Here is a 64,859-nt window from a genome sequence, read left to right on the forward strand (position 1 = left end):
CCAACTGTTTGAATAGACACTGTACCACACGCAGCAAGAAGAATATTGGCTATTTCTCGTATATAAGACGGTCGGGGAGGTGCTCCACGTCGATCTAGTGATAGAACCCATTGTACAAGCGATTCCTCTTCATTTTGAGTTAATATATGATTATTGGCGCGTGTTTCTAAGCGCGAAGTAATTCCATTTAATCGTCGTTGAAGAGTTGTGCGAGGAACATTATAGACACACGCCGCTTCACGAATATTGCAGATTTCTTCTCTGTTTAAAGCGGATATAGCAAGTAGTATTCTGTCCTCCTGCTCAGCCAAACTTCTTGAATTTTGAGGCGCTTTTAGAGGCATGGTTGGTAGTTGAATTGAGTGAGACAATAAAACGCGTAATTTTTTGATGAGATGGCCCGCTCGTTGGTGTGGCCCGCTCACCGGTGAAATACGTTAATTAGTTACTTATATGCATTATATTATTTTACTAACAGTAGAATATCTTGGCTACTGTTAAAGAAAGAATAAAGTTGGAAATTGTTCATACTTTTCAAACTAAGAATACTATTCAATGAGGAAATTATACTATTATAGTCGTTTTTAATCAATAATATAAGATCTAGAGATATATATTAACCCTAGGTTCCTAAAGAGGCCGAGCACCTATATGCTTCTTAGTTAGTGGCTGAGAAAAATTCCTATAGATAGAATTGATCAAAGTATTATTCTTCGACAACCTTTTGTAAGGAAATAACTACTATCTTCTGGGGAAATAGTATTTGGAAAGAGAGAAACAAGAAACATTCGTATATGTGAAAATCGATATAAGGAGAGAAATAAAGAGAGAGAGAGAGGGCGCCTCATCTTCTTGAGGCTTCACTACACTGTCAACGCTAGCCCCCATAATCGATTCAGCCGTCTCAGATCAAACCTCACGACTTGATAGCAAAAGTATTGTGGGCAAGGGAGATCAACACTGGGGTTGAGGAGAGATTCAACCTTCTTCTCCTAGGATTTATATCCTCCCCCCTCAATGGCGGTCTGGGATTTGCTCGAATAGTCCTTGATTTCTTCTACTATCCTCGGTTCTGGGAGCTTTTGATTTAGCTTCCACTACGGTGTCGGCCGTCTGCGGGGGAGACTAAAAATCATTCATGCTGATCTTTGTCTCCATATAATGCGGGGTAGAAATTGATCAACATGTTGGCACGTATTTCCTAACGCCCTTATATATTGTGCCACCGGCTCTCAGTATACACTTCTGTTTCGCCCTCATCACGGCTTCAAGACGCTCTATAACATACAACAATGTCACTGATAAAGAAATCCATCAAGATACTACAGGTGCCGACAGAGCCCGGTCTCACGACGGCGGAGTTGATGTTAACAAATGATGATCTAAGGCCAGGTTAGCATAATCCATGAGCTCTAATATATGCTCCCATGAAGAGCGCGTACATCTTGTTAATTGGACACTGATACATCAAGATGATTGCTTCCAGTCGAACCCGAGCGTCGCCAATGGAGATGGCTGAACTTCGTGGCGTTCTGGATTGCAGATTCGTTGAATGTTGTATGTTATTATCCCATAGCCAACCCAATCAGGGTGATCCACGCATTATTTCTAAGCGTCGTCCTTCAATGTACTAGAACACGTGGATGATCACCTCGTCCATGATTGTGGATGGACTCTCCTGGTGGCAGGCCTGGCTCTGCGTCTGGATCGGTTATACAATATCGGGTATCTTTGTGATTGCCATGGGCCGCATTGCAACCATCTACCACATTCCATTCGCAGTAGCCAACCGAGCATCCTTTGGCATATGGGGTTCCTTTTGGCCGATTCTAAATCGCGCGGCAATGGCTGTCATTTGGTATGGCGTGCAGGTATGTGCTTGGTTGCAGGTCGCCAAAGTTCTTCTCTAACCACTTCTGCAAAACAGACATATCTCGGAGGTATGTTATGTGATTCTTTTGCTTTGCTAGATAATGACTAATTTTGGGCTAGGGCAATGTGTGACTTTGATGATCCAGGCCATTTGGCCCAGCTACGTTAATATCCCAAATCACATTCCGACCAGTGCAGGCGTCACCACCATGGAGTTCACCAGCTTCTTTCTGTTCTGGCTTGGGTCACTGCCCGCACTTTGGTTTCCAATCTATAAGATCCGACACCTCTTTACGGTGAAAGCTTACTTTTCACCCGCCTGCGCGATTGCTTTCTTCGTGTGGGCGATTGTTCGTGCTCATGGAATGGGTCCTATCATCCATCAGCCCAATACTGCGCAAGGGAGCGTATTGGCATGGGCTTTTGTGAAGAGCATTATGAACTGCATTGCCAATTTCGCCGCTTTGATTATCAATAACCCTGACTTTAGCCGATATGCACGCCAGCCGAAGGATGCGGTATGGCCACAATTGATCACGATCCCAGTCGGCTTTGCCGTGACGTCGTTTATCGGGATCGTGGTCACTTCATCCTCATCAGTGATCTTTGGCCAAGCAGTCTGGAATCCTCTCACTCTGCTCGGGATGTTCTTGGAGAATGCCAGTTCGGCAGAACGGTTCGGAGTGTTTGTCATCGCTGCGGGCTTCGCGTTGGCTCAGCTAGGAACGAACATTGCAGCCAACTCTGTATCTGCTGGAACAAACCTCTCGGCCTTACTCCCTAGGTTTTGCACCATTCGCCGAGGAGCCTACGTGTGCGCAGCTATTGGTCTCGCTATGTGCCCGGTAATTATTCTTCCTCCCGCCTCTCTTGATCCATGTATGCTGGCTATTACACTTGCATCACTAACAAACCATCGTAGTGGAACCTGGTAGCTTCCTCCAACAAATTCACAGTCTACTTGTCGTCGTATTCGGTATTTCTATCGTCGATCGCCGGGGTCATGATCAGCGACTACTACCTGGTCCGGCGAGGCTACCTTGAACTCCAAGCGCTATATAGCGCCGAAAAGCACGGTCCGTACTATGGTACTTGGGGCATCTCCTGGAGGGGCTATACGGCTTACATATGCGGCATCCTGATCAATATCGTTGGGTTTGCTGGCGCCGTTGGTGCAAAGGTACCGGTGGCGGCGGAATATATCTACAACATCAATTATCTGTCAGGGTTCTTGGTGGCTGGTGCGATATACTGGGCCTTGGCGAAGGCTTTCCCTATTCCATGCACTAGTGACACATGGAACGAGGTACCTTATTGTGGAGAGGCTATGTCTTCTGAAGACAAAGTTATCACGGAGGCGGAAGAGGTGGAGGATGTTAAAGGAAAAGTGTAAGGAGCCTCGCGACATGATGCCGGTGGATTGTTATCTGTACCGTCGTATTTTTTGATCTTTGGATATATGATGTAGCACAAGGCTCAGTCATTCGTTGAGAATAAATCGTTCTCGGCCTCGGGTGGATCCCGTGAATATGCTTTTGTAATATATCAGCTTTGTATCATGCTATGTAGTCACAGGAAGAAAGAATGATTCGCCATACGTTATTCCTTTGTATCCAAGCTCCCAGTCTCTGTCGGCATTATGTCGTACTGCTTGGCTGACTGGCACCCTGCAAAGTAGCTTGGACGTCGCTTTACGAAAACTTCCAGCCCGGGTTTATAGATTTCGAGTCTTTGCGAAGGTCACTACTATATTGAACCCAATAAAGTCACCATTTCTTACCCGTTTTCGATGAGCACCGGTCTTATAACGATGTACTGGCGTCCAGGGCTGAAAGGAATCGTGAATACTGTGCATCCACACCGCTTGCAGAAATGCTTTTCCTTCGCATGGCCACTTATAGTACCGTTTGTGATAGTGTAGCAGGTAAGGAGAGCGTCCGGATCGTGAATGGTAACGTTGGACGAAGCATAGCTTGCGGTCTAGAGCCGTAAGTTTAGGAAACGCAATATCAGGTAGGGATATCGTTGACTCACAATCTGACAGGGCCCCCCGGCTCCAATCGCACAATCACTGCAATAGCAGCAGAACACATCCTCTGGGGGACCTTTAACGGTGTACCGTACACCTTTGCAAATACACTCTCCGGTATGAATCATAGTGTCTTGGTCTTCGTATGTAGACATAGTACCGGCGCGGATAGATAATGGGGTTCCTAACTCATGGAAAGGCACATCGTGGAAAAGATGTCGACAATGCCAGAGAGCATTTCCCCCAAATTATCGCGGTTCGTCATTCCACTGGAGCTGTTGAGAACTTTAATAGGCTCAACGTATGAATCATGACCGGATTGTTGGTCTTTCTCGTTCCATTCTCTTCCATGTACAACACTATGAGAGATAAACTGGGGCCGTGTGTGGGTGCTCTCATTTTGATTTCCGCTTTTGGACGAATTAATTTGAACCGGTATCGGGCCAGAAGCCAGTCTAAATAGCTAGTAGTTTGGAAGAGCTACGGTAGTATTCGTGGCAGATAAAGAAGGGTCTGCATTAGGGTTATGTGGCGCAGTGCCCCAGACGCGGGGTAAAATGCCGCGGTCTCCACCCTGTATGCCCTAACCGATATTCCCTCTGGCGACTCGGCGAGCCAGATGTTACAAACATAACTCCTGCTCAACGTCTAAAGCGGGGAAAGTGAGTGGGTTCTGAGATTAAAGTTGCGGGGAAGAGTTGCCAAGGGATTCAGATCATGCGCAATCTGGGGGTGAGGCAAAGGATTGAAAGCTCTCTGTTCGTATCGGAAGCCGGAGAGGATAGAGATAGATCAGCGGTCATGACGTCTCGCGGGAGGGAACCCGAGATTGAGAACCATGGAGAGCGATAAGGTCCAGAGAGAGAGAGCAGACTATATAATCTACAGGGTTGTATCTGCATTCCTCCTCGAAAACCAGATCCATCGTTGATATGCAACCTATCGCTAGGCTGCTCACTTGTATTCTTTCCGATTTGCCCCTTGCCCAGTGCGACAACAACCATTGTACAACATGGAACCCGATCTTGACTTGAAAATGAAGGAAGATCCTCAGCTGGTCGATGCAAATGTCCAAGATGGCCAGATCGACAGCACAGAGGGTCTGCAACGGCGACTTGAGAACCGACATATTCAACTGATCGCCATTGGAGGCTCCATCGGGACAGCCTTGTTCGTCACCATCGGTAATGGCCTGGCAGCAGGTGGCCCAGCCAGTCTGCTCATTGCCTACGTTCTGTACTGTGGTGTCCTCGCATGTATCAACAACTGTCTCTCTGAAATGATTGTCCTCCACCCGGTGTCCGGTGGCTTCATCCGGATCGCAGGCAAATGGGTCGATGACGCTCTCGGTTTTATGGTGGGCTGGAATTTCTTCCTCTACGAAGCTCTCATGATCCCCTTCGAGATAACCGCCATCAACCTGATCCTAAGCTATTGGCGAGACGATATTCCGGTCGCCGCAGTCTGCGCGGCGTGTATAGTTCTTTTTGCGTATGACCCCAGAGCAACTATTTCTTATCTTACCCGGCCTTTCCACATTTCCCAAAAGCGACTTTTCGTAACGTACTCTGCCGCATATTCTCCCATTTGTGATGTTTATAGGTTTATTAGTCTCTCTGAGAGTCCAAGCTGAACATTCCATAGTGCTATCAATGCTCTCGCCGTCGCCGCGTACGGGGAGGCGGAGTTCTGGCTCTCCTCCGGAAAGGTCCTCCTGATCTTCCTGCTCTTTTTCTTTACCTTCGTGACTATGGTTGGTGGGAACCCAGCTCACGATGCGTATGGATTTCGCTATTGGAACGATCCAGGCCCCTTCGCCGAGCACCGAACGGCCGGTAGCCTCGGTCGTTTTGAGGGCTTCCTGGCGGCTATCTGGTCTGCTGCTTTCTGCATTGTTGGTCCCGAGTATATCGCGATGGCCGCTGCCGAGTCCAAGCGCCCTCGGATCTTTGTCAAGGCCGCCTTTAAGACCATCTATTGGCGGTTTATCTTATTCTTTGCCCTAGGTGCCCTGTGTGTCGGGATCGTCATCCCGTGGAACGACCCGACTCTGCAAGCCATTCTTGCCGGGGAGAGCAGTGAGAAAGGAGGTGGTGCTTCTCCCTATGTCATCGCCATGTCGAACTTGAAGATCACCATTTTGCCCGACATCGTCAATGCCCTGCTCATCACTTCCGTATTCTCTGCCGGCAACACTCTCACCTACTGCGCCACTCGTTCCCTCTACGGCTTGTCCCTCGACGGTCGGGCCCCAAAAATCTTGAGTAAGACGAAGAATGGTGTCCCGATCTACGCTTTCCTCATCGTCATCTGTTTTCCTTTCCTGTCCTTCCTGCAACTATCTGACAACTCGGCACAAGTCTTGACATGGTTAGTCAACTTGGTTACGGCCGGTGCCCTCATTGACTATCTGGTCGTATGTATCACGTACATCCAGTTCTACCGGGCATGCAAAGCGCAAGGCATTGACCGAAAGAGCTTTCCATACTACGGCTATTTCCAGCCTTACTGCTCCTACATCGGTGCGGTGTGTATGGTTCTGGTTTTGCTCTTCTATGGATATACCGCGTTCGCGCCGTGGAGTGTGGAGGTTTTCTTCCAGAATTACACCATGCAGATCCTCGCGCCGATTTTGTATTTCGGATGGAAGTTCGCTCACCGGACAAAGATCCTCAAGCCGAAGGATGTCGACTTGGTCTGGGACCGACCGATTGTGGACTCCTACGAAGCCACGTTCACCAGTCCCGCCCCCGGATTCTGGGCCGAAATGATTCAAATGTTTAGGTTCAAACGAAAGCAGGTAGAACAGGTTGATGCTTGAGAAGGGAGTCTACTGAGCTGAGATGTATACTGTGGCTATGGAAATGGGTCTTGTTTTTATCTCATGTATGAAATTGGCCCTCTTATTTTATCTTGAATAGAATCCTATACCTCTTCGAACTACAAAAGGTACACCATCCAAGACTTAGACTGGCAGTTCCTTGACATGAACTTAGTTTCTAAATTGTTGCTAGCCAGTGACCATCTAATCACATGGAATGATCATCATACATGAGAATATCTTCGGCCTCAAAAGCATAACCCTAAGGAGTATTTCTCCGGTTCTAGGTTAGACGGCGTTCTTGTGAAAAATGAATAAATAATCACTATTGTCAGGCAGTAAATACTGACTATAAGGATATTACGACGTGGAAACACATATAAATGACCGAAGTATGTAGAGATATGGGATGGATGATGTATGTATGTATAGACTTGGCTGTGATGTTCTTCATGTCTCCCATCCGGGTGGTTCCGAGGGCTCCCCGGTTTTCCCCGAGCCCGCAGGTCAAGCTATTGAGACGAGAAAACGCGACCGTCAATCAACCTTCCAGACAAGAAAGTGCGACCACCACCATCACCACCAGCACAATTCCTCCGCCATGGGGCTGGCACGCCATAAGACGGCGGTCTCCCGGATCGCCAACAGCATTCGGGGTTTCTACGAACGCAAGGAACCCTTCCGAATCAACCACGGCTCGACCAACAGTACGCGACCGATCCGCCGAGACCGCGAAGTCGATATTGGTGACCTCCGCAATGTGTTACACGTCGATCCCACCACGCGAAGGGCCCTCGTCGAGCCCAATGTGCCCATGGACCGACTGGTGGAGGCCACTATGAAATACGGACTGGTGCCGCCGGTCGTGATGGAGTTCCCAGGGATCACCGCCGGCGGCGGCTTTGCGGGCACGGCTGGGGAAAGTTCCAGCTTCAAATATGGGTTTTTTGACAAGACGATCCATTCCGTGGAGATGGTCCTGGCCGATGGTAGTGTGGTGAAGGCGTCGGAGAGTGAGAATGCGGATCTCTTCCACGGCGCCGCCGGTGCGGTGGGCAGTTTAGGCGTCACCACCCTGATTGAGCTGCAATTGATCGAGGCGAAGAAGTTCGTCAAGGCCACATATCATCCACAACGGAGTGTGAAGGATTCCGTCCACTCGGTGCACGAACATACGCTGAACGACCGGAATCACTATGTCGATGGGATCGTATACGGGCCGGAACACGGGGTGGTGGTCGCGGGCGAGATGACGGACGAGATGCCCTCCGCGGCGCAGGTGCAGACGTTCAGCCATGCCTGGGACCCGTGGTACTATCTCCATGTGCAGGAGAAGACGCGAGCGGCTCAGGGCCCTGTCTCGGATTATATCCCGCTGGCCGAGTATCTCTTCCGCTATGATCGCGCCGGCTTCTGGGTGGGACGGTCGGCATTCCAATACTTCCATTTCCCCTTCAACCGACTCACGCGCTGGTGGCTGGACGACTTCTTACACACCCGGATGCTGTACAAGGCGCTGCATGCCAGTGGGGAGTCGAGTCGGTACATGATTCAGGATCTGGCGCTGCCGTACTCCACAGCCGAGTCCTTCATCAATTATACAAGTGAGAAGTTGGGCATTTGGCCGTTGTGGCTGTGTCCGCTGAAGCAAAGCCCAGCACCGACGTTCCATCCGCATGAGACCACGGTCAAGGGTGAGAGTGAGGGCTTCACTCCTGGCCAGATGTTGAACATTGGCGTGTGGGGTTTCGGACCCAAGGATCCGGACACGTTTGTCGCCGCGAATCGAGACCTGGAACGGCGCTTACAGGAGTTGGGCGGCATGAAGTGGTTCTATGCCCACACCTACTATAGCCAGGAGGAGTTTTGGAAGATGTACGATCGCGATTGGTATGATGGCTTGCGACGGAAGTATAGGGCGGAGACCCTGCCCAGTGTGTATGATAAAGTGCGCATCGATGTCGAGGCAGATCGGAGGGAGCGCAGCGAGTCGTGGAGTCGCAAACTACGCGATATCTGGCCCCTGGGTGGGCTCTGGGGCATTCGCAAAGCGATTCAGAGCAAGGACTATTTCATCCATCGCAACTCGGAGTGGAAATGGAAATGAATCATGTATCATATGTAATATAGAACGGCGATCCGCCTTGTCACTAGTAGTTCGATAGACCCCGTTTTGGTATACGGAGACAAAAACTGCCTGTCAAATACCCATATCGCATTTACCTGAAGTCCTGAACCTTCTCCCCCTTTGCAAGGCCGTGTGGGTATATCTGTCGGAGGGTTTCTTGGACTTTGGAGTATGCTATGGAGCCCATCCTCGCGCCTACTGGATTGTAAGTGGTATCGGTGCAAGCCGCATCCCTGTTTTTCTCAATCTTAAGCTGACCACCATGCCTAGGAAAGTGATATCTAAGGAGATCTTACGTGGGTCAGTGGGTCTACCGTCCTCTTCTATACCAATAACATCCCCTGCTTTGCAGCCAATGTTATGTTATATATAGCAGCATAGCACTTTTGGACCCCACGTGTTCTCAAGGCATATAAAGTACACGTGGAAAGGTAGGCGGCGCTCAGTGCCGTGTCTCAAGCGTTTGACTGCCATCATTCGACATATTCGCTACCTCCTGCGTTCTACACCTTGCTTTCACCCCAAATGGCCCCTGAGAAGGACGTGGTGATCGTGACCGGCTGTGGAGGCATGGGCATTGCCATTGCGCGCCGCCTGGGCAGCGGCTGCCACATCGTCCTGGCCGACTATTCACAAAACGCGCTCGCGAGGGCTGTCCAAGCACTTCGCGACGAAGGCCACCGCGTGGAAGGCGTTCAGACAGACGTGGCTGATATCAGTGCGGTCAAGAGGCTCGCGTTACATGCCGCTGGGCTTGGCGCGATAAGAGTGGTCGCTCACACAGCTGGCGTGGCCATGAATCAAGCTCCTCCCAGTCGAATCTACCACGTTAACCTATGTGGCACAGCGAATGTGATCGAGGCGTTCTACCACTTGGCGACAGTCGGGACTTCTCTAGTCGCAATCGCCAGCGCAGCCGGACACCGCATTCAGGGTTCACTCTCCCCGGATTTCGAACGACACCTGGCGACGGCCCCATTGCAAACCTTGCTGCAGCATCCCGACTTCCCTCCAGGCGTTTTTGACTCGGAGACCCAGAGGACAGACCAGCGTTCCCGCACGAGCGCATACGCGATCTCCAAGCGAGGGAATATCCTACGCGTTCAGGCATCTGCACCCTTGTGGGCGAGAAAAGGTGCCAGGATTAATTCAGTCAGTCCTGGGGTGGTGCAGTCCTTTATGATGAAGGAGGAGCTGGAGGGGCCTGCGGCGCCTATGCTTCGGGACTCCATTGATCGCACTCCTGCTGGGAGGATGGGGACGACGGCTGACATTGCAAATGCGGTTGCCTTCTTATGTTCAAAGGATGCAGTGTTTGCAACAGGCGGTGATTTATTAGTTGATGGAGGATTGACGGCCTTGAATGTTTGGGGCAATGGGGGGTTGGAATCGTCTTATAGATCTAACATATAAGTGGTACATCAACGCTCACCCGTGGTGGCCATTGATGTTCTATTCTACCGGCCTACAAAGCCTATGTCCATAGAAATAAAAATTATTTTTTCTTCTCCTCTCTACTCACAAAGGTGTTCAGTGGTCAGGTCTCATATGAAGGAAAATTGCAGGATATACTTTGAGTCAACGCAGAACAGGCTAAATTGTGTTCACGTCCACATAGTGAATCGGAAAGCCAACCACTCTGTTCCTAACTCTTCCTCAAGAAAGCCTCGAGCTGTTGCCGACTATCTTTGAGCACATCATAACGGAAGTTATGCTCCATGAATTCTGATGGCGTGGTGGGCACATCGACCCCTTCTGGCATGTATTGCTGTGCGCGTTCCCGGATTTTCCACGCTTGGTCCTGTCCAACATTGGAGGTGACCTGGATCGCCGACGCGCGCTTGATCCGAACCCTTTCAAATAATGCTAGACGATCGCGGATCTCATCGGCCGTAGGGTTGGCGGGCAACTGAGTAAAGACCTCACTCAACGCACCGGCATCCTCAATAGCCTGAGCCCCGCCTTGGCCTTGGTCTAAGATACAGGTGTTAGAGATGATCTTTCATTCCAAGGCTGCCTCAAGGAAACGTACGAGGTAGCATAGGATGCGCTGCGTCCCCGATAAGAACTAGACGGCCACAACTCCAAGTTGGCACGGGTTCTCGGTACAGGAGTGGCCACCGCTTGATATTTGTGGCTTTTCTTGAGGCAAGTTAGCATATGAAAAGGAGGAGTGACCACCTAACATTACTTAATAATGTTCAAAATGCTGGGATGGAAGTCATGGTATTGCGCCAGAACATCATTGACGTGCGCAGACCTATCCCAGGCTATGACTTGGTCGTCAGCCACAACGGGTACAAAATGCAAACATAAAAAAAAAAAAGGACTGACATTCTTGTTCGTCGCCGTTTGGATATTGATCTGGATGTATTCCCACGAAGTTTTGCACGGTGTTACTGCGCAATGCCATCAGTCGATGCATGAAATGATGCCCAACGGCAAGCAAAAGGCAGTCTTACTTAGCACATGGATACCAAACCAACCGTCTCACACCCTCCGCAGCCATAATCCGCATAAAACCATCACCGAAGTGTGGCTCTATATTAGGATCGTCTGGCAAATCCTCGGTCGAGAGTAGGAAACGAAACACTGCTGAGCCGGTAGAAACTGGTCGTGTTGCACGGCCATGGACATGTTGGATGGCGGACGTATGTACTCCGTCCGCTGCGACGATGAGATCCGCCCCATACACAGACCCGTCAGCCAGCGTTACATATCCCTCCGAAGCGTCATATCCAACGACCTTTGAGTTCAAGACGATGTCTGCTGGTAATCCGGGTCCCTCCGGAGTTGTAGCCAGACGGCGTAACTCCGAATGCAGGTCGACTCGATGGGCCAGAAGCCACGGTGCACCATAAACTTCATCACACTTTGAGCAATCCACTTCCGCCACTGGTTTGAGTGAGCTTCCGAGTGCTACAACAGACTGCCGTGCGATCACCATGCGGGCTAGTTCAACATTGAATCCCCAGTGTGAGAGAACCCGAGCGGCATTTGGGCAGATGTTGATAGCTGCACCAATTTCGTGGAGGAACGAAGATCGTTCAAAGATCTGCCAGACCCGTGACCGGTTGTTAGCCTGTCTTTTAAATGATCGACAGGAACCGCTTTCCTCTTACCTTGACATGATGACCAGCACGACGCAAACCAATCGCAGTCGCGAGGCCACCAATACCACCACCAACAATAATGACTTTCATTGCTATCAATCGAGTATGGCCGATACGGAGTTTTAGTCCAGACGTGAAGATCAATCGATGGGCATGGCACTGTCCGCAAGAGATATTCCTTTTCCCGCATCCGGTCCCCACATTCCAGCGAGACGTTGGCACTCGAGCCCCGTGCGTCCGTATTCCGCATCGAGTAAGGATTATCCACCTTTCCTCCAGTGCGGGCTGTCAGATTGTTTCGTCACCCTTCGCTTGGACGGAGAGTCGCTTTTGGCTCTCCCGGAAGGCCCATGGCCTCAAAATATCTCTAGATCATCCGCCTCTACGACGATATCTCCCATCGCTGTTCCTGCATGTGATATGACTTTGACGCGCGGCATCGCCCACTCTGGGGTAGTCCTGACACCCTCAACGAAGGCAGCCTTCAGCATCCAAACAATATCATCGTCTGCCACGGGCAAATAGTCATATACTCGATATGGAGAAGAGGCGCCTGGCAACACCACCAACACAATTTCCTTCAGCCTTTCCATACTACACAAGCTGTCCATCCAATACGAACCAAAGGAACCGTAATCCTGAACGTCAATCATCAGCCGTTGGAGGGCCGCTCTCTCTGCCGTGCTGAGGTATGCCAACACCGCCTCATGCAGATGCACGACATCCTGGTCTGGGGCTAGATAAATGCAGCAATGAGGCATATGTTTAGTCCGAAAGTAAGGTGCATAAAACCGCAGGGCCACATAACGGGCCTCCGTATTTACTTGTAGCTGAGGTGGATTGGCGCAGTCGGCGCGAAAGCAGCGAGCATAACGCCGCGAGTTGGGAAGGATACCCCGGTCGCACGAGATATGAATCACTCGAGCATGGGTGAGAGACAAGTGCCAGATGTAGTGTCGAATTTCAGGCGGCAATAACGGGAACAGGTGAAATGTAGGGGACATAAGGTCGTGATGTCGGGGGATCTGCTAATATATCTGATGGATTTAGAGAACTGTGAGAGAAGCATGAGTTGATCTCGACACCTATGTTGACAGCCTGTCCTGTCAGGCCGTGTGTCATGTGACACCGATGCCTATATTCTCTCAACTTATTGCCTCCTCTGGAACTTGAGCCCTAACAGTCTCCTTATTCTCCTGAGTGCCCAACATTCGCCCAGGTACGGCGATAACAAACCCCTTCATTCATTTCTTTCCTTTGTCCTCTTTGACTTCCTTATCCTTCATCACATGCGAATCATGTCTATCCGGTTAATCAACTACTAATGCTCGACTATGAATAAGAATAGCGTGAGGTAATGATGTCCTGCCTCAACCATGGAATGTGAAATCAAACTGGACTATTGCAGGCTGCGACACCGAGAGCTAATACCACTGTGGAGTATGCTCCGTCCTCGTATTTCATAAATAAAATGTTAGTCGCGGCTGTCGCGACCATGCTAACGAAGTCCCGGCCGAGAGATCGCTCGTGATATGTCAACGAGTATTCAATCTCGACTCTGCTGAGCCGGGCCTGGAAAAATGAAAATCGGCGTCGTGCGTGATCCGTTATGCTTTCTACCGTCTATGGCTCTCTACAGAAATTGTTCATGTAGGCAATTTCAGTATTCCTCTCCATGGCTGTACGTTGTGAATGGCGAGCCTTGGTTAAGGCTCTACTTGAAATCTTCAACGACACTGCCACACTCTTATTTCCTTGACTTGGCCTTTTTGCTTGTTTCCTGCCCAGAGTTGCTTGGTACAAAGCAAAGACAAAGAGCCAGCGAATCGAGAACCAACTTAGAAAGGTGGGTGGAGAAGCTGAAACAACTTTGGGGACCCTGGGGAAATGTTCATATCGCCTGGACTTCGATTCGAACAGACAGTCCGGACACTACCCGAAAGATCCACATTTGCTCCCAGGGTGGACCAGGGCATGGACATGCACCATCAGACAAATCCAGCCAGATGCCATGTAATTTCGGGTCGAGTATGCTATCGATTCGTTAGGAACGTAGTAGCATGAACTTTAGCTGCCTCTAGTTCCCTGTCCAATACGGTCCATCATCAAATAATCCTGACGGTTGCACACACCGGCTCAGACGCTTATGAATCGCTTGCCACCATATGGTGACTAAACAGTGGTAATTTCGGCTTCCATGGTCCCTTTCAGTGGTTCAGATGCCTCGCCATGGGAGTCATGGCTCGCAAGGTATCCCACAAAGATGTCCTAATTTGCCCTATAAAGCCCGCGTCCCGGCGCGAGTCGAACCAGTAGAAGCACGTTGGAATTCTCCTCACAGGCTCAATCTCTTTCACCATGTCGTTCAATCCCAACAACGTCGATCTCGATACCGCGGACCCGGCAGAAATCATCTGCTACCTCAATGCCTCAGAAAACGACTATGATGGGCGCTTAGGCGCTCGTGTATCCGCGATCTTTGTGATTCTGATTATCTCAAGCGCTGTTACATTTTTCCCCGTACTGGCAAAACGAGTTCCCCGCCTTCACATCCCACTATACGTCTACCTCTTCGCACGGTACTTCGGTGCAGGTGTCATTGTGGCGACGGCCTTTATCCATCTCTTGGATCCCGCGTATGATGAAATAGGACCGGCATCTTGCGTCGGCATGACCGGCCACTGGGGGGACTATTCTTGGTGCCCAGCCATCGTCCTTACCTCTCTCATCGCCATCTTCCTCCTCGACTTTGGCGCGGAGCGATATGTGGAGGTCAAGTACGGAATCTGTCGAGAGGACCCGGAGCCTATCATGACCAGCATAACGGATAACAACTCGCGTACTGCCGCCGTGGCTAACCAAGCCCCTATTGAGAAGGAAGCAAAGCTTGAATCGCAATCTGTCAATGACTCGCTGACGGAGAGATCATTCAAGCAGCAGATTGCTGCCTTCCTGATCCTAGAGTTCGGTGTCATCTTCCACTCGGTCATTATCGGCTTGAATCTCGGTGTTACCGGTGAAGAATTTTCCACTCTATACCCAGTCCTGGTCTTCCACCAGTCTTTTGAGGGATTAGGTATTGGCGCCCGCATGTCGGCGATTCCCTTCCGCAAAGGCAGCTGGTTACCCTGGATTCTGTGCACGCTGTATGGTTTGACTACACCAATTTCCATCGCAATCGGACTCGGAGTCAGAACCACCTACAACTCAGGCTCCTTTACCGCCAATGTGGTCTCGGGGGTTCTGGACGCCATCTCCGCTGGTATCCTTATCTACACTGGATTGGTCGAATTGCTGGCTCGCGATTTTCTCTTCGATCCCCATCGTACTCAGGACAACAAGCGACTGGCATTCATGGTGATTTCAATGCTTTGGGGAGTGGGTTTGATGGCACTTCTTGGCAAGTGGGCCTAGAAAATGTATCGCATCGTGGCGCAGGAAATCGGTTCTGCGTTATCCAGATGCCCAGTCTCGATGTCTTCATTCTGTGGCTGTGCAGTTTCTCTGCATTTTCCACCAGGTTATCGTGTTTTAGAAACTTAAGTGTCTGATTTAATACTCTTGTTTTGCCTGTCCTTGCCTTGGCGTGGTGGACAACGCTGCGCCTAATCCATGGGAAGGAATTCTATGTACAGCTACATGAACACAATCATTATGTATCATCTGTCAAACTACATTATGTGTAAAATTCTGTAGCATACGTAGTAGAATTAGGAGCCGGCTTCATTCAACATTTACATCTTAATTCCTGGAATCGTTGACGGAAGAAACTATGAGTTGTGAAGGAAGAAAACGAAGCGGATGAAGCAAGGGGCCATTTCACACTACTCAGTGTAGAGAAAACCTTAGAGTAGCCAACCTCTATTCAAAAGGAGTTCCTGTAGGCAATGATCAGCCCTGAACGCTGGAAACTGAAAAGGAAATCGAATGCTAAGGGTTTACTAAAGCTCCATAAAGGAATGTATAGACAAGCTAATCCGTGCAGGTATCCAAAGGTATGAGCCTAGTATCGTCACACTCGACGGAGTACGTGAGGCTCGCGACCCGACAGTGTTACAAAGGCACGAGGGAAGGCTTCACTGTGGAGGTCCCCTTTTACCTGGTCATATGCATGGGCTACCACGAGGCAGATATGCGCCAAATGCCATGCTCATTGTTACAGCTGACCAAAATCGCCTTCTCTACGTTGGAGATATGTAATAGCCTTGCATATCCTAAATTCTAGGAGCGTGGGGGCTACGTAGAACACTACCAATCCACTGTTTGCTTGTTCGGAGATGCCGTAGCTTCACATAGTTGGCGCAGAGGCTTGTGCATACGCATACGCCGGGTCTCCTTAGATACCACTGCGCGTGAAAATTCGGCACTTCACCCGAGCTACAGGCAGCCATACTCAATGTCCTGTCTAGGCTTTCGTTTTGAAGTGGGACCCAGCTGGAATTAGTCGCAAACCTGGTTTCGCAGGTGACGGGAAGTCTTTGTCCGTAGGAAACCTAGGAACAGACTGTGTATAATAACACTGACTAGACCATTTTTTACGCTTGGCTACATGAAATTAATCGGCTCGTAGCGAACCGGATGCCTTCTTAGGGAAGATTACCGACACTGCCGCAGTAAGTCGTGCCTGGCTTGAGCCAATACCAACCTTCTGGTGGATCAAAGAATGATCAGAGGTCTCACCACAGGGGCATCACACCAGTTATACATTTGTCATTTCTATCAACAATATCGGTACTGGTCAGGCAAGCGCGTAAGCAGCTCCGACTCTTTCCCTGCTGAGTGGAGGAGTTTTGAGGTCCTGTTGCTTTGACCTGCTGGTGGGGGCAGATAGAGGACGACGATGACCTATCTCATTGGGCCTTATTCATATTACTAGCTGAATCGTGAGATGCGCGATTTTAGCAGCTCCCTGCGTGGGTGATTAGTATTCTGCTGTGGGTGCTGCTAATCTCTCCGAATCTGGGCAATGCGTATAATCCGACAGGAACAGAAATTTTTTCATTTTGTCCCCCTTTAGTGCGTTTCTCTGTAAGTGCTAGGCTAGCTGGCAGGAAAGTAAAAGATTGCATTAGAGGACATACTCAGGGTAGTGAAAAATAGGAAATAGGGGTTCTTACGACCCACGCGAGTGCTCCCAAGGTGCTCAAATTCCCAAGGTCCTCATCTGTATTTGCGTATAAGACTGCCATCTCAAGGAGTTGATCAACTCAGTTGGATCCTTTCTTTTGGTTTTGGCTTCTGTGTCTGCTTTGAGCAGTCTAGGATGCACGGTGGAATCACAGTATAAGCGATGTCGGTCTACACTCCTCGTCGACACTGGAAAGCGCACTACTCACGTATACTACCTACATGGAGTGGGGCAACCATGGTGCCTTGAAACTTATTTACGTCGGCTGGAAATGTCAGGCTATACCATCCCTGTCACAGTCTACCTGATCCAACTCCACAACATACCATTGTATGATGAAAACACTGACCATGAGGCTTGGAGCGTTGCCTCTTCCCCCCACGCCGCCATGAAAACCTAGTGCTTCCGTCGGCTGATGCGCTATCCCGATGCCCCAATGCCTTTTCTGCGGTTCTGGCGGGTAAAGCTCATTTATCTCTGCACAGGCCTCTGAAGCAAGACCATCAAAGGTATAAATAGGACGTTTCTGCCGTCAAGAGTCCAGTTTCTTCCATCATCGCATTCAATCATCGCACACAAACATCAAAGCCTTCAATTCAACTTATAAAACCACTTCGAGAAACCTCTCAAAACTTTCCAATTCCATCAAAATGTCTCCCTGCTCTTGCAACTGCTGCAGCGGTAACTGCTCTAGCTGCTCCTGCTCTTCCTGCAGCGTAAGTAACCATGTCCTGTGAATCATATATTCATTACAGTCGGACTCATGCATTTCTACAGCACTAAGGAACGACTCTCAATGTGCTACCGCGCACCTGTTTTATGACCGGCTCGCCTTCTTCCCTGCCTCTGATTCCCGGTTCGATCTCGCGCTTGCCAAGAATTGTTCGTTATGAGTACTGGTTATGATGGGAAGGGCACGTTAACGGGATGGGCCAATGCTGAGAAAACCACGTGCATGTATGATTCAGTTGTTTTTGTATCGCTTCACTTAGCCAAGATCCATCATAGGCAATATAAAAACTGCATGCCGTGTTGAACTTTGAATATGCCAAGCTCCCACATGATACTCCGTACATGCCTCCAGACCCAACGCTGAATCATGTGCGGGCGTAGAATCATTATCAATTAACTGCTCTTGCTTGTCGGTTCCTCGACTATCAGCTATACAGTGGCACGGGTCCTATATGAGGTGAACTTTGTTTCTATCCGGATCTTGTGTCGTTAATTCTCCTACCACGTCATTGTAGTCGCGTAGTACCATATAGACCCGTCTCCCAGAAATAGATCATAAGCTACATAGGCACTATCCCGCCTACGAAGTACTACCACGTGAGTCAAATATTTGCAGCTTTTCAACTGTACCTTTCTTAATTCAAGCCGCCGATGACAGATCTTCTTCAGCAGCGCACGCACCCCTCAGCCGTGCCAACCCATACGACTCCAAGATACGACTAGCGGATATGTTCAACTTGACTCGAGCTACAAGGCTCTATGTTTGTTCTGTAGGGAGCTACGAACCAGCATATTTGTGTGGAATTGCAGAATGATGAGTATTCTATCATGTCGGGTCTTCAGCAGCAGCAGGTTATCTTTTTATGCCTTGTAGTGAAAGAGAAGGCCAGGGCAACAACAGCGCGATCAAGTGGAAACGGATTGCTTAGATATTTGTATACTGTTCGCTATAGACAGTCAACTGAACCTGAGAGCAAGCAGTTACACCTTGGCAGTAGCCCAAACAGGCTCCAGTAACCCTAATAGACTGCTGTGAGGCCGTCATAGCGAAGGGTCCATAAACAAAAACAGACCACAATCCTTAAGAGACTGAAATGGCCCGGAACAAAGATGGTCCGTGATTGGAATCCTAAGGTGGTGATTTCTGCCTTGCAGCCTGAGGTTGTATCCTCTACCTAACCAAACAGACCTGACATTGGGAACGAAGTCTCAACAACAAGACAATAATAAGACGCTAGAAATTTTTGCTACATAATTAGGTGGAATTCTACTTATGGAAGAGTCCCCTTTGGTATCACTTAGGAGTTTAACATGCGACTTGCAGGGCTACTACTGGAATCGATATATATTTGTCTACCCTAGTCTTCTGTTGTTCAACTTTCCCACTGTGGTTCTAAAGCGGTTGATAATATGTTATTTTCCAGACCCTAGAATATAAGGCAGCCAAGAGACTTAGACTCCTTACTACTACTGCCCTGTAATCCACAAGAGAAAATGGACCACAGGATCTAATAGGCGCTAGTCATCTGCATGTCCTTCCTGGGCTGCTACCCCGCTATACACTCAAGCTGGGTATTGAGGAGTACAGAAGCCACGAAAAAGCAACCACTGCACCAATTACTATGAGGACTTATAACAATGGATTTGAAGACCAGAGGAGGTCGTGATATGAACGTGGAATTTGCAACATTTCAACAACCAGTGACGCATTCCCAAAACACAACTGTTTATCCTCATCCAAACACCGAATATAACACCTGGCTTGGCAGAGAGACCCTGTTCCCCCAAGGATGCGTGACGATGCTTACTAGATCAAAATACGAGACCCCGCTTCTTACAATATTAGAAACACCCTAGAAACTCACTATCCTCACTGAGGTACGGACCACCATCCGACATTGAAGTCTGGACAAGCGTGCTCGGAATGTAGTGTGATAGTTCTTCATGGGAAACTAGATTAATTTAAATTGATAGATCCACCGGGAACCCCAGATCTCCGCCTATAGATGTTGATCAGGTTAATTAAGAGGCCCAATCCAAGAAACTTTAACGCGTCTTCCTCGGTACTTTGTTTCCGATAATGGATCTTATAGGTCAAAAGACGAACATACAATTCTCGGCAGGTGGGAGAGAATCATCTGGCTCACTGGCATTCCAACTTGCAACTGCGGTTGACCTATCCAGTTCACAGATGTTTGCGCACGGTGTCTGCCAACAAAGGCTAGGCACTATATGAATATCAAACTGGGCAATATACCGAGGCATACATGCTGGATGCTGTTAACAATGCAATCACTATAAAGATGGCTGCTTTATCCCAGGAAGAATGCCTATACAGACTGCATCGCACTCACATTTCAGTCACAGCCCGCTTTCTAAAACAGTATCCTCATTATGCATCTCCGCAACATAGTGATTGCACTGGCTGCGACTGCAGTGGCAAGCCCAGTGGACCTCCAGGAACGCCAACGTATGTTAGAGAATGAACCCCCTCAGTGGCACGCATGCTGACTATCCTGATCAGTGACTGGTGGGAATGAGCTGCGGGATGGCCCTTGCAAGCCCATTACCTTTATCTTTGCTCGAGCCTCTACGGAGCCAGGCCTCCTGGTGAGTTTGAGTGCCCTCCATTTTACGTGAAGATGCTCACACATGCAGGGCATTTCAACGGGTCCTGCGGTCTGCAATCTGTTGAAGTCAGCTAGACCAGGCGATGTCGCTTGCCAGGGCGTCGGACCTAGATATACAGCGGATCTCCCATCAAATGCTCTTCCTGAGGGAACATCCCAAGCCGCAATTGCGGAGGCACAAGGATTGTTTGAGCAAGCCGTTTCCAAGTGCCCTGACACTCAGATTGTTGCCGGTGGCTACAGGTTCGTCTGGACTGTATGATAAGTGTTCCATTCATACTGACGGTGTCTCTAGCCAAGGAACGGCTGTCATGAATGGGGCCATTAAGCGCCTTTCCGCGGATGTGCAGGACAAGGTCAAAGGTGTTGTCCTGTTCGGATACACACGCAACGCCCAAGAGAGGGGCCAGATCGCAAATTTCCCCAAAGACAAAGTTAAGGTCTATTGCGCTGTGGGAGACCTTGTCTGCCTTGGGACACTGATTGTGGCACCGCCGCATTTCTCATATCTCTCTGATACTGGCGATGCCAGCGATTTCCTCCTATCCCAGCTGGGATAATAATGCTGGGACTCATCCAGTATTCCGCGTTGTGTCGGATGCTCTCCTTCTTCTATGCCTTTTTGTCATTGATTTCGAGATGTCCTTTCCCGCTTTAGGGGAGCCAGTCAAGCGACGTGATTCTCGTACATTTGTCTATTATGAATGCTTTCAATCAAGGAATTGGTTGGCAAACATTTTATCTACCGGACGAAGTCTTGAATGTTATTGATTGTTACATTTCAACTCTCATAATGCTGCCTAAATCATTAGGGATTCTTAGTCTTACAGTGTATTGCCCACTATTCTGAACGGCAATTAGTAGACATGTTGCTATGACCTTCCCCGGGGGCAGACAACGGACAACTGGATCAGCATGCCCTGAGTTAGTGCGAGACAGGGCGCGACATGAGATCAACGCTTGACGATCTCATATCTGCAGAGCTCGGCACGTGAACGACATGGGCTGGCTGCGACAGCGTATGTAGTCTGTGGAAGCCCCTTTGATATGCAAGCGACAGCTGCAAGACCACATTATGTCTGGACATTGGAAGGGTTAGTTAGGGTGCACAGGTACAAGCCAGGCGCTAGACTATGTGGCATTCATTGCGGTAAAGCGACCATGTAGGTAGTATGGTCACTGCACTAGAAAGGGGGAGTTGTCAACCAGCTAAGGTACGTTACAGGAGAGCTTACTAAAAGAGGATTGAGCGGGAGTGCAATTGGATATATGCAATTATGCCGGTATTTATTGTGTTCATATGCAAAATAATATTATGTACTTCACGCGATCAGCGTGTATGGTATATCCAGTCCTGGAGATCAACTTGATCTCCCTCTATGTCTTCTTTCCCCCTTATGAATACATGGCGATATATAATCATATGATCCGAAGCGAGAGATGAGGGAATGCGACCACGCAGCGGCGTTGAGCTGACGATATTATCCGGTTTCAAAGACAGGTACGATGTGATATTGGTGGGTCGTCGTCTAGTTGTGGCTCCTCCTGCTCTTTTGGAGTATGTTTTGATTAAACTATATGCGAAAATATACTCACGCATCATGACCGGCATGATAGCATGGCATGGTTCAGCAGTTTCACTCCGGAGCTGGTGAGTGGCGCAAACGTATCGTCGATATTAAATGACCACTGTTGTAGCCAACTCCATAGAGCGGCGCCATGTCTGTGCCCACTGGGAGAGTCATAGCATGCGGGTTGCCGAGTAAAGAAATGTTGAATTGCAGTCTCGTCGGGTTTCTTATGCAGCTGGCTTCGGCCAACCAGGAATGTCTGCAAACCAACGCGATCGGTAAATCTCATCCCCCAGGTTGATCTGCTGTCGGACACCATCGACGACGAGGTTCGTGTGGTTGCCCCGTAACAATCGCCATAGAGACTGCACGTAGACGAAGCTTCCATCCGGCGCCATGCTAAAGCCCTTCAGGTCTGATTCGGGGAGCTCCAGGTACTCTCCTGCCCGGTTAAAACCTTTTCTATCGCTGGTGGTCACTTCGAACCCTCTCATATACGTATCAATCACGCCTTTGCTATCGAGGAAGAATTCACGAGTGTTCAGGTCAAAGGCGTGCAAGCCTCGATCTTGCGACATCAGGAATTTTCGATCATTGGGAATGGGGACAAGATCGTGAGGCCCACACCACCATGGATATCCTGGGCCCCATTCCGTCTCCTGATCCCATGCCTCTGGTAGTCGGTACATAAATTCATCTGTGTCTTCCAGTTCGCCGGTAGTTGCATTGTAGGGATAGCCCTGGATAGTTCCGTACGCTGGTATAGGGTCCGACCCATCGGCTGCCGCGTCCGTACCAGCGGCCCACAGCATCTGCTCTTGCTCGTCCCAAATCATCCCGTGTATGGCGCGCAGGCCAGTGATATTCTGCAAGATCAGCGGCTCATCCACCAGGGGATTGTCGACGCTGGAATTATAGACGAGGATGCCATCCCATGCGTTGGAACCCGTCGTACCGACCGCTACTCGATCCCCGGGCAACGGCTCCAGGGTATGAGCATTCCAGAGAAATTCATTCTGCCGGCAGACAGCGAATGTGATCAATTTGTCGGTCTCCGGGTTGTCAGGGGTATGGTTGATCATTAGCACCAGATCGCTGTAGATCGCAGCGATGGCGGTTCCGTTTTTAATCCACTTGACTTCGGTGGCATCGTTCGCGTCACTATACAAGCAGTGCCTGATGTAGGGAGGCAGGTCTTGGGTCACGTCGTCTCGCCCCCAACTCCATTTTATCCTCCCGGTTCGGTCGTGGACCTTGAGCAGCGGTGGGATTCCATACACGCCGGTAATGATGTCGTCCCAGTATTCATCCGTCGCCTCCGCTGGGGGTGGACTCGTGGGGGACGGTGTGATACTGGGTTCAGTCGTCGGGGTTTGGATGATAGACGGACCAGCATCGAACGCCTGAGTCGTGCTGGGTGGAGGAGCCACGACCTGTTGATTCCCCGGCCTCAACCTCGCCTGAGGTTGAATCGGCCGCAGGGACAGGTCGGACACCTGGTTGACGACATACAGGAACCAAGTGAAGATGTTACTCACCATGGTCTGAATGTTTCATAATTTCCCCTACGAAGGGGCCCGGCAGGGCCTGGGGGGAAAGGGGGGGGTGGCAGTCAATAAATATGGACCGTTCCCCATAGAAAGCCAAGAAATGGAAACGAGTACGAATGCATTGTTGAATTCCGATGAGTAAGATATGCTCTCTACCTATGAAATTATGATCTCCATATGCACGCGACCATGGGGGTATCTGATCCCTCTACAATTGTTAGTGACCAATAATGTGACCAATACCCGATATTATTTGGCAAGTGGATCATTGGTGGCACAATTTCAGCCACATAATAATGCCAATATTTTCTTTTTCTTGGGAATTCCTTTTTTTTTTTTTTTCTGTTCCTATTTCCGAGTATAGCCTCAGTGAGTGACCGTTGTCCGAAAACCTGGCCTTTCGTTGATAACGTTGGATTTTCTCTTCCCCCCCCCCCCTCTCTCGGCAAAACTCATAACGAGCCAAGGATACTGAAGGCCTAAAAGGGAGTCTTGCACCAGTATAGGCAACGATATTCGTCGGGTTCCCCCAGTCAATATCTGCCGTTCCCGCCAGAGTGGAGCCCAAGCGTCGTCATGCCCTAACAATCGAAACGCCGAGCGCAACCAATAACCAAGATGTTACCCCCGAGTCTGAAGCCAACTTTCATGATCCCAAAAACCTCCGAAAAGCTAGGATCCAGAAATAGTGGTGGCGTCCAATAACCAGTCAGAGCTTTCCGTGGCGTAGGGCTGATAACTGGCTTCATGGCGTCCTGTCGCGAAGGGTATGCGCGTACATACTCTGTATATAACGATCAGCGGTCAAGCTCCTGAGTGAGGAGATCTTAAACCGCTGTTCCCCCTTGGAGAATCGAGATTCCCTGTTACCCCGGGGGGGTGATCTTGGTTGTCTTCACCGTTGGATTCTCACATTCCAAGGAAAGAAGAAATCCGACGCATCCGTGCCTGCCAAGGCCCTCGGTCATCACCACCAGAATTGGTTCGGCATTGGGGCGTTCTAAGCGGTTGTTAGCTCGCTTGGCAACCCTCCAACCATTCCAACAGGGGCGAGATTGCAAGTGGGTTCCGCTTTTTACCGAAAAGCAGGCGCCCGGTGTGGCTTCTTTGGCGTTCCCAAAGCATTTACACATGGAACACATGGAATTCTGAGGACCGGTGACGATTTGACACCGAAAATGGACCATTTTGGAGGCCGGAAACGGCCGCCTTGTCGCCCATAACTTTGGACGAACCACCTGCCCTCCTGTACTGTACTGCCACTATTCTATAATATCTACTAGAACTGTTACTAGTAGGTAGTCATCCTCTGGCCTTGATCGTTACTAGCGCTTAATTTTAATGATAATTCCCTCTATTTCTACTGGCAGGCTTTGGCAACCAAAACAACGCCGAAAATAGCTCCCCTTGACGGCCGAATCTACGTGGTTTTTTTTTTTTCTCTTTTTCTTTTTCTTCCACTCTTTATTTTTATACTTTTTTTTTTTTTTATCCCGCGGCATAGAAAACCTTGGCCCTAGACAACAAAAATGCCTGCCAGTTTACGGAGTACAAAATATCAACAGGAACAGTAGGTGTTAAATAGGTATTAGATTGAAGTATCTAAGATAGAGTATGAAATTCTTATCTCATGCTACCGATCAAACACTATCTTCTGGGAGGAGACCCCTGGCATTATTATATATAATCACTTATACTCCGGATTCCCCCAATTTCTGTGATAAGGAACTAGTAAACGCACACTTCGCACGCTGTAACCCTGAAACGAAATTGGGTGCAAAGCAAGGCAAAACCGAGAGATATCACGACAACGAACGTCCTCTTTTGATAAGCTGCGGAAAGGTTGAGCGCATATTAGTTAGGCTACGCCAATTCTATATATGGGGCAAGTCGCGCTGTTCAGTCGCTAAAGATATAGTTTTATAAGTATAGGTAGAGGCCACAATGCGGCTGGAAATCGGTGTCACCACCTATAGTCTTTGATTGTATCTCGAACCTTAGTACGAGAGAACATTAATCTATGTTAGCATAGTCCCAGAATAACTCTATTTATTGCTTATCATAGCTACTGCCTCGGTGCCCTACGTCCAACATTCTCATCCAACCAGTCTTGTATAGCTTTGATGGAGGGCTCGATGATGGCTTTACTATTCAATAGGAGCAGCAATCCAATACTCCATTGGCAAATCCTCACCACTGAATAGGCAAGCCAAATCGAATAATACACTTAAGGCAGTGATATGGTAGCACTCGACGCCATCTGCGATTCACATAAAAGGTCAATATCATAGATCATTTTGCTCACAGGAAATCAGAGACTAATATCACCATATTATATATTAACCCCGCTGTCTAAAGCAAAGTGATAGTGGGAGCGAAAAATCGGCTCTCAAGCCCATCTCTTAAGAGATAGAATTCCCAGCAGTAACTGCCTTTAACTCTGGGCACTTTACAAATAGAGCAGTCACTCGCTCTCCGGAATTCAGTTATGGAGAATGAATGCTGCCTCTTTGTCGTCCTCATTTTTCCCTAGTTGCCCTGCCCGATTAGGAAACTGTACTTCGAATATTTACGTATCTTTTGAACGTTGTCAAGTTCAATACGGTGCCGGCGGCTGGCATGTCCCAGGGCGGAGAGGCCTTTTTTTCCCATCGGTACTTTGCCCTTTCCGTCAAAGGACAGTCTATAGCTTCTTTCTAGGAATAGCTGGTATTGAGTACTTGGGCCCAATGCCATATCCTCTCCCGCATCCTTCTCCATAGCCTGGTTGTTGGCGTGGACGTGGTGGATACAGCTTGGTAGATCGTCGTAGGCTCTATTCTCCCCCTAATTCGATAACGGAAGCAGCGCGATGGCATGTGGCCACCATCGGCCTGCAGAGTTAGACCTATTTTCGAGCATGATAGACGGAAAGGGACTGCGAATAGATGGCGGAGTGCGAGCACTGCCCTGCCTTAGCGTCTTTGCTCCAACTCTACTACTGGTGATATTAGCCGAGCTATAGCGTAGTAAATCATGATCTATTATATCCTTGGTGTCAAATGCAGACCAAATGGAGTAGAGGGATGTATAACTTGTTCAGCGTGTATAGAAAAACGACAAGAGTCTGTTTGCTGGATTTTCGGTGTCTAAAGATAAACCCCTTATCGTCTCTTCTGAACCTGAAAAGATAACAAATATAATTGCTTCGCTCAAACCGGATTCTTGCTTAGGATTCCGGTCGTGAGATCTTCAGCAGCAGGCTCCCCGCAGTTTAATTAATTCCAGCGTTGCCGCTCAGTTGGGACGCCTGATCGGTTAGGCACTTGGATAACCTAAGGTAAGGCCCCCAGCATTAACTATACTTCAAAGTGTTATTTCACTGCAGATCTAGTATCTGTAGGGTTGGCATACACGCTTCGTTTCCGCAGAACGGCGATGTAAGACATCTCCTAGATTATGTCGGGCCTGTTAGTGGTTGAATGTTCATGTTTTCCTGCCGGGGTTTATGGGCCCCCAAACTTGGCCCCGTGTAGATCTTGAGAGCACCATCGCGCCAGAATCATATTTTACGTATTATTACTGTCATATATAGATATTGCTATGGGAATATATGTGACATATGTTTAGAATACTGTAACGTATAGCTTGACAGGCATGGCATCCTCTGCGCAAGGGCGGGCTGTGTCAAGGCCTGAGGACGATCATCCTATATGGGTTGTGTTTTCGAGGATATTCGGAACTGATGTTGGCTTTTGGTCTAACATGGTATGGACAGCGATACACGGGCTCACAGAATCAGCTGCGAGGCCATGACTTGAAAAATATTGCTTGGCGTTTTCAAGGAAAGGATATAAAAGTCTCTCAACAGTCCTTCCTTCTCAATCCATACTCAGCTTTGTCCCCCCCCCCCAAAACAATCAAATCCTCTCTTGCATTTTTTTTTCCTTGAAACTATTCTTCCGTTGCTTCTACCAATATGCGCTTTCAAGCTCTCCCCGTTCTCGCTGCCGTGCTTGCATTCCCTACCCTTATCTTGGGTGAGCCGGATTGCCCTTATGGTGGCAATTGGTACTGGAGTCACGAAGCGGCAAGAAGTGCAGCCGCGCATGGAATCGACAAATGGTGTAATAACATTGCCCCTTCCACGTTTAAAGGCGGGCAAGAGGTGAAACAGTGCCTTGAGGTCGATTATGATCCGAAGAATGTTAATCTGTGGATGAAAAACGACAACTCGGGTGATAAGGTCCTCTCCATCGACCAGTGCAAGAAGTTGCTCAAGAAGATCGTCGATAGTTGTCCTGCGGGTGGTTCTGACCGCACTAATGATGGCTGGGCACCACAGTGAGTTTTACCACTAGGACAAGAGACGGTTGGGGCTAATTTATGATTTCCAGAGCGACACCTGGTGGTGCCTGTTGGGTCTAGATCCCAGGTCCACGTAATGATGTACTGAAGACAATATCATCAGAGTGCCAAATACTGGTATTTAGGAGGCTCGAGGGAGACTTTGGGGGGTAGTTCGGGGAGATGTATCAGGTTGAGATGGTGGTTCACGTTTGAGCTTCTGGTTGTTCTGGGCTGGTGACTAGTTGAGTTTACACATTGATCTAGAGTTGAATCCGATATGTTCAACAAACGTGCTTTTATATATGATTTAAGACCACCGATGATTCTGCCTCTGGTTGACACTTTGACGCAAACTTAAATGCTCAAACTACAGAGCATGAAGAAGACTGTAGCTTTTTGCCGACTACCCAAAGGCCGAAGCACTCCTAGCTCGGGATGCTACGACTGAACAGGGACGACAATAGACAATTTCAAAATAGTTAGTATTGGTCACGTATTAGCTTGGATCAGATAGTGTATAGATAACGACATAGGAGATTGATCTTCTGGGGCTATTCTTAATTTATATGGTATAGTAGACCTTGACATTAGGGTTCGAGAGACAATTGAAGACGTGTAGATGGTGACACGGATTCCATGCCCTCCACAATCAAATTCTGACATGCTTCCACCTGGATGGGAGCATGTGATAGTGTGTGTATATGGGGCAAGAGTTTAGTATTTACGTACTCCATACTCTGTCCGGAGCAAATAAGATCCACCTGAAGTATTGGTTACGGAGTATCCGTGTGGAGGACACCCTATCAGGCTGTCCGTACTATCACTACGAAGAATAATATATCAGACTTGGCCAGTGGGGACTTTGAAATCTGATGACATAATCAGACATATTTTGAACTTTTTCTTTTTCTTTCCTTTTTTTTTTTTTTTTTCTTTCCTTTTTCCTTTTTTCTTCTATGTTAACACTATGTTTTTCTAGTTCTAGTATTGCGCCTTTTATGCAAAAAGCCAGAGGTATCCACCTTTACACGTTAGAGGTGTGAACCTACGCTCTAGATTACACCAAATTTGTTGACACATCGAATCATCTATATCTATACCTTGAACTCGTAAACGGATGTCCCAACCAGACAGCCGCAATCTCACTCAGAGGAATCATGTTGAGTTCGAGTTGTCAGCGCACGACCAAGCGGCTGACCCACCAGATGCATTGTAGGTATCAATGACACTCACAATGCATCCATAGGTACCAGCAACCATAAGAAATGTGCCAATCACGACCACAAAGACACTCCAGCAGACCATGAACATCCACCGGGGAGACCTTTCTTGTTTACCTTTGCTCCAATTGTCATACAGCCACATACAACCCATGGGCTGAAACGACATGAGGGTTCCTAGCAAGGCACCGATAAGCGAGACGAGGCTATTGAAGACGGGGATCGCGCTCGCTATCACATAGGCAATTAGAGTGATTCCAAAGGTACAGCCGAGCCATGTTCCCCAGTGGATCAGCGAGTTAGCTGTCAGATGTCTGGAACCGCGGAGGATGCGGATAAAGATGTATTTTGCCGGGATCTACGGAGCCGTTAGTGCATGCAGCGTACAGGGGATCTATCTGCAAATGGTATTACGTGGGTGACCAGGGTGGTCGTGACTAGCAACCCCGGCAAGGCAAAGCCGTAAGAGATCTTTTTCATCGTCGGCCCAGCGGAACCAAGGGCTGGGGAAGCCACATACGACCCGCAGTAATAGTAGACTACACAGCCGATCGTAATGTAAACCGCGGTCACTCCTGCCTGACAGATGAGCAGCGAGCGAGTATAATGACGAGGATCACGCATCTCCGATACGATATTGAAGAATCCGGGCGTGCCCGAGTATGCAAAGACTAACGATGACACCGCCGTGATCCCCTCGCTGAAGCCCGGGTTGTTGACAATTTTGAAGTCGGACACCCAGACGCCATCTTTCGGTGCAGACGCGGGCCGTTCCTCAACCCCAACAGCGATAGTCACCATGAGAACTGGTCAGGTTGTCAGACAAGAGCCACGGGATTGGAAGGGGAAGAAAAGGCTTACTTGCGGTCAGAATGCACACAAGCCCAATCCACGCCAGCCAAGTGATATGGCCAAGGGTCCGAATGCTGGAGAACATGAATCCGAGGATAGCAGCAACGGCCACAAACACCGCAGTACATACCCCATGCGTGGAGACCGCGTTCAGACCGATGGAGAGACTGAGCATGCCGGAGCCAGACACAAAAATCCAATCTAATACACTATCAGCAAGTGGCTTCCACTATACGTGGGCAGGCTAGTTTATACAAAGGCAAAAGGCAGCCCCCAGAAACTCACGACCAACACGGCCAAAAATGATCGCACCAACGTCGTCGATACTAAAGACCGAACGATGACGGAGTTTGAAAGCACCGATCATGTAATTCGACCAGGTCGTGATCACTGCAATAGCTAATAGGCAGACGATACCGGGGACAATTCCTAGTGTATCAAAGGCGGTTGGAATGGAAAGGACCCCCAGGCCAATCTGAGACTTCATCATGAGCGCGACGGTTCCTATCCATCCTACCTATCAGAGAGTCAGTCTGTGTACGAGATGGCGCCTTTGGGAAGGTGCGTACATTACGATAGTTGGGACCATTCTCGGTGACTTCGCCAAACACATCATCGGTAACATAGGTGGGCACATCCCGGACTTCCCCGGCCTGGGAAGGCACTGGAGCCAGCTCGTTAGGGTCTTCTTTGGTTTTCAACATCGTGGGGAATATGTGCGAACCAGCGCTAAAATGGAGTTCAGAGTCCCAACGTAGAAGTGGGACGCTGGTGCCTTTTTAAACCTGTGTTTCATCCCCGTTAGCTTGGCTTAGCGCAGTCCGTCGTTATCATCGCTTCATTTGAGCAAGCAGAGCGGGCCTGTGTCTGATAGCGTCGGGCTGGGCTGACATGACACAGCCACTGATAGAATATGAAGCCTCAATGCTCTGAAAAGCATACATAACAGAATCCCCTTATCGTCATATCGAGATTTCCCCGCAAACCCCATACCCACTTCGTGGATAAGATCGACCATCGGGTACGCAGCCGATGATCAAGGTCGCAGATAATTCGGCGGTTGACTGGGCACCGGGAAGGCATCCGTGGTCCACCTTCTCCTGGTAATCGCCAAAAGACTTGCGGGGGAGACGTCACAGTGGTGGAGCCCGTTATCTCCAGCCAGAGCAAGACCTCAAATGATGTTTCTGGACGCTGAATACCTCGCATCCGGAGGTTCCGTTCTTCTGACCTACACCCCGTCGGGGCATTTGGGGAGCAATTGCGTGGTACCGTGGTGATCCTCATATATTCATGGAGTTAGTTAGCAATGGAAACTAGCGGGCCATTAAGCTCTTTGGGTTTCAATCAGCATTGGCGCTTGTTTCAACCTCAGTCGGATAGACGTCCGTAGGCCAAGTAGCGGACGGTCCGGATTTCTTTACCAGACGCGGTAGGAAAATGATGGTGGCCAAGAAACCACCGAACTTTTCTTTTACCAACGGGTGCGAAAAATGCTCGACACTTACACCTCGAGATAGTGTTACTATTGGTCATAGTTAGAAGAAACTCGAGTTGTTGTTATCATCGAAATACAAAGCAATTATATGTCCACACACAACGGAAAGCCATACCGGTATCAGCTGCACGAGATCGGGAGAGCTCCAGATGATAAGAATTCATTAGAACTCATTACTACGGTATCCCAATATGGCAGTAAAATCCGTGCTTATCGCGGCCCGGCCAAAAAAAAAGTGTTTATCAAGGGATGATGCTTGTGGATACCACGGGGAGAAGGGGTGGTGGACCCCTATCGTCGACGCAATGGTCAACGGGCTCGAAAGCGACTGCCCCAAGGTTCATAGGCGTGACTGGAAGAAGAAGATGCATTCCTCATGGGAGAACTGAACCTGTGAACCTGTGAACCAAATCATATTCGGGGTGTGCAATCACTCGTGATCTCATGATATTTGATGGTATTACAACGTCGAGGGCCTGTATCATAGATGTAAGTTGTATAATAGTTAAATGTCCCTGCGATGACTAAGAGACTTAAAATATGCCATCCAGAGAGATTACATCGATCGGCATCTTTGTAACAACATCCCGATGAGGTTTCCCGGTTGTAGTTCCGTCTTCTATCGCGTGTCTTCTCCGTAGAGTAAGACATTGAGAAGGAGATAACCAAGATAATGGTCACCTGACAGGTTTGGGGGCTGCGTATCTCGTGTTCAATTGGTTCTATAGAGTGTAATCCGATGAAAGATGCAGAGTCCAGTTACTACGAGCAAGCTCGGCGTGGGAGACCGATATGAGAGACGCATCTACGGGAGAGCTTCCCTTCGGTACCGGGGAATTGCCCCAGTCATGTCGCACGTATCCGTGGGTCAGAACCGTGGTTTGGCTTCTTTATCAATGACCCCGCGGGGTCACCAGCTTTTGTCCAGATCCCTTACCCCGGGAGGCCAGCCGATAGAGTATCATGAGACCATGGTTCTTCAAATTAGTGGATAAGCAAGGAGGCCGTATATGTATATATAGAGTACTTAGCTATCAGGAGACAGAGAAACATCACTATAGAATCTTGCTGGATAATCTCTCTATTGCTTGGTCCAGCTATCCGACGAAACATACCAAGCAATGGTTATTATACATTCCGGCAAAGCCGCGCCACTCGCAACCCTAGGAACCTTCACATCACGATGTGGAGTAGGCACACAGCTCAATAATGTTGGCAAATGCCGACTAAGAGTGCGCTCCGTGTCGACTTCAGTGTTGGCTGAAACCAAGAGTGCCCCCAATGCCACCCTTCCGCCTCCTCTGTCAGCTCTGCCCACCAGCATGTTACTCCGATCCTTGCTGGTGGCTGCTATCACGTCCAAACCATACCTCCTCAAACCGTCTCTTTCGATTCTATCCCTCCTGTCGAAGTCAGGCAATGGCCTTTTGTTGAACGTAGACCGCAATATCATTCTTCACACCATCCTCAAATGGACGTTTTACAAGCAATTCTGCGCTGGTGAAAATGGCCGGGAGACCCAAGCCACCGTGCAGATGTTCAAGGATCTGGGCTTTCGGGGTACGCTCCTCACATACGCAAAGGAAACTGTTTTCGATCATTCCACCAAGAGTCAACACGGCCTTGGTGTCACCACGGACCAGGCAAACGGCACGGGACATTGTGAGCATATCGAGGCTTGGCGCGAGGGCACAGTAAAGACAGTCGACCTGCTCGGTGAAGATGATTATTTGGCTATGAAGTATGTGATCCCTCACAACCTCGTGCCCAACGTATTGCTGACTTTTCAGGTTAACTGGCGCCGGACCCGCCGTGACGGAAGCTTTCGCTGCCGGCGAACTGCCCCCTGTACAGATGATCGAAGCATTGGAAGAAATCTCCGAAAAGTGCAAAGCCAAAGGCGCTCGCATTCTCATTGACGCTGAATCCCAACATTTCCAGAAGGGAATCGCACGTGTGACCATTGATCTCCAGCGCAAGTACAACCGGGATGGATACGCACTCGTTTACAATACCTACCAGGCTTATCTCAAGAGTACCCCAACTACTCTGGCCACTCATCTCACTGCTGCTAGTGAGGAAGGATTCACTCTTGGACTCAAGCTTGTACGAGGCGCCTATATGGCCTCCGACGATCGATCTTTGATTCACGACACGAAACAGAACACTGATGACGCCTATAACTCTATTGCACAGGGTGCACTGCGCCAGGAGCTGGGAGAATTTGGCGCCAGTAACGGCCGCCCCTTTCCCTCCGTGAACCTCTTCCTCGCCAGCCACAACAAGGAAAGTGTCATGGCTGCTCACCATCTACACCAGCAGCGCCTCGCCGCCAAGTTGCCCACTGTGCCGGTTGGCTTCGCCCAGCTGCACGGTATGTCGGACGATGTCAGCTTTAGTCTGCTACAATTGAAGGGACCTGATGGGTCTCCTCAAGTCTACAAATGCTCCACGTGGGGTGGAATGGGGGAGTGTCTGGCATATCTCCTCCGCCGCGCCATTGAGAACCGTGATGCTGTGTCAAGAACACAGGATGAATATCGGGCATTAAAGTCGGAGGTTGGAAGAAGACTGAAATCCCTTTTTACGTTCTCGACGTAGGCTATACTATATTTTAGAAAGAAATATATTTTACGATTATCATGACTTCAAAAAAAAAAACCATCTGTTTTCATTTCACTGCCAGTAGCCATAGACTGTATTGTCGCTTAGCTTGCCCTAGTGGCCCACAAGTCACCTAAGATTTCTACCTCCCTTCCTCCCTTGTGGGATTGATTCATCATAAAACCAGAGGAACCACCGATAAAGCGTCATAATTGAGGGGTACTCGAGTCGTCCCAGAATTCCGTGGTTCGGGGTGTAAAGCCGTCAGTTTATCTTATCGGTTCGGAAGTCCGTCCGACTTGAACTCCACCAGATCAACATTCCGTCTGCTGCAACCCCACCACTATCTTGATACTTACTTACTTACTCTCTTCAAATTGAAAAGTCCTCTGTTGTTGAAGACAAACAAACAAACAGCACAGAAAAAAAATTTTTCTACTATTCAATCTTGAGCAAAATGGCGAATTCTACGCTTTGTATTCTGGGCTGCGGTAGGTAACATGTCTTCGGTGTGACCATAGCAATTTTTACTAACCATTCCCTAGGCAACTTGGGCGGCGCTATTCTGAAGAGCTTGGTCGATGGTCCCAAAGACAAAGAGGGGAGCGCGCCTTTCACCCGGTTCATCGCCTGTGTCCGGAGTCAAGAATCCGAGGCGCGATTGAGTGCGAAATTCTCCAACCATTCGCAAAGCTTGACGATTGCCCGAGACAACATCAAGGCTGTTCAAGAGGCGGATGTTGTAGTTTTGGGTGTGGACCCCGCTGTCGTTGAAAAGGTGCTATCAACTCCTGGCCTCAGCGAGGCCTTATCGAACAAGCTCCTCATCAGCGTCGCTGCTGGCTGGACCCGGCAGAGGCTTGAGACCACCCTGTATGGTAGTCCGACGACAAGCAGCAATGCCGAAGGTCGGGCGTGGGTGGTGCGCACGTTGCCGAATATCGCTGCATCAGTCTCGCAGGGTCTCACAGCCATTGAGATCTCAGATCCAGAGGTTCCCGAACACTACCAGAAGATCACAGATGCGGTCTTTGAAAACCTGGGAAAGACAGTCCACATCCCTCCAACTCTGATGGATGCAACGACGGCGGTGGCCGGATCAACTCCCGCATTCTTTGCCGTGATCGTCGACGCGATGATTGATGCCTCCGTGGCGGTTGGCGTGCCGAGGGACCTGGCACGGACCATGATAGTTCAGGCGATGACCGGAAGCGCAGCCCTTATGCAAAATGGAATGCATCCGGCCGTCCTGAGAGATCAGGGTACGTCGCCTGAAGGGTGTACCATTGGAGGTTTGATGGTTATGGAGGAGGCCGGGGTGCGCGGTCATATCGGGAGAGCCTTACGAGAAGCCGTCACCATTGCGCGCCTTATGGACGGCACCCGTCATTTGAATGATACTAGAGAGTAGCGAATTTATAGAAGTAATGAAAATTGATTATCAATTTAATTTAACTCATTTCTCATGCTATTTGTTCTATATATTGCTTGATTTCTATGGGTATTACCGTCATCGATTTTCAATAGCTACAGATCAATCACACTGTTCATGAAAGAACTCTCGTAAGCCAATATTCGTCAAACAGCCAAATCCAAAGGCTGGAATAATCCGAACACAGCGAATGACTGTGGCAGATGGTAGATGTTTTCGAATGGTAGCGACTCGATCCGCCCATAAGACCCCCGACTGGCGGTTGTATAGATCGAGGCCGAGGAGATGTAAAGGAGTAGCCACCAATTGCGACAAGACCGGTACAAGGATCTGTGTGATAACCATCTTTGAACTCGGCTGGGAGGCGAGACTATCGGGAATCATCGACGAGCACCACGAGGCCAGGGTGAAGGAACCAAAAATTGTGACTCCATCGCGGAGAAGGAAGGTCGCCGTTGCGGCTTTGGAGGCGATCTTGCTAGACACCTTAAGAGCATCCTTTGCACTCGATTCGATACGACTTCCGAAGAGCTGCGCAAATCGGATATCCTTCCAGACACCAAGAGGGACATTGACGATGAACGTCGTTGCAAATGTAATCGGGTCAACTCTGGCTGGGCAAATCTCTTTTGTGATCGTTTCTGTTCCATTGGCGACCGCATAAGTAGCTCCATATAAGGTCCACATAAGACCATATGGGCGCGAGAAAACAAATGCGCCCGGTCGTTTCAGAGCAGCAATCGTGTGAGTACGAAGGCTTTGAAGAAGGGGTCTGTCGGACGAGGCTCGTTCGACCAGGGCTCTGGAGGTTCTTGATCAGCGACCGGTCCCAAGTCGACCATTGTCCATCCCAACATACCGATCAATGATGGTCACCGTCGGCGCGATCAATGAGGCCGAAACTGCAGCAGCAGTCAAGTCTCCGGCGAGTCTCCCCGCGACGGAGCTGCTCCAATCGCCATGGAGGGTCTGTGATGCCGTGTAGCTCATTGTTCTGTTTTCCTCAATAGTTGTTCCCTTGGTGGTCGCCATCGTATCCTTTCCTCAACCGGATGAGCACCCTTGATCGAGCGAGAAAGAGGGCGAACCGGCCGAGAGAGGAGGGGCACTTGATTGCGCTTGCTTCCATGAGTAATAGTCTTCTCTATCATCGGTCACACGTATCCAGACAGACGGACATTCGGCTTCCCTCCCGACGGTGCATGATAGCTATCAATGGGTGGCGTGGGGAAACCCCAGACTTAGCGTCGGATGCTTTTCCGAAATCTCCAATTCATAAGAAGCTTGCCCGCAGCTTCGAATTGCTGTTCTGGCTTTCACTCTCATCCTCCTCACCTCAATCAATCATGTCTTCTACTAAGATGCTTTCCATGAGACTGTCCAACACTGCGCGCTCCTCTGCGCGCAGTTTGCGACCCTTCCCCAGTGCGACTTTGCAAATCCGCACCAAGGCGACCATGCCTTTCAGACTCCCCGATGCCAGAAATGAACCCAACGTGAGTGCAAAAGGAATCACACAGTTTCAATTTCTATTTCCTATTTGTTCGCGACTAATGTATTTTGGTCGTAGCCACACTACACACGAGGCTCTCCCGAGCGCGCCAAGGTAGAAGCAGCCTTGAAGGAGCTCCGGTCTCAACTCCCCGTCAAGAGTGAAGTCTACTACAACGGTGTGGCACAGAATGTCTCCAAGTCGGTGGATCAACCGATGCCTTCAGAGCATGCTACTACCTTCACCAACTACCCCCTTGCCTCCAAGGAGCAGGTCGCTGCTTCCATAGAATCGGCTCTCAAGGCCAAGAAGAGCTGGGAGGAGACTCCCTTCGTCGATCGCGCATCGATCTTCATGAAGGCGGCCGAGTTGGCCACGGGCAAATACCGGTATGAGTTGATTGCTGCGACCATGCTGGGTCAGGGAAAGAATGTCTGGCAGGGTGAGATCGATGCCGCGGCCGAGTTGGCAGACTTCTTCCGTCAGAACTGCAACTGGGCGGCGGAATTGATGGAGAAGCAGCCCACCCGGGGCACTGATGGCATGTGGAGGTATGTACTGCCCGGCGCAATTGAGAGAGAAGTGCCTAGCTAACTCGTGTAGCCGCATGGAATACCGAGCCCTTGAGGGATTCGTGTACGCTGTCTCACCCTTCAACTTCACCGCATTGGGTGGCAGCTTGGTCTCGGCTCCGGCCTTGATGGGTAACGTGGTCGTGTGGAAGCCCTCGCCATCCGGCATCTACGCTAGCAACTTGGTTTACAAGATTCTGCTCGAGGCTGGTCTGCCTCCAGATGTTGTGCAGTTTGTGCCCGGTGATGCCGAAGAGGTCACCAGCGTGGCTCTCTCTCACCGCGACTTTGCTGGCTTGAACTTCATCGGCTCGTCCGACGTCTTCCGTAGCATCTATGGCAAGATCGGCGAGGGTATCGCGAACAAGACCTACCGGGAGTTCCCTCGTGTGGTCGGCGAGACCAGCGGCAAGAACTTCCACCTCATCCACAACACCGCGGACATCACCAGCGCGGTCAACCACACCATCCGCGGTGCTTTCGAGTACCAAGGCCAGAAGTGCTCGGCCACTTCCCGTGTTTACCTCCCTGAGAGCCGTGCCGAGGAGTTCTTGACGGCTCTGAAGGCTGGTGTCAAGGAAATCACCATCGGCAGCCCCGACAAGGACTTTGAGGCCTTCATGGGCCCTGTCATCCACCGCAACTCCTTCAACAAGATTAAGTCGATCATCGATGCCAGCAACAAGGACCCCAACCTCACCTTACTGGCTGGTGGTACCTACGATGACTCGGTTGGCTACTACGTGAACCCCACTGTCTACCAGGCCCACACTCTCGACCACTCCCTGTTCAACCAGGAGATCTTCGGACCCGTCTTGGCCATCTATGTCTACCCTGACTCCGAGTGGAGCTCTATCCTGAAGACGGCCGATCAGCAGGGTGGCGGCTTCGCGCTCACCGGTGCTGTCTTCGCCAAGGATCGCCGTGTGATCCGTGAAGCTGAGGATGCTCTGCGCTACTCCGCTGGTAACTTCTACATCAACTGCAAGACCACTGCCGCTCTGATCGGACAACAGTCCTTCGGTGGTTCTCGTGCCAGTGGTACCAACGACAAGGCTGGTAGCTCCGACAACTTGCGCCGCTTCACCAGCCCCAGAATGATCAAGGAGGAGTTCTTCCCCATTGATGGCTTCACCTACCCTAGCAACCACTAGAAACTGTCATGACTCCATGAATTTCAATCTTATGAAGGGAAAGATGTATATATAGTTTAGATCGTTTTCAAAATTTTACGTTGTTCACATTTTTAATTTTATTTTGCATATTTCTCCGTATATCACCAACAAACCCGTAAACTCGTAAGCTGTTTAATTTTTACCTATATTACAATGGAGTTATAATCTTGAGTCTGTAAGAGAGGATTTCCTCGTCTCTCTGTCTCTCTCTCTCTCTCTCTCTTCCTCCCTCTGTATGTATGTGTGTGTGTGTGTGTGTGTATCTTTCTCTCTCATCCTCAATTGGCCAATTAAAATCAAATATTATGTGTCTGGATACTATGCCTGTAACTTTTTTCCCAATAAAGGACATCACACGATCCCATGCTGCATCAAAACCCTCACACCGCATCCACCAGGCACGGCAAGGAACACACCACAACCATAGAACCACACGATGTATGGTGGCAACCCCTCATCGGCATGCATCCCGAGGATTGATATTGATATGGGGCGATAAGCTATAAGTGGGGCTCGGTGTGGAATCCCCCGCATCCAAGCTGTTATCGGGAGAGAGTCTGGGCTATCGCTATCTGGCCCTTGACCGGCAACGTTCCCGGGCATTCACGTCCTTCCCGGTAGTTCTGGGGCAGCTTGCATGTATATATAAGAACGGATCACACTCTCGATAGTGGTGAATAGGAGACAGCCTTCACGAATTCTACGAATTGACCGTCATGGTTTCCAAATCTACGCCCATTGCCATCGTCGGAGGCGGTGCCTTCGGCCTCTCGACGGCCCTCCATCTGGTCCGGGATGGCTATAACAACATCTCCGTCTTTGAACAAGATGACCAGATCCCTCCTCGCCCCTCAGCTGCCAATGACCTGAACAAGATTGTGCGCGCCGAGTATGAAGATCCGTTCTACACGGACCTGACCATGGTTGGTCACTCCAGTGCCCCATCTGCCCGTTTTACCCTCCTTCTAACCCAGAATAGCAAGCGATCGCCCTGTGGAAAACTCCCCTCTTCGCCCCACACTTCCACCAGACAGGCTTCCTCCACTGTGTCTCGGGGACAGCCCCCGAGAGAGCGGTTGACACGCTCAAACGGTTCCAAGCCGCCGCCAACGACCACCCCGAGCTCAGACAACATGTCGTACCCCTCGAGAAAGATAACGAGATCCGGCAACGGTTCTGGCAGTATGACGGCCAGTTCCCCGGCTGGAATGGATACCTCAATACGTTTGATGGCTACGCGCATTCTGGAAATGCCTTGAAGGCTGTGTACCAGGCGACCCAGAAGGCGGGTGTCCGCTTCTTCCTGGGCGCGCAGCATGGCGCTGTCGCCGAAGTGACCTACAAGGATGGCAAGAGCACTGGCATCCGAACGAAGAACGGACAGTTCCACCCCGCAGAGCTTGTGATCGTCGCGGCCGGAGCTGCAGCCGCCAAACTAGTGCCGGCCATCGGATCCCAAGTCGTGGCCAAGTCGTGGTCGGTCGCACACGTTCACCTCACAGAGGAGGAGACATCCGCGCTACGGGGCATTCCCATCACCTACGCGCGCGACCTGGGATTCTTCTTTGAGCCCGATCCCGTCACCCGGCTCTTGAAGTTGTGCCCCATGGGCGGTGGATACGTCAACACGGATCCCGCCACCGGTGTCTCGCACGCCCCCTCCGTCTCGGACAGCGCATTCGTGCCCCCGGAGGATGAAGCCAAGATCCGCCAACTGCTGGCCCACACACTCCCCACATTGGCCAACCGGCCATTGGTGCGGAAGTCCCTCTGTTGGTTCGCGGACACGAGTGACTCGGACTTTATCATTGACTACGTTCCGAACACCTCGAACTCGGTGGTGCTGCTGTCCGGTGACTCCGGGCATGGTTTCAAGATGTTCCCTCTGTTCGGCAGCTGGGTGAAAACTTTCCTCGGGGCCCCCAACAAGCAACAGCCCGTGCCGCGCTGGCGCTGGAAGGAACCCCAGCAAAATGGTAATGGCAAATGGGGCGACGCAGTCAGTTGGCGGATCGGGCAGACCAGGGAATTCAAAGATATTCAACCTGGCAAGCCGAAGCTTTGATTGTCTCGTACGTGCACTGTTATTATAACTTTCTGTTCTCTATTTTACGATGTACTTGAAGCGATTGCACTATCTTATAGGAAAGAAGGTCATAGATCACAATTATATATATATATATATATACATCATCATTTTTCACACCGTCTCTCCCATGCGCTTCGAACCCTTCACATAGCAACTACGTACCTATGTAGTGTCCGATGAACAGAAACGAACACCCCCTTGTTGACCAAGAATTTCGTTTCATTTTGGGTCGATATGAATCGTAAAGCTGCACCGGTGCCATCATTGAGTGTGTGTTGAAACCTAGGGTACACCTTGCCGATCGGTTGGTCTCCCGTTCGGCAGCCTTTCCGGATCACGTGCAGGAAGATGCAACGAACGCTTTGCCTTTTCCCCGACTTTGACCTTCAAAAAAGTATTCAAAAAGACCGAGAGAGGACGGAGAACGTCGTTGAACAACCTCCGCATGTCCATTGCTTGGCAAGTAATTCGTGTCTCATTTCTATGGGATATCATCGCTTCTATAACAATAATCATAAAACTACCAGATGTGATTCTCCGTGACCGCGTGCGCAATCCAATCCACATCCCCCGTGTCGATCGACTCCGCCACGGCCATGATCTCCGCCGTCGTCAGTCCCGGATGTAGATTGGGAATGTCCGAAATCCCAAACACCCGATCCGGGGTGGACGGGGAGGGGAGTCGGGAGATAATACGATCGAGCTGCGCCCCCTTCCTGCCCAAGTCGGTAGTGTGAACGACTCCGTCGGAGGACAGATGGCTCAGCATCCCGGCCAATTGCTGCAACTCGGACTTGCGAAACCCGGCGATCAGATTCCCGCGCGAGATCATCTCGTCCAATACCGTGACGCTGCTGTGGAACCACGGAGTCCAGTCGTCGAGCAGGGACGCGTCGGCGGCGGGGGCGGTTACCAGGACTACGGCGGCGGTATATGTGGCTTCGAGGTCGAACGGGAGGAAACTGTCTAGACGTCGGTCAGCGGTGCCCACCCCGGAGTCCGCGAAGGGGTCCGTACCTAGGAGATTCTGCCGCTGGAGGACGGTGAGGATGTTCAGGATTTGCTGCGCCGAGTCGATGCAGACCTGCAGCAGCTTGCGTACGTTGGCCGACGAGTTCAGGGATTCGAGCGAACTGTCGGTGGTTTGGATTCGCATCTTCAAAAAGCAAAATAACACCGGTCGGGTGGCCAACACGATGCACTGCGACTCGTCAGAAATAAGCCATCACCGGACCAGAAGGAGCAAAGGGGTCAGACCTGATGGTAGAGTAGATGTAAGTGCGCCGATAGTCGGGATACACCGCTGATCGAGGACTCGTCCAAGCGCAAGTCGTAGCATTTCCGAAGCTCCGTGACCAACTCGGCCGCGCTGGCGAGAGCACTCTTCGTTCGCAACAGGAAATTCCGATTCAAACGCCCATCCGGCCCATAGACACCTCGGACCGTCAGCACAAGCCATATAACCATGTCTGTTGAGCAACTTACTGCTGTTGATTTCCTCCATGATCTGGCACACCTTGATTTGCATACTGAGGGCGATCGCCTTCTGGGGCGATCCCGGGAAGTAGGGAAGCTGGTGATGCAGCTGATCGTCGCGGATGGATTGCGGTAACCCCATCAACGAGGTCATCTGGCGATCGAGGATGTAGATGGTCCACCAGATCCGACGGCATCGCTGGACGATGGCGTCCCCTAGGTGCTCCGCGGACATATCGGTGTGCATTCCCTGGGCTTGGGCGATCCGCGCTGCTTGGCCAATCTACACGGTTAACGACATTGCGGTACTGCGGAGGACCCGTGACTTACATAATTGTGGGCCGAGTTGCGAAAGTCGAGCGATTGCAGATACAGTGCAATGCAGCAGAGAATCTCGGTGGCGACGATGGGATCTCGGCAGAGGTTGGTGGTGTCTGGCAGCAACTGCAACGCCTTGGTAAAGAACTCACAGCCGGACGGTCGACTCCCTTGATTGCGCTGCACGACAAAGGCCTTGCCAAACGCCAGAATGAGCAAGTAATGGATATACCACAAGCCCGAATGCGCCATCTGATGCTCTGGATTCTCGTAGAAGGCATACAAGCCCCCCATGAAGGTATCCTCGTCGAAGAGGTGGAACAACTGACCCGCATGGAACTTGACGGCGTTGATGAGGTAGATGGAGAAGTCTAGGGGCGGCGCCATAGGAATATCGTTGGTCACGGTGGTCCTCGTGCCCTCCCAGCCCAGATCGTATGCGGACCCGTCAAAGTAGAGACTCCCCGTCGGCAAGGGTGCGTTGTATAGATGCTCATGCGTCATGCTCAGAATCTTTCTCGCGAAGGACCAATTGGACGAGGTTCCTAGGTAGACTACACCACAGGCTTCTGTTCAGCCCTGCGAACGAAGGTGGGAAAGGGAGGCGATAGAGGCAAAAGAACTTACAGATTCGACCGGATGCTGCCGCCATAAACGTCGACGGACCCGACGACAATGGGTTTGTTAATTGTGAAGCGCCTTCGAGGTTCTGACCCCATTCCTGTTCACCTTCGACGGCCAGTTCGTCGCCTCCTAGAATCGGATCGCTTTGGATGGCACGTCCGGTTGCGTCCGGCAGCGACGCCTTACCCTCCGTCGGCCGGAGCACCTCCTGTTCCATACTCTGCGGACTGTATACTTCATCCTCGCCGCCTTTGAGGAGTGCTAGCTTGCGCTGGAGGTCTTCGAGGTATCTGGGGAGAACAAGGGTTATGGTTAGCTGCGGCTTTCGCACGGACAGGAGAGCAGCCAAGGCGTCTCACCCCCGGGTAACAAGAATCTTCTGGTCCCGATCATCAAACGTGCAGGTTGATTTGCGCTTGCTACAAGTGTCGCACGGCTGCGATCCCGAGCATTTGATCTTTTGTCTTCGGCATCGTTGGCAGCTATAGTAAGGGTCTTCGGGTTAGCGAGATGTGGCGAAATGGCATGCCGAGAACAGGAAGCAACTGACGCATTAGACGAGCGCTTCTTGACGCGGTGTTCTTTATTATGTGAGGCTTCCATGGATTTGGAAGGCGACCTGTGCTTTACAGAGATCATGGTTGAATGAGCAGTTTCCTGCCCGATTCTAATTTTTTTTTTTTTTCGAGATCTGTGTGTTGTACTGCGAATCTCTTCGTACTAGTCCAAACCGTCATGCAGGCTGAGATAACCACTTTTTTGCCTCTCAAACTTAATGCGGGGTAGGAACCAAAGATATTCTAGATGTGGGTCAAGGGGATAACATCTCCAGATTTGGAATGTCCGTCCAGACTTCTATATAAACGTTATGTCAGGTCATGCGTGCACCTTCGTAAATCCTTGAAAAAAATCTATCACTGTTCTTAGGGTTACTTCAACAGTAAGCAGTAAACAAGAAAGACATTCTGAACTATTCTGAACTTTTTTTTTTTTTTTTTGTGTGTTTCTTTTTCTCTTCCTTTTTCCCTTTCCCCTTTATCTTTTGTTATCTTGCTATCTACTCCGTACTCCGTAATTTATTATCTTCTAGTATTGTTATAATTAGTTTCTCTTAGTAACGTGGAACCCCAGAAGTAAGAAACTAGTGAGGGCTGGACTGTGGCCGAGAGTCCCATGATCTCGTCGACCGGCTGCCCTTCCGACCTTCGGCATTGACCACCGGCTGCCCTGCCGACCAGGCCACAAGGTGTCCAGGTGTGCCTGAGGAAAGCTTACCTGCGAAAGAGTTTCACTTTTGCCGGGTTTATATTACTTTTCAATGAATTAAGTAATAGGAAATCATACCGGCGATCATCATTAATTTAATTGAGTTTTTTCGAGCATTTCTTTCGTTTTTCCGTTGCTGTTTCTAGAATGATGCGGCTGAGAGATTCTCCCCGGTTTCCGTACATCCTCCAACTTCTACTACTACTACTTCCTTAAGGCTTTTGAAAGTGCCAATGACTCCTGAGAACCATGAGAAGCAAGATAAACTTATCGAGAATTACGTACATATAAAAAGCCGGCCGAATTACCTAGCTATGAAATTAGGGAGCAGCCTCTTCGATTCCACAGTAGCGATGCATTGGTGCCTAGCGTGATCAACTGGGCTTCTGCTATATCACAAGTATACCAGCGTTCCAATGTCCTTGAGCGGTGGATATTCTAGTTAGGAATGATAGTTCCAGAGTTAACTGGACGTGTAATTTGGTCAGGCCACAGTCTGAGTATACGAGTGGTCTATTGCGTCGGGAAGAGAAGTGTTGTTATTGAACCTTTATGTATATATATATATACATATATATATGTATATCTAAGGATGGGAGATCTCCATAATTCTCCATATTTTAATCATCTCTTTTGTCTCCCCTTCGCCCCATGCTTCAATTTCCTTTGTCTTTTGTTTCATCCTTCTTTTATGCTTTTACTCGTTATCATTGACCTTTAGAGCCGGTTACACGCTCAGTGTATCACGATGTTCAGAGCTAGTTGAGGGCATCCATGATCCCGACGTGTCTGATGCCAAGGGGAAGTACGAACATGATTGGCTCGAGGCAGGTGGGTTTAGATGTCAATCGCAAAGCATAAATGTCCGTCTCGGCTTCCTTTTCGGGAGCTTTAACTGCCGCGGACCCACTTGAATATATTAGTTCCTCTAGATTGTTAATTTGTATGGACTATGGCGAGGAAGCAGGTGCCCCACGTTATTGCGCCTCCACATTGTCCCATGGTGCAATGTACATATCTATGATTGATTGGTATGTTAAACGCATTGACCTCGCAAAATCTCTGAACTCCATCATTCTAATAAACCGTGTGTACAGTCCAATATCTTTTGATGCCCGGTACACAGTGTATCCACTATGGATACCAATGCTGTCGACAGTGTTCTGCAACCGGGCGAGTTGAACGTAGATGCTCCCAGTAATTTTCACATAACCCTGTTGTGTTGTTTCGCAATGAGACCTATAGCCCTCGATTGTTTGGGTCTGTTCTGGTACCAGCTTCGTCCTGCTAGACTTGACCAGACGGAATACCCCGACATTACACTCACCTTGAATCAAGAACTAACAACCCGAACGCGTGACTCAATGGCTATCGGCGAGAAGGAAGTCCATCTGTTTGAGGGTCTGTCGAGGCGGCGCTCGGCCCGATCGCAGCCAATGCGACTCGCGTGTTACAGGGCAGATGCAGAAATAGTCATGAATTTAAATGCTAGATGAGAAGGCTCGGCAACGGTGCCCGCAAACTACCAACACTGTGGCACGAGATTATTGCGGTTTTATTTCGATGCAGTCGTAGCAGCTCTGCCTAAGAGAAACATGAAACTTAACCTAGAGGCATTGGCTGACCGTTCAAACGCCCTTTGTTGGTGTGACTGGTCATTGCAATGCAGCGAAATCAATATCACTTGCACGTATTTGGGTAGAAGGGGGCAGAGAGGACGCATATCTAATTCCTAGTATAACGAAAACATTGTATAATTCTTTTCTTGGAGCACCCTCTCCACTCAGTCCTACACTCAAGACCAACTGTATAGGCTAGGACCGGGCTTAAAAATTTTCTTCTTTGTTCCTCGGAGGCTTGCGCGCTCGTTGCGATAATTGGGGGTTAGGTCGGTCTTTGGAACAATGATTCTTGCTATATCATGCTAAATAGGCATAGGGAAAATCGAGACCTTGGACGTTGCACTGCTTCTGATCCGTCTTACTTGTCCACTTACGTGCAGCTTCCGTTTGTATCGGTGATTGTAAGAGGTAGGGCACCCTAATAGGAAATTCTTAAGTGTGATTGCCTCATGCCGGAACCAGTCCCAAGGAGATAACTCTCTTGCAACAGTCAAACATAAAGTTTCTACACATGTAAGTCTATGACGTGTGCCTGACAATGGTCTAAGATGTAACATACAAAGACACGCACGTACGTAAGAATATGCTCTTGTTCCAGGTGCACCAATGAAACATTTGTCACTTGCACCACCGAATGTAAATCGCCGAGATACCTACTAGTAATTCGATGGGTCTATATCATATCCAAAAGGGGCCAACAATGCTTCTACCATCGTGCCGCCCTGCAACTGGTGCATGCTTCAGTGAAGCAAACAAGTCCGAGTTTTAGTTTACCGGGAAAGTGCCCAGGGAAATAAATACGCAGGTGCTATGTTAAAGAGTCTTTGGACGCAAATTGTTATAGAACAACACCTAGAACAACTGATCAAGAAACAGCGGTTAGGCCTCCGACACCCTTTTCAACAATATGTCTGTGTCTGTTTTCCAGAATGTCCCCTTCGAGCTCGCTGCGATCACCCTCGCTCTCTCAAGGTACAAGTTGCAGTCCGCGCTAGAGACAATATCCGAAGACTGGTTATCCCAGCGTTACTAAGCTGGACGAACTGGAACGAGCTGGACATGGGACCAACTGGTGTAAGGATAGAGGATATAACACAGGATGGCGCCACGGTCCGTGTAGATCTCCGGTTCGTCTAGGTTTTCTCGTCAGGGTTATATGTTAGTATCACTGTCCACGAACCTGAAAAACCCCACTGATGATGTGACTTGAGTTCTGAGTACCCATGGATTCCTGCAGTGAAATACCAATCTATGAATATGTCTCCGAAGAGTCCAGGTCCGAGTAGGGTTTGCGGTGCACGAGGATCTAATGTGGTAACGTTTATACAATGAATAAGCCGGTTAATGATCGAGTAAGTGGCAAGGAAGCGGCTATTGGGTCTGGGATTCTTTCCCAGTCTAGCTGGCGTAGACAGAGCGCCTCGTGTTTATGACTTGAAATTCTGCCATGTACGCTCTTCGGTTGATAAGTTGTGTTCTTCTATTTCCATAGCTTTGTGTAAGCTTGACGTACTTAGAATGGAACTACGTATTATTGTCTCGTCGGCCAGTATCAGTAGTGAATCATTCCAAAGTTCAATCGACACACCCCATCCCACCGCCCACCAAGGTCATATGCCAGGCATCTCGGATGGTTATTCCAAATAGGAGAAATAGCGTAGCGGTGAATGACTGGTTCAAGTGACAACATTACATGCTGGGGAGTTAGTTGAGAGCGAAACATCCTACGCTCCTCCGGAGAAGTAGTTGCATAGATCCCCACTGCACTAACTCGACTGCTTGCTGAGCTAGTATGCATGAGATACATCACATATCCTTTCCGATCAATCACTTGGCTCCACCTCTTGTAGCTCCAATGCCGCCAAACCCGGACCATCAATCCGCGCCACAATATCTTGTAGCTTGGTTGGAGAGATAATCTTCAAGATTTAGTCGTTTATCGCATTCCACAGGTAGTATGTTTGGCCCGAGGCAAACAGGTGCAGTGCGTCACCAGAATCCAGTCCAGTGCACATCACCGCCACTGGTGAGTCGATTTCGTGAACTTGGGCGGCCAACCTTCCCGCACTTTCGTCCGTCGACCAATATTCGTCCAGATCACTTGGGCTATTAGACCAGCCTTGGGGCTGACTCGATAGTACAGTCAGTTAGTTGAAGCCGTAAAAGAAATGGAGGGAGAAGGTGTATGTACCGGGGTTACCATGGCCGCAGGTGATGTTTCAAGTTGTTGTTGTTGGAGATCGGCGGAGACTGAAAGGATATCCAGGGGGTTTACTCCGTATATATGGTTAAATAGCAGAGCGGGGGTAACTGGCGGTATGCCTTCGGAGCTCTGTAGACCGGCGGGCTACAAGATTGTATAGTATAAGGGAAATTGGGAATATTCATATTCAGGACTTCAAGGAACTTGGAAGGAGAATCTATTTGGATTGAAACAGAACGAATGGCTTGGGGGTTCTTGAATAATCTAATTAGGGCAGCCATTCGCGCAGCTGGCGGGGTAACCGTTGCCTGAGGCAGTCCACCGTGGAAAGGATATGGAACTATGGGATATATAGAGAGGACCGAGCACCCGCTGCAGTACTCTGGACTGGCACTCTGGAATGAGTCTCTGGAAACTCATAGATATTGTCAAAAAAGAGGTGATGGGATTCCTGCCTCAACTGTTCTATATGACGATGGTACTGTGGTTTGTGAGTTTGGCACAACTGAAATTCTCTATATCTTTAACGGACTGGCTAGAAGCGATGGGTGGTCTAACCTAACACTGCATATGATACACATGCTTTCAAAACGCGCAAGTATGTTAGTCTAAAGACACTCGTTGCGTATCGAGTCGCTCATCTTCAAGGTGATATCGTAACGAGCACGATCGAACTAAAAGCCCTCCGCCGTACACCAGGCTCGCGTCAATGTATGCATTACCATCGAGTGATTGCAGCTACCAGGGTCACAACCAGTGGATGCTATATTACAATCATGTGGGTGACGGATACGAGGCGACATCAAATTGTGCCAAGGCCAGCATTCAGTGCGCTGAGCTCGTATTCGCATACAATCGGCGAGGCTATTCAGCATTGGCATCGTAAAGACTGACAAACGATTGGATGCAATAATGTGCCGCGATCGACAATCTTGGCTGTGCCAAAAATAGTTCTTCAGACATGAATATATCCGTATTCCCTTCATTCAAGAAGACGGATGGATGTGAACTCGAGCGAGAGGTCGTATAACTTCTTAAATTAGCTGTGGTGATGACAATCTTCATCGTTTCTGGGATGGTCTGCTGCGTGACACATTCCAAACGACTTGAGAAGCTCGTGTTAATGGGGGAGTATGCGAGGAAGATGCAAACCAGTATGACGCTGTCTTTTCATCCGCGCCGGAGAATGAAGGATAAATAGGACGAGAAATGCCGTCCACATCTCAAAGCCATCAACCAATCTTCTCATCAAACATCGAGATAAGCGACTGTAATTCTCTAATCATGAAGACCTCATTCATTTCCAAGCTGCTATCGCTGACAGCATTGGCAATATCTGCCAACCTTTCTTATGGCCTCCCTCTCTCCGAACGAGATCTGAGACTCTTCGAGGAGCGTTACATCAATTCATTGGACTATTCGCTCGGTAACGACACCGTCAAATTAGTCGGTTACAAAACCATCAAGATCCCCGCTGAAGAACTAGACGACCTGAACGACCATTACAACAAGCACCCAGATGTGTGGAAAAACATGCCAAACTACTTCTACGATCAGGGGTCTGGCACACTGCGGGCCTACTTCCCAGTCGACGGAGCGCTTGTTGAGCATGACGGCCAGCACCACGAGGCGAACTCACTGGGCGAGTTGGACCTCACCAAAGTTAACGGCGACAGTTCTGTTCTGGGCCGAAGGCAGACCGAATCTATTACGGGTGTGGAGGGCAATATCATCAAGGATGGTATTATATACCTCGAGAAAGCTGCAAAGCCACATGCTCAGTACGGTAAAGTGCTCGTCTACGACTTCGGCGAAAAGATCGTGCTCGACCATCATCATGGCAGCCACTCGAAACGAGAGGGAAAGAAATCTTGCATGAACAATCATGGCGGTCCGAACTGCAGCGATAAGTTCAACATTCATAATGATAAGTGCAAGAAGAGACATGATATCTGCATGGATTACAACGGATGGTTCTCGAACTGCAAGAAGAATGGCTCGACCTGGAGGAACTTCCCTGGTAGTGACTGTGATAAGGCACTGGGCCGTGGCAAATGCTGGAATGAGGTTATGTGAGATGTTCTTGGCTGTCTGTTGTCTTGTTCGTGGTCGGTATGGAGGCGTTAGTTACGGTGCTCAGTAGGAGTTGGTGAAGGGAGCCTTCTTCTTGTATATAGATGTCTCAATAATAATGTTCTGCCATTGAAATGCTTTCTATAACTTCTTTACTAAGTAATACCCAATCTTGCTTTATGATAGTGGTCGGTTACCACGGTTAGAATAGCCCACAATACTGGCCCCGAAGAATAGCCAGTAAATGCATGACAGTATATCATTGGAACACCCCTAAGATATACCTGGATTTATCATGGCTCTGCAGGACACGATTTGCCGACACAAAGCAGAGCAAGAGCAGGGGCGCTGGACGTAGTCAGCTAATTTCCGGTGGAAGGATTGGGAGAACGGACAAGTACCTGTAGCAGTGCCTGATATGGATAAATACAGATTCTCCGCTTTTGTCGGGAGGACCAATTGCACAATTTGGGCCTAAGTATCCTGATTTGAACAACTTGATTTGGCAGGTTCCTGCTTGTTCTGCCACACACACAACTGTAATAAGCATTAAAAAGGTACGGTCAGCAGTAAATAATTGAATCAGCAAGGCGGCTTGTTAGGGTAGTGCAAGCACGTGCCAGGATCGTGGACAGCACTTGGGCCATGAAATTCATTAAAAAGACCAATATGGCTCTAGGCGGTTGCCAAAGATCATCTACAGGTATTTCCAGGCTACATGGTACCCTGAACTCTTCTTGGCTCCTGTTTGCATCCTGTTAGGTCCCTCTTCCTGGATGATCGTGGCGCTGAATGCGTCGTGCCAGATTGCTTTATGTGGGGCTTTGTAACAGGGCGCGATTGAATACAAAGGCAGTAGTGCGAGAAACAAAGCAAGAGGGACACCCCTTTCTTCATCTTGTATTTCCACTTACTCTCAAAGGCCGGCCTCCCTCCACTACATTATCATCAGGCACGACAGGAAATGGCATTTGCTCCCCGTCTTCGAGTTCCGCCCCTGCAGTCGCTAGTGGAGATGGAATCCATCAGCGACACCGCATCCAAGGCTGGCAAGGCAGGACGCCCAGTTCTTCTCTCGTTCGATGAGATGCCCGAATGGTTCCGACGTGAATCCAACCAGTGGATTCTCCGTGGCTATCGGCCTATCTCAGGCTCGGCTCACGCTTCGTTCTGCAGTTGGTCGTATATCCACAACGAGTCAGTCAATATCTATTCCCACCTCATCCCGGCTGTTTTCCTCCTACTCGGCGAGTGGTATATCCAGCAGTACCTTGCCAGCAGACACTCCGGGGTCACTGGCGCCGATCTCATTGCTTTCTCCATCTTTATGTTGACGGCCTTCACGTGCCTGTCGTTGTCGGCGACGTACCACACGTTGATGAACCACTCCAAACACGTAGAACATCTCTGCCTGCGATCGGATATGTTGGGTATAGTGATCTTCATACTGGGCGGCCTTATCTTGGGAATATACATGGTTTTCTGGTGTGAACCTTTGCCACGCAATATCTACTGGTCTATGGTTAGTTAGTTTTTCTTTCTCTCAGACCTGGTACTTGAGTCTAACGCTCTTCTTTCCTCGGCTGATAGATTGGAGTTTTCGGGACGTTGACCATCTTTATGACAATGCATCCCAAGTTCCAGGGCCGAAACTATCGCCTCTTCCGAGCATTGATGTTCGTGGCGACTGGCTTGTCCGGTGTTGCGCCCTTGATCCATGGACTCAATTTGTTTGGCATGTCGCAGATGATGAGAAAGGCTTTCCCCTATACTCTGGCAAAAGCAGGCTTCCTTCTATCTGGGACTTCGTTTTATGCAGTGAGTCTCCTAATTTTGCGCACAAGACAGACATTGACCCTAACACACGTGGTTCCGAAGACCAGGTTTCCCGAAAGTCGATATCCTGGCAAATTCGACCTGTGGGGCTCCCATTCGATCTTTCACATTCTGGTGGTATGCGCTGCTGTGGTCCAGTTGATTGGGTATCTGGATGCTTTCGACTATGCGCAGGCAAATCTTACTTGCTCGTCTCTTTGAACTCTGTTTCTCCTAATGTAGGTTTCTTCAAGTATTGTCAAGATCAGGCATCTTGAACGGTATCACGCATAGCGTGATCAACACTAGCACAAGGCAGCATAGCTGCTACCTACAGATTGTCTCTGCTGTTTATGACTGAACACAAGTATAAGAAGCCGACTTTCGTCGCTCCTTTAGATAGAAAATCAAGAGTCTTTAATTTATCAGATCAACAGATGGCCATAGCGTGACAGTTATGAGCTCGGTTTGCCCCAGGCATCATTGAACGCAGTTATATCCCGTTCGACGCCGCATGCCGTTGTTATCAGAAAGTTGATCAGACGGATATCCGTATCTTTGACGCTATACACCGACTTCCGCTGTTGTTATCGCCAACAAGGGACCCAACGGATTCGAAAACCTCTTCCTCGACCGGTTCCCAAGGCCCTAGTGATTGGAAACGATGGATCAACATCATCCATAGATTCGCAATAGCTCAGAGCGTCTGGCGATTCATCGACCTTTCCAAGGAAGGTGGACCAGCTCTAGCCAAGCTTCGTGCCTACCAACCCCGTCTCACTTAACAGACTTTATTACCCGTGGCCGACTGGTCACTCTAACTAGGGCGCCTGGGAGCTATTCGTACCGGGTTGCTACTGCGGCTCCAAAGAGTATCTAGCAGCACTACCGTTACTGTGCTAAGCAATACACGGACCCAGGCCCTTTTAAGTGCTTGTAGGATAGGTTGGCTTAGGGGTGAAATGCCCAAGATAGTCTCCGAGTAACGATGTGTACTTCATCGCGAATAATTAAATACATATGTGCTAAATGAGTGTCCTTATGTATCCAGTCCTTCCCGATGGTATGGATGGTAAGATAGTAGATGGGGCTAGGCACAATCTACCTGTCTTCCACTCCACGGCGATCGGTCCGGCCCAGCAGCGGCTCGCTTCCGTTGGCCCTCGCATGTATATGAGGGATACCGTCTCTAAGAGCAGTGTTTCTGTGGCTGAAACCCGGATTACAGTGTATCATTAGAAATGATGTGTGCTCTCTCTCTAACAAAACCAGCTTTAGGACGATACCGCAGCTGGGCTGACCAGCTGGCAGATGCAATGGTGATTTTCAACAAGATGTAAATAAGGACTTCCATATTGAATATTGTTTCAATGGCAGAGCGAGTGCTCCTTTTCCCGCCACTACCTTAATTTGGTATTTGAATACAGTAGCCCTGTCTATTATGACAAGTAAATGTCAGATGGTTTTCTGAAGAACACAACTAGATACATGAGACTTTGAGCCACTTTGGGATACAGGAATGAAATACGGATGAAGGATGAAGAGACATGGTAAGGGAAGTACATGGTTGGCAGGTCAAAGGGCTCTTTGAAGGTCTAAGTCGACGAGCCATGCAGGGTGGGAGGGAAAGTCATCGGAGCCTTCGATAGCGGCATTGATAAAGAGAGTGTGACGCCCATGTTGAAGGGGATTTGCATCATCGGCACAGTGACTGGTCATGTAAGATGGCCGGGGCCCACTCGTCTTGATATTGGAGAGCTTCTCGATTACCGTTGATTGGCCGTTGTCGATATCAGTCAGATGGGACGGTTTCTCACTAATCATCTTGCGCCATGCAATCAGTTTGGCTCCCCAGCTTCCATGAATGTGTCCAAAGCAATGCATTCGGGGCCTAGATAGAGCAACCCTTTCGAAGAGATGCTCACAGCCTGTCCGCCTGCCAGAGATGGTATTATCCAGGACGCCTCGAGGCGGGCCATGCGTCATAACCAGGTCAACATTTCCGATTACAAACTCGTGACATTCATGTGAACTATACTGAAACCCCCATTCCCCAAACGACGGCGTGTACGGACTGGCATATACTGTTAAGGACGCGCCGTTGGGAAGGGTCAAGTAGTGGGTCCCTTCATCCAAAAGACGGATACCGCTTTTCTCCTTCACGTCCACATGTTCGAATAGTTCTCGAACCTGCCCACAGTAGCCATACTCTTTCTCGATTAGGAGAGGGTCGATACCTTGCAGCCTCTGGGCTTCGCGGATTTTGTTCTGAAAGGCAGAGGGGTCGAGTGTAAAGTCGTGATTGCCCGCGATGACAAGTTTGAGCGGGGCGTTGATCTGCTTCAGAAGGTTGATGGCAGCTTTAAATTCTTGTAAGGTGGACCCCATCGTGAGATCGCCGCAGTGGATGGCCACATCTGCTGGCTCATTTGACGATGGTATGGAGTTGCGGCCGTGGGTGTCTGAGACGACGAGAAACCTCGTTTTGATGGTAGATTGGGGCTGTTCAGTCATCTTGAAAATCAAGGGAAGTTGAAGACTATCCGTTGCTCTGCGATATGTAATACCTAGTGTATACTTGGTGGTGTTTTGATATTTGGCTTTAGCAACAGAGAAGGATGAGATGTGTCGGACAGAAGAGACCAAGACATTCAGTCATGTCTTACCACACGACATTTTTGCATCATGTATTTATTATCAAATATGCCTGATGAGGAAATAGTGAAGTCATCACGCTACCTTGTATACACACTTAGCCACCCCCGTGATAATCGTGACCTGAGCAACCAGCCCAGAGAACTTCACCCAGTGGCCCTATACCTACGCACAATATTGTAGGGAGAATTCATTTGACTAAGTATGTGGTGTCAGCCGCATGGTGTGACTGCCTGCTTTGGCAAACCTTCCGACAAGCTCGATACGCTACGGAGGAATGGGACAAGAAAGATAGCAGCATCCTGATTACCCCGGGGATAGGGTCGCTCTGGATCAATCGTGGGTCTTGACGAGAGTATTAATTTCGACGGTGGCAAACTGCCTGAAAGGCAACCGAAAACTATCAGAATAATGTGAGAAGAAAGAACCAATTATGTTATCTATGTAATCTGAAATAAACCTTGGGGGTATTCCAGTGTGGCTGGCTCGCGCTGCCTGAACACGGTATGTATCGAAAGATCGGTGTGTCCTGATTAGATCGGCTACATGTACATAATATTGCGGAAATGACCTGCATGATCACTCCACTTAATCCAACCCCACTCGGTAGTGGCGAGCTGAGCTCGAGCTGTTGTCGGGCTGATCTGGACCTGAATGGTCTACGTGTTTCCGCAACATGAGGGGGTACTGCCTCAGCTGGGATGGGTCTGTGGACTCGATCCACGTCGGGACCCTGAACGGGTTCAAGAGGAAGAACACCGGGGAGGTAGAGATCGAGTTCCTTCAGAATCAGGCAGCGGAGTCTTACTACTGGTAAGTGTCTCCGTTCCTATATTTCCATCATTATAAGACTTGAGCTAAAATACTGTTCCTGTAGGTTTCAGGGAACTGTGACGGAGTCAGGTTTAACCTTGGACATGTACAACGAAAGGAATGAGTTTTGTGTCGGCAACATTGAGCTCGAACGTACATTCTCATCTGCTTAAGTTCCCCTAGGCCTTATTATCGTTTTCTCTTGGTGCTGCTATTCAAACTCATGTGAGAAGTCCAGTAGCAGGTGCAATTTTCTTCGGCTCCTAGGACCTAATTTCTTCTGCTACACAGACATCTATATTCACAAAGAAGCCAGAGGGAGGTAACATAGGAAATGATCATGATATGAACTGATTTTAATTGATCCATATAAGAAAGTAATGTAATTAGAGACTGCTGCACGACAACCCAGTCTTAGCCCTATACTTGATAGGTCATTTTGTCTTCAGTAATAATGACAAGAATGAGACAATCTTCAGCTGCAAATAGCCTGAGTGACAGTAGTTCCGCCTGCTCATCGTAACTGCTCGTTTAGAGACGAACGCACCGTTTTTGAACACAAACTAGCCGTTACCACTGTTGTACCCCTCCGAGTGCACCTTTACAGTTGTAAATAGGTGAGGGATTATATGCTTCCGTTCCCCCTGGATTCAAGTAGTCCAAGAACCACTTGGTGATAAAGATCTATGTTCTTAACCCGCAGATTAGCTCACCTACAATCTGTCATAATCTCTCAGATTGACTTGATGTGTATTAATCGTGTTGCGAGGTAATCGAATTCTAGGGCCAATAACAGACCAGTCCGCCAAGAGGTGCATGGCTTGCTGAGCCCGGCTGCAATCGGTATAGAGCAGCTCGCTCTAATATTTAAAACTTTCTAGCTCTGCCTAAGACCTATATGAAAAGAGATATAATCTCTCCTGGTATCCTGATTAGTAGTATCAGGCTAATCTAACTTGTTTCTCACTTCTTTCTAAGATATCCTACTACGACAAGTAGAATAGTAAATAGAAGATATAATGAAAAGCGTACTGTTTAACTGAATTTTATAGCTATCATTGTATCCTTATAACCGCATAACTGTTCATATCTATTGAATCGGCGATATTCGGTATTACCTAGTACACTAGGGCTAAACTAAAGGGGCCAAACTGACGGACAATTAGGTCTAACTCTTCCTATCTAAGTGCCTACGTGGCCTAAATACTGATCGTAAGTCAGGTAACCTGCGAGTAGGCCTTGGCCATCTAACCGATTTTAATGATAGTCTTGTTATACAGTTGACAGATAGTAAATACCTAGTAGGCTTGTGATAACCTTTTAATATGATTCTATTTACACCATAATATAATTTTAATTGAGGAAACTACGAATCACAAACCTAAAATTACCTCAACTATTACTGTTCAAAAAATAACATAACTATTTTTAGCATGAGCTATCTCTAGCGTAATTTGCAAGAAGTGAGGTCTAAGTATCAGTGAAACGAATCCCTGGGAGGACTATTTAGATCAGACATGGACTGAGATGTCAAAGGAACAATGTATAGCATGTTTTCGGATGGGACGGACGGAGTCTTTAGAGGTCATTTCAGCTGGAAGATTCATCCTCTGATATAGAGACAGTGGAGACCAGGCTCCTCCAAGAGAAGACCAATTTAAAGTTTTTCGAGAGGTATTTGATTCGACTATAGTCGCTTTACGGTTACATGCTTAAATAGCAGAGTACGCAGTGCAGCCTTGTTATGAAGAAGAATACCGGTGCCATATTGCTTATTGATGATCTTTGTGATACGACACTGATCACTACAAAGCAGAAAACATATGACTTAACCTAAGCCAATCAGTTATTAGTGTGGTGTGGCCTCATACTTCAGCTTGAAGACGTCTCCATTCATTTACCCGGTAGAGGTTTTTCGATGACCGTGACCTAGGGCTATAAGTAGCACGGACCTCTATTTCTAGGCACATACATCTAACGTACTATGTATTGATCTACTCTTTTAGAAGGTCTTACAGAACGTTCATAATGTAGATGCCTACTTCACAAAGTATGCACCTTCGAGGGGACGAATCTGGCATTTTGCTCATACCTAAGTTGGTTAAGTTCTGCTTAGCCTCCCACAGTGTCACGTATCTACTTCAGGTGAAGACATATGTCCACACATTCATCTAATGAAGTCGCTTGGCATGAGCTTCTTTCACCCACTGAAAAAGGGTGTAGAAAAGGTGGATAGACGAAGTACAGGCTACCCAAATAATAACCTCGCACAAAAGGTGCTTTCCTAGGCAGATTACCCAGAAGCCAGCTCTCGATCATAAAGCTCTACAGCCACAGTATCGAAGAATATCAAGATTGTACAGATTCACTACCACAGAAGTTAATAATTCTGTCCCCTATATTTATTCTCAAGCTCTTTTCATCAGAAATGGCATTTGAAGGGGGACTCCAGTACGTTATTCCAGAACTCAATATGAAGAATCCAAAATCAGGTACAATACATATTATGATCTGAGCCCTAGTCATCGTGATAGATTATCTCTAACCAAGTGAAGATTTTGAAGATACAAGACGCTTCGTTTAGGCCTTCATGATTGTCACCCTTGGCCAACTCCAAAGTAAAAGCCAGCTTCCAAATTCCCACATGACTTGACCCAAGGCCATTTTTGGATTGACTGATTGGCCCATGATTAAACTACCAGTCCAATAAAGCTGACTCTCTCTTTCAAGTCACCATCATATATACCTCTGCGGAAAGATAGCCGGTGGGCGTTTGTGTTAGCGTAATGTCGTGTAATCGAAGGATGACACTTACCCGAATAGCATATCCATATGCTTCCCGTTCTTGCCCTGGCTTTCAGTCACGAGAGATCTCATGGCAATTACAAGGGTTTCTATCTAATTAGCTCCCTATTGGCTATTTCACCGACACATACCACAATATCCCTATCATTAAAATGCAACATAATGCCAGCTTCTACCAGTTCATTTTTGATGGCGCATCTAATGATAGTATACAGCATTTGTGCTATACGTGTTTCAATTATATATACAACTGGTAGTATGATTAAGAGCTCTAGCCTTACGAAACGTAGCGTATGATTCAGGTATCATCTCATCAAGCATAACTTAACAGGAGCCTCATCACACATCTAGCGGTATAGTGCACAATTTGATGAACCGCCGAGTTGCTTAACAGGCGGGATTACTGGCTGTAACTCATGCCTCTCTCGAAGAGCTAAAGGATTGCAATAGATATCCAATAAGCTTCCTAGGGTTGAGCTCGGAGCCATGGTTAAGAAAAATAAATTTAAAAATTAATAAGCAATTTGACTGAACTGAAAGAAGTGCTGGAATTACCTGGAATTACCAGTGGTCTTCCGCTGATGGTATGGGCCTTTACCTTTCGGGCTCTTGCAAGATACCAACTCACTTTACATTCAAGAACTAAATTCTAGGCACCCATGAGGGTCTCGCCAAGTCTAGAAACATGGGCAAACTAACACTTCGCATCACGTACAATCACATTCCACTTGTCTTTCATGAACATTTGACCAGCACAAAGATTCTCGAATCCTGAATCGCTACTAACAGCAGACATCCAGCACCTGTTGCAGATTTCCTCCGCAGCAAGGCCAATCTCTCGGAAAGAGTCCAAAGTTTTGCTTTCGGTCTACATGAAGGAAATTTAGTTAGCTTATGGTTAGCAACCTAGGTACCCGTCATAGACGGCCAAAGGGGAAACTGACGTTATCATTGCACCACCAAATAGCATTGTTATAACTGCAACTCACTCGGCCACAGTTTCCAGGTCCAGGCCCATTTGTAGGCTTGCCAGCAACGTCATTTTTCAGGTATTCAACTCCCTGCTGAACCATGTTTCCATCTGCAGCGCCCCACCCATTCGGGTAGCAAATCAAGCTCTCCTCGTCGTAGCGCTTCTCCAGGGAGCCCGCTAAGACGTCCGTATCGTTGCGCGCCTCGGCCTGCGGTTCGCTCCGTTTGTAGTTGGGGTTGATGGCACGGACCTGGTTGGTGACTTCTTCGATTGTTCCCCGGAGGCGGAGCTTGTTACCGGGTGAAGATTCGACTTCCCACTCAAAGTCTTCAACGCCGTAACCCTCAATTGGAGCTTCCAGGGCTTGAGCCTAAAGAGGAAGGTCAGTCAGATTGGACTCGAGATCTATGTCAGGACAGTGGCTGAGTACCCCAAGAGAGAAGAAGGTGGCGATGGCAATGGCGAAGGTGGGACGCATGGTGATGTACTGAAGATCTGGTAGACTTGGAGAATATTGAACCTGAAGCACCCACAAGGAGGCGAGACAAGCACCCGACTCTTATACTTATCAAACTCGGGCTTTGTCCGAGTTCCAAAAAGAGCATGTCGGCTACTTGCGCCACTAGGCCAGGATTCCATACTGCTAATACGGAGATAGAATAGAGTCACATGACAGGCAGAGGGTCCTCTGGTGTATCAATTTTCAATCTTAAACATTCACCGGATCGATCTATAGTTGAGCATGCACCATGGTGAAATGTTGATTGGCCTGGCATTTACGAATTACCACTGCAGTCGAGTCACTGAACCCCGAGCCCGGTGCCCGCATGCAACAATGGTCCTCGATGATATGACATATTGGGGCGAAAAAGGCGTATATGCAACTTGAAGGAATTAGTGAATCGTACGAGTGAAACACCAGTCATCCTTCCGGAGAATATTGGATACGGTGTAGGTCCCTATAGCACTACTGTTCCCAATGAAGCCATTCCCAGGCAACTGCCGCCCTGCTCAACAAGAGGGGAATGCATTTTTCTACCCAACGGCGCTAAGTCTAGCATAGGCGAAACGGAAGGATTCATGATGTTACATTGCCATCTCATGGTTTCCGCCCCTAAACTAATTGCGCAGCGGAACGAAGCGAAGCTAGCATTATACTATTCTTGGTGGGCAGCACGTTGAGTAGAACTAGGGCTAGGTACGGAGTAATATGCGTTGATATCTAGGCCACCTTTCAAGTACCTAATTCTACTTAAATAATCTCTATTCGGAGTAATGAATTATAATAAATCGAGCGAGCAGTATACTTGGCAGGACAAGCCTCGAGATTCTTCATACCTGCTGCGGTTGTGTATATATTAACGACTCTAAGCATGCCAAGAAGCTAAGTCTATGAGTTAGCACGCTATCTATCTCACTGCATATCCACTCCTGGGTGCGTATATGCACCTCGATGCACCTTCTTCAGCCCTAGCAAGAAATAGACCCCACTTTAATCTATTTACTGAATAACCAGGGAAATATTCGTATAAACCCACCAATTGACTCGGACAGTGCGCCAACAGTGGTGGAATGAACCCTTGACTAGGATAGTCAGTTTCGTTCCAATGCACGGAGAAAGGGGGCAGAGCTAAGGTGAAAGAAATAGTTCACTCTCAAGGTTTTAATTTTGTAAGAATCTGAAATTAGGAATCCGAGCGATACCGAGGGCGAGGGGGCCCAGGGAAGAGATAAATAGATATGAGTTCGGATCATCCATTCTATTCCTTTTCTTCTGAACAGAATTCAAGGCTATTGCTCCAACAACAAACGTTTGACTCCATTATTCTTTGCAATATGAAGTACACCGGCTTGATTGCAGTGCTCCTTGCCTGTTCAGTGGCGGCTGTAAGTTTTCATCTCCATGAAAGCGTGAAATTCTAACGAACTGGCTGCTAGGGTCCAGTCGAAAGCTCCTCACAAGGCCCTTCAGGATATGGCGTCGAGGACTTGGAATGGAGTGTCCAACTGACAGAGTCGGGCGAGTCCATCAATGTCAAAGGCACCGTCGAAGATGTTGTCGCTGAGCTTTCAAAGCAAAACCCAATTGCTGAAGAACAAATCCGAGCCCGAGGGAAAGCAAAGCAATCTCTCATGAAGCGGGCAGACCCTACGGGCTATTACTGCGGCGAGCCCTTCACTCCAGTTTCGTCTGCCTCCATTGGTCGAGGCATTGAATACCTTCAGGGCGTCCCCGGCAAGCCTGTAAATGGACCCGGCCCGGGCAACTGTGGCCGAGTTAGTTGTTCTTACAACGCAGCGATTTGGTGGTGCAATGACGTACGTAAATTGATCATGACATTGTTGGCGAAATGGGGCACTGATGAGATTTAGAATACTGAGTCGAAAACGCTGGACTCGTTCGCCGAAATTGCCAACGGTGCGGAGAAACTCCTCCACTGGTGCTATCACTGGGAGGAGGGGAAGCTTGGCTCTTTTGTTGGTGGACAGGCTTTCTATGCCGACAACTGGAATGTGATTGTCCGTAAGAACGATTGCTAGAGGGGCTTGTGGTTGATTCAGCATGTTATCAAGTGGTTCTGATGTCTATCCAGCTTCTCTAGAACCTCCCCATGCTATTTCAGATTATCTACATAACCCTTATTTGTAGTCATTTGTCCATTTAATATTGGGAGATATATAGTACGTCCGACTATTGTGCTAGATCTAATAAAAAGAGAGTAGTACTCTTTCTCGCGGAACTGACTTAGTAGAGTATCTGTGAACATAAAGTAATGGAGTTATAGCTAGCTATCTGTCCTTGAATCCCCTAGATTCTATTAATATAATTAAACAAAGTCTTATACAGATCAGTATACCATGATCTCTCAGATTTGTACGATGCGTACTGAACCCGTTGCGATAATAGAACTGTGGGACGAATAACCGACCAGTCCACTAAGAGGTGTATGGCTTGCTAAGTCCAGCTGCAATCGGCATAAAGCAGCTTGCCCTAATATTTTGAATTTTCTAGCCCTACTACGGACCTGTTTAAGGTGATATAATCTGTCCCGGTATACTAATTAATAGTGTTAGACTAATCTAATTTATTCCTCACTTCTCTTTAAGATAGCTTACCACTACAAGTGGAACGATAACTAAAAGGATATAGACTAATAGTACTATTCAATTCAGTTTCATAGCTATAGTTGTATCCTTACAACCGTATCAGTGTTCATATCTGTGACCAAAGTCATCACTTAGGGCCTCATATCTTTGTCTTTTGCCTGCACATCCTCATCGTGAATGGAGATCACCTTTTCCTCATCATCAATCTCTCTTGTCTCACCCTGTGTTGGAACCTTCTGAAAGCCGATTTTATACCAGGGGAGTGAAAACAATGCATTAGCACTCTCCATACTGCGTCCCTTACATTCAGGGAAGGCAAAAAACACCCAGACGGTGGCACACCCAGTAAACGCTGTAAAGAGCGCAAACGGCCCATAGGACTTCATAGAAACAATCATATTGGGGAATCCTCTCGTAATGCCAAAATTCAGCAAGTTTTGGTATGTGAATGTAATCATGACGATGGTGCCGCGCAGATGTGTGGGACAGATTTCTGATGCAGTCAGGGAGAAGGCTGGCGCCCAGCCGATGGCGTACCCGACAGCAAAAAGGCATATTGCCACGATACTGACCCAGGCAGCCGGTGAGGGAGCAGCTGAAGTTGACAGATTGGCAACTCCCAGATAGACGGCAAGGTAGAGCAAGCAAACCGTGTTTACGGCGGACCCAATGAGAAGAAGTGGCCGCCTACCAAAACGATCTGTAAAGAAGAAGGCATAGAGGAAGACGGAGACGACTTTGATAAGTCCATACACAGCTGTGAACAGAAGGACCTGCGTGGAGTTGAGACCGATTGACTTCAAAATTGTCGGCGCGTAGTAAGTAATGGAATTTCCTCCTGACATGATGAAGAAGGTCTGGATCAACGTGACGAAGGTCAAAAGACGACGTGTGGGCGCATCGGAGACGCATGTTTTTAAAAGAGAAAGTGTTGATTTGAGGGCTGATTGAGAGGATGCCTCCGCCGTGGTGTCAACTTTGCTTTGCAGTTCCATCCACTCTCGGGCAAAGTAAGCATTGGACTCCTCTAGCCCGCCTCGGAGGCGTGATAGACTGCTGCGAGCAGCTTCCACACGTCCACGCATCATAAGGTACCGAGGGCTTTCCGGAAAGAAGGGATAGCCAACAAAGAGAATGACCGATGGAATAGCTTGCAAGACGAAAGTAGTACGCCACTGCCAGCTAGATTCAGAAGAGATAACACCCTGTGAAGCGTAGTTGATCCAGTAGCTTCCCGCCACACCACCCATGATATTGACATTGTAGAAGGTTGTCATCATACCACGTAGTTCCTGGGGGGCAACTTCAGAAATGTATACTGGCCCGGCTGTCATACCGAATCCAGATCCTATACCGGAAAGGATTCTTCCCACGAGCAATTCTGCAAACGAACCAACATTCCCGCACATTAGTAGTGCACCAATGGTATAGAAAATGGCAGAGGCCATGATAACTGGTTTCCGCCCACGTCGTTCACCGAGAGGTCCTGATATAAGGATTCCTGTCACTTGCCCCTATTTCTGTCAGCGTGTTCAGACATACGAAGATGTAAGGATTACAGGGGACATACCAGGAGCATGGAGGAGACCGCCCAGCCACTGTTATTTGATACTTTAGCATCGCTCAGATCCGTCCAGTGAAAATCCCGGACAAAGGGATCCAGGCTCATCGCCCCAGATATGTTAGATGTATTGAATCCATGCAGGCCACCACAGTAGCTGGACCAAATCACAGCAAGCCAGATGTACAGCCTTTTGGCTTCAGCGGGAATCTGCTTCACGGCATCCCGGGAGAAGCCACCGCCGGCAGCACCCATGTCTCTTAGATAGAATTGTGCAGAGAGAAACCAAACAATCAAGGAACAAGCAACGGAGGACTTTGAGAGCGGACGGACAAAATTCCCAATGGGCAGTAGGGATCCCAGGACAGGGTAGGGTACCAGGAGACTGGAAAATGCTCAACCCTAAGTACCCTTCAACTGTAGAGCATGTTCGCGCGGGGTCCAAGCCTCATTCTCGGTGTCGTCGTCAAGTATCGCCTGACAGACTCGGTGTGGAGGTGGCAAGTCAGTAGTAAAATTCTCCACGGACGGGCTTGTCCTCACACTGACGAGTCTGACCACTCAGCCAGGGTGGATTACACCGAGATACCCCAGATTGCATTCCTGCATCGTATCCACATGGGACTTTTGTGCCGAGCCCGTGGAGTCTGGAGAGCTCCGGGAGGAGTGTTCCGGGGTCGTGGAAAAGGCTTATACTAAACTACCCCACA

At 48.9% G+C, this 64,859-nt stretch overlaps 22 protein-coding genes across 22 annotated transcripts; 14 read left to right on the top strand and 8 right to left on the bottom strand.

Moving 5' to 3' along the window:
* Positions 1 to 1,292: 1,292 nt before the first annotated feature.
* Positions 1,293 to 3,265, top strand: BDV27DRAFT_143065 (nucleobase cation symporter-1 family protein; the record flags this gene model as incomplete). The annotated part of the gene is made up of 5 exons (XM_032070043.1): positions 1,293 to 1,392; positions 1,487 to 1,557; positions 1,635 to 1,871; positions 1,971 to 2,717; positions 2,795 to 3,265. The coding sequence occupies 5 exons, from the start codon at positions 1,293 to 1,295 to the stop codon at positions 3,263 to 3,265; spliced, it is 1,626 nt and encodes a 541-aa protein (XP_031930126.1).
* A 1,648-nt stretch (positions 3,266 to 4,913) lies between these two features.
* Positions 4,914 to 6,722, top strand: BDV27DRAFT_143066 (amino acid permease/ SLC12A domain-containing protein; the record flags this gene model as incomplete). Its single annotated transcript, XM_032070044.1, has 2 exons — positions 4,914 to 5,392; positions 5,546 to 6,722. The coding sequence occupies 2 exons, from the start codon at positions 4,914 to 4,916 to the stop codon at positions 6,720 to 6,722; spliced, it is 1,656 nt and encodes a 551-aa protein (XP_031930127.1).
* Positions 6,723 to 7,192: 470 nt separating this feature from the next.
* BDV27DRAFT_80933 (FAD-binding oxidoreductase) lies at positions 7,193 to 9,135 on the top strand. The gene is made up of 2 exons (XM_032077652.1): positions 7,193 to 9,055; positions 9,121 to 9,135. Exon 1 carries the CDS (start codon positions 7,324 to 7,326, stop codon positions 8,827 to 8,829), a length of 1,506 nt encoding a protein of 501 aa, XP_031930128.1. The 5' UTR covers positions 7,193 to 7,323; the 3' UTR covers positions 8,830 to 9,055; positions 9,121 to 9,135.
* Positions 9,095 to 10,365, top strand: BDV27DRAFT_80887 (uncharacterized protein). Its single transcript, XM_032077650.1, has one exon. It carries the CDS (start codon positions 9,376 to 9,378, stop codon positions 10,261 to 10,263), a length of 888 nt encoding a protein of 295 aa, XP_031930129.1. The 5' UTR covers positions 9,095 to 9,375; the 3' UTR covers positions 10,264 to 10,365.
* Position 10,366: 1 nt separating this feature from the next.
* On the bottom strand, positions 10,367 to 12,186 carry BDV27DRAFT_80886 (putative salicylate hydroxylase). The gene is made up of 6 exons (XM_032077649.1): positions 11,973 to 12,186; positions 11,313 to 11,905; positions 11,185 to 11,249; positions 11,042 to 11,120; positions 10,883 to 10,992; positions 10,367 to 10,824 (listed from the first exon to the last, which is right to left on the bottom strand). Exons 1-6 carry the CDS (start codon positions 12,051 to 12,053, stop codon positions 10,496 to 10,498), a joined length of 1,257 nt encoding a protein of 418 aa, XP_031930130.1. The 5' UTR covers positions 12,054 to 12,186; the 3' UTR covers positions 10,367 to 10,495.
* Positions 11,938 to 13,082, bottom strand: BDV27DRAFT_80922 (2EXR domain-containing protein). The gene has a single exon (XM_032077651.1). The coding sequence runs from the start codon at positions 12,965 to 12,967 to the stop codon at positions 12,320 to 12,322; it is 648 nt and encodes a 215-aa protein (XP_031930131.1). The 5' UTR covers positions 12,968 to 13,082; the 3' UTR covers positions 11,938 to 12,319.
* A 718-nt stretch (positions 13,083 to 13,800) lies between these two features.
* On the top strand, positions 13,801 to 15,574 carry BDV27DRAFT_124413 (Zinc/iron permease). Its single transcript, XM_032066079.1, has one exon. The coding sequence runs from the start codon at positions 14,322 to 14,324 to the stop codon at positions 15,375 to 15,377; it is 1,056 nt and encodes a 351-aa protein (XP_031930132.1). The 5' UTR covers positions 13,801 to 14,321; the 3' UTR covers positions 15,378 to 15,574.
* Positions 15,575 to 20,217: 4,643 nt separating this feature from the next.
* On the top strand, positions 20,218 to 21,065 carry BDV27DRAFT_170168 (cutinase family protein; the record flags this gene model as incomplete). Its single annotated transcript, XM_032075223.1, has 4 exons — positions 20,218 to 20,293; positions 20,348 to 20,433; positions 20,482 to 20,696; positions 20,749 to 21,065. The coding sequence occupies 4 exons, from the start codon at positions 20,218 to 20,220 to the stop codon at positions 21,011 to 21,013; spliced, it is 642 nt and encodes a 213-aa protein (XP_031930133.1). The 3' UTR covers positions 21,014 to 21,065.
* Positions 21,066 to 21,690: 625 nt separating this feature from the next.
* BDV27DRAFT_124414 (uncharacterized protein) lies at positions 21,691 to 23,634 on the bottom strand. Its single transcript, XM_032066080.1, has one exon. The coding sequence runs from the start codon at positions 23,563 to 23,565 to the stop codon at positions 22,252 to 22,254; it is 1,314 nt and encodes a 437-aa protein (XP_031930134.1). The 5' UTR covers positions 23,566 to 23,634; the 3' UTR covers positions 21,691 to 22,251.
* A 3,843-nt stretch (positions 23,635 to 27,477) lies between these two features.
* On the top strand, positions 27,478 to 28,031 carry BDV27DRAFT_170172 (uncharacterized protein). Its single transcript, XM_032075224.1, has 2 exons — positions 27,478 to 27,897; positions 27,951 to 28,031. Exons 1-2 carry the CDS (start codon positions 27,533 to 27,535, stop codon positions 27,979 to 27,981), a joined length of 396 nt encoding a protein of 131 aa, XP_031930135.1. The 5' UTR covers positions 27,478 to 27,532; the 3' UTR covers positions 27,982 to 28,031.
* Positions 28,032 to 29,058: 1,027 nt separating this feature from the next.
* Positions 29,059 to 30,745, bottom strand: BDV27DRAFT_170175 (transmembrane amino acid transporter protein-domain-containing protein; the record flags this gene model as incomplete). The annotated part of the gene is made up of 5 exons (XM_032075225.1): positions 30,545 to 30,745; positions 30,288 to 30,492; positions 29,985 to 30,176; positions 29,538 to 29,929; positions 29,059 to 29,481 (listed from the first exon to the last, which is right to left on the bottom strand). The coding sequence occupies exons 1-5, from the start codon at positions 30,677 to 30,679 to the stop codon at positions 29,059 to 29,061; spliced, it is 1,347 nt and encodes a 448-aa protein (XP_031930136.1). The 5' UTR covers positions 30,680 to 30,745.
* A 1,849-nt stretch (positions 30,746 to 32,594) lies between these two features.
* Positions 32,595 to 34,074, top strand: BDV27DRAFT_143077 (FAD-linked oxidoreductase-like protein; the record flags this gene model as incomplete). Its single annotated transcript, XM_032070046.1, has 2 exons — positions 32,595 to 33,214; positions 33,264 to 34,074. 2 exons carry the CDS (start codon positions 32,595 to 32,597, stop codon positions 34,072 to 34,074), a joined length of 1,431 nt encoding a protein of 476 aa, XP_031930137.1.
* Positions 34,075 to 34,471: 397 nt separating this feature from the next.
* Positions 34,472 to 38,822, top strand: BDV27DRAFT_170179 (putative pyrroline-5-carboxylate dehydrogenase). Its single transcript, XM_032075226.1, has 4 exons — positions 34,472 to 34,568; positions 34,623 to 35,431; positions 37,080 to 37,552; positions 37,605 to 38,822. The coding sequence occupies exons 1-4, from the start codon at positions 34,535 to 34,537 to the stop codon at positions 38,725 to 38,727; spliced, it is 2,439 nt and encodes an 812-aa protein (XP_031930138.1). The 5' UTR covers positions 34,472 to 34,534; the 3' UTR covers positions 38,728 to 38,822.
* Positions 38,823 to 39,350: 528 nt separating this feature from the next.
* Positions 39,351 to 40,901, top strand: BDV27DRAFT_80970 (NAD(P)/FAD-dependent oxidoreductase). Its single transcript, XM_032077653.1, has 2 exons — positions 39,351 to 39,671; positions 39,728 to 40,901. Exons 1-2 carry the CDS (start codon positions 39,465 to 39,467, stop codon positions 40,811 to 40,813), a joined length of 1,293 nt encoding a protein of 430 aa, XP_031930139.1. The 5' UTR covers positions 39,351 to 39,464; the 3' UTR covers positions 40,814 to 40,901.
* A 56-nt stretch (positions 40,902 to 40,957) lies between these two features.
* BDV27DRAFT_124421 (Zn(II)2Cys6 transcription factor) lies at positions 40,958 to 44,036 on the bottom strand. The gene is made up of 8 exons (XM_032066081.1): positions 43,806 to 44,036; positions 43,615 to 43,737; positions 43,259 to 43,545; positions 42,644 to 43,185; positions 42,323 to 42,596; positions 42,095 to 42,273; positions 41,855 to 42,038; positions 40,958 to 41,803 (listed from the first exon to the last, which is right to left on the bottom strand). The coding sequence occupies exons 1-8, from the start codon at positions 43,892 to 43,894 to the stop codon at positions 41,358 to 41,360; spliced, it is 2,124 nt and encodes a 707-aa protein (XP_031930140.1). The 5' UTR covers positions 43,895 to 44,036; the 3' UTR covers positions 40,958 to 41,357.
* Positions 44,037 to 49,588: 5,552 nt separating this feature from the next.
* Positions 49,589 to 50,519, top strand: BDV27DRAFT_170184 (uncharacterized protein). Its single transcript, XM_032075227.1, has one exon. It carries the CDS (start codon positions 49,631 to 49,633, stop codon positions 50,420 to 50,422), a length of 792 nt encoding a protein of 263 aa, XP_031930141.1. The 5' UTR covers positions 49,589 to 49,630; the 3' UTR covers positions 50,423 to 50,519.
* An 864-nt stretch (positions 50,520 to 51,383) lies between these two features.
* Positions 51,384 to 52,456, top strand: BDV27DRAFT_155297 (hemolysin III family protein; the record flags this gene model as incomplete). Its single annotated transcript, XM_032072107.1, has 3 exons — positions 51,384 to 51,941; positions 52,010 to 52,237; positions 52,298 to 52,456. 3 exons carry the CDS (start codon positions 51,384 to 51,386, stop codon positions 52,454 to 52,456), a joined length of 945 nt encoding a protein of 314 aa, XP_031930142.1.
* Positions 52,457 to 53,809: 1,353 nt separating this feature from the next.
* On the bottom strand, positions 53,810 to 54,748 carry BDV27DRAFT_155298 (metallophosphatase domain-containing protein; the record flags this gene model as incomplete). Its single annotated transcript, XM_032072108.1, has 1 exon — positions 53,810 to 54,748. The coding sequence occupies one exon, from the start codon at positions 54,746 to 54,748 to the stop codon at positions 53,810 to 53,812; it is 939 nt and encodes a 312-aa protein (XP_031930143.1).
* An 817-nt stretch (positions 54,749 to 55,565) lies between these two features.
* BDV27DRAFT_155299 (uncharacterized protein) lies at positions 55,566 to 55,875 on the top strand (the record flags this gene model as incomplete). Its single annotated transcript, XM_032072109.1, has 2 exons — positions 55,566 to 55,702; positions 55,767 to 55,875. The coding sequence occupies 2 exons, from the start codon at positions 55,566 to 55,568 to the stop codon at positions 55,873 to 55,875; spliced, it is 246 nt and encodes an 81-aa protein (XP_031930144.1).
* Positions 55,876 to 59,201: 3,326 nt separating this feature from the next.
* Positions 59,202 to 59,958, bottom strand: BDV27DRAFT_155300 (uncharacterized protein; the record flags this gene model as incomplete). Its single annotated transcript, XM_032072110.1, has 3 exons — positions 59,202 to 59,375; positions 59,452 to 59,850; positions 59,911 to 59,958. 3 exons carry the CDS (start codon positions 59,956 to 59,958, stop codon positions 59,202 to 59,204), a joined length of 621 nt encoding a protein of 206 aa, XP_031930145.1.
* A 1,358-nt stretch (positions 59,959 to 61,316) lies between these two features.
* On the top strand, positions 61,317 to 62,021 carry BDV27DRAFT_155301 (uncharacterized protein; the record flags this gene model as incomplete). The annotated part of the gene is made up of 3 exons (XM_032072111.1): positions 61,317 to 61,367; positions 61,419 to 61,799; positions 61,854 to 62,021. 3 exons carry the CDS (start codon positions 61,317 to 61,319, stop codon positions 62,019 to 62,021), a joined length of 600 nt encoding a protein of 199 aa, XP_031930146.1.
* A 698-nt stretch (positions 62,022 to 62,719) lies between these two features.
* On the bottom strand, positions 62,720 to 64,404 carry BDV27DRAFT_143086 (sugar porter family MFS transporter; the record flags this gene model as incomplete). The annotated part of the gene is made up of 2 exons (XM_032070047.1): positions 62,720 to 64,102; positions 64,159 to 64,404. The coding sequence occupies 2 exons, from the start codon at positions 64,402 to 64,404 to the stop codon at positions 62,720 to 62,722; spliced, it is 1,629 nt and encodes a 542-aa protein (XP_031930147.1).
* Positions 64,405 to 64,859: the final 455 nt, after the last annotated feature.

The sequence above is a fragment of the Aspergillus caelatus genome (assembly GCF_009193585.1).
Source record: "Aspergillus caelatus strain CBS 763.97 unplaced genomic scaffold BDV27scaffold_41, whole genome shotgun sequence".
Taxonomy (NCBI): Eukaryota; Fungi; Ascomycota; class Eurotiomycetes; order Eurotiales; family Aspergillaceae; genus Aspergillus; species Aspergillus caelatus.

Excerpts from the sequence above, each read along its gene's own strand:
- BDV27DRAFT_80933 (XM_032077652.1), top strand. The coding sequence starts at position 7,324 with ATGGGGCTGGCACGCCATAAGACGGCGGTCTCCCGGATCGCCAACAGC.
- BDV27DRAFT_80887 (XM_032077650.1), top strand. The coding sequence starts at position 9,376 with ATGGCCCCTGAGAAGGACGTGGTGATCGTGACCGGCTGTGGAGGCATG.
- BDV27DRAFT_80886 (XM_032077649.1), bottom strand. The coding sequence starts at position 12,053 with ATGAAAGTCATTATTGTTGGTGGTGGTATTGGTGGCCTCGCGACTGCG. Across the intron at positions 11,250-11,312 it reads GTTTGGTATCCATGTGCTAA|TAACACCGTGCAAAACTTCG; the intron begins GTAAGACTGCCT and ends GGCATTGCGCAG. Across the intron at positions 11,121-11,184 it reads AAACGGCGACGAACAAGAAT|CCTGGGATAGGTCTGCGCAC; the intron begins GTCAGTCCTTTT and ends ACCAAGTCATAG.
- BDV27DRAFT_80922 (XM_032077651.1), bottom strand. The coding sequence starts at position 12,967 with ATGTCCCCTACATTTCACCTGTTCCCGTTATTGCCGCCTGAAATTCGA.
- BDV27DRAFT_124413 (XM_032066079.1), top strand. The coding sequence starts at position 14,322 with ATGTCGTTCAATCCCAACAACGTCGATCTCGATACCGCGGACCCGGCA.
- BDV27DRAFT_124414 (XM_032066080.1), bottom strand. The coding sequence starts at position 23,565 with ATGGTGAGTAACATCTTCACTTGGTTCCTGTATGTCGTCAACCAGGTG.
- BDV27DRAFT_170172 (XM_032075224.1), top strand. The coding sequence starts at position 27,533 with ATGCGCTTTCAAGCTCTCCCCGTTCTCGCTGCCGTGCTTGCATTCCCT. Across the intron at positions 27,898-27,950 it reads AATGATGGCTGGGCACCACA|AGCGACACCTGGTGGTGCCT; the intron begins GTGAGTTTTACC and ends TATGATTTCCAG.
- BDV27DRAFT_170179 (XM_032075226.1), top strand. The coding sequence starts at position 34,535 with ATGGCGAATTCTACGCTTTGTATTCTGGGCTGCG. Across the intron at positions 34,569-34,622 it reads GCTTTGTATTCTGGGCTGCG|GCAACTTGGGCGGCGCTATT; the intron begins GTAGGTAACATG and ends ACCATTCCCTAG. Across the intron at positions 35,432-37,079 it reads GGAGAGCCTTACGAGAAGCC|CCACACTACACACGAGGCTC; the intron begins GTCACCATTGCG and ends TTTTGGTCGTAG.
- BDV27DRAFT_80970 (XM_032077653.1), top strand. The coding sequence starts at position 39,465 with ATGGTTTCCAAATCTACGCCCATTGCCATCGTCGGAGGCGGTGCCTTC. Across the intron at positions 39,672-39,727 it reads TCTACACGGACCTGACCATG|CAAGCGATCGCCCTGTGGAA; the intron begins GTTGGTCACTCC and ends AACCCAGAATAG.
- BDV27DRAFT_124421 (XM_032066081.1), bottom strand. The coding sequence starts at position 43,894 with ATGATCTCTGTAAAGCACAGGTCGCCTTCCAAATCCATGGAAGCCTCA. Across the intron at positions 43,738-43,805 it reads AAGAAGCGCTCGTCTAATGC|CTGCCAACGATGCCGAAGAC; the intron begins GTCAGTTGCTTC and ends CCCTTACTATAG. Across the intron at positions 42,597-42,643 it reads GCAACTCGGCCCACAATTAT|ATTGGCCAAGCAGCGCGGAT; the intron begins GTAAGTCACGGG and ends TTAACCGTGTAG.
- BDV27DRAFT_170184 (XM_032075227.1), top strand. The coding sequence starts at position 49,631 with ATGAAGACCTCATTCATTTCCAAGCTGCTATCGCTGACAGCATTGGCA.